Source organism: Odontesthes bonariensis, chromosome 1 (assembly GCF_027942865.1).
Source record: "Odontesthes bonariensis isolate fOdoBon6 chromosome 1, fOdoBon6.hap1, whole genome shotgun sequence".
NCBI lineage: Eukaryota > Metazoa > Chordata > Actinopteri > Atheriniformes > Atherinopsidae > Odontesthes > Odontesthes bonariensis.
In genome coordinates this window covers 47,192,824-47,262,829 of record NC_134506.1, presented here as the reverse complement: position 1 = coordinate 47,262,829, position 70,006 = coordinate 47,192,824, and the positions used below count along the sequence as shown (strand labels likewise).

The 70,006-nt window shown below is 47.3% G+C and overlaps 2 protein-coding genes across 3 annotated transcripts; one reads left to right on the top strand and one right to left on the bottom strand.

Moving 5' to 3' along the window:
• Positions 1 to 20,663: 20,663 nt before the first annotated feature.
• cebpa (CCAAT enhancer binding protein alpha) lies at positions 20,664 to 21,886 on the bottom strand. The gene has a single exon (XM_075468837.1). The coding sequence runs from the start codon at positions 21,649 to 21,651 to the stop codon at positions 20,764 to 20,766; it is 888 nt and encodes a 295-aa protein (XP_075324952.1). The 5' UTR covers positions 21,652 to 21,886; the 3' UTR covers positions 20,664 to 20,763.
• A 16,786-nt stretch (positions 21,887 to 38,672) lies between these two features.
• Positions 38,673 to 42,638, top strand: cebpg (CCAAT enhancer binding protein gamma). Of its 2 annotated transcripts, XR_012769948.1 has the most exons (3): positions 38,673 to 38,814; positions 40,030 to 41,751; positions 41,920 to 42,638. XR_012769948.1 is itself a non-coding variant. In XM_075468825.1 (2 exons), the coding sequence occupies exon 2, from the start codon at positions 40,130 to 40,132 to the stop codon at positions 40,619 to 40,621; it is 492 nt and encodes a 163-aa protein (XP_075324940.1). In that variant the 5' UTR covers positions 38,673 to 38,814; positions 40,030 to 40,129; the 3' UTR covers positions 40,622 to 42,638. The 2 variants fall into 2 exon arrangements, 1 of the variants encoding a protein (XP_075324940.1); XM_075468825.1 differs by having other exon boundaries at positions 40,030 to 42,638.
• The last annotated feature ends 27,368 nt before the right edge of the window (positions 42,639 to 70,006 follow it).

Below are 70,006 nucleotides of genomic sequence, written 5' to 3'. Positions count from 1 at the left end.
GCGATTCGATGCGATGCGATGCGATGCGATGCGATACGATACGATACGATACGATACGATTCGATTCGCTGCGATTCGATGCGATTTGATGCGATATGATTCGATTTGATGCGATGCGATGCGATTTGATGCGATTCGATGCGATGCGATGCGATGCGATTCGATGTGATGTGATGCGATTCGATGCGATGCGATTCGATGCGATACGATTCGATGTGATGCGATTCGATGCGATGCGATACGATGCGATTCGATGTGATGCGATTCGATGCGATGCGATACGATGCGATTCGATGCGATTCGATGCGATGCGATACGATGCGATTCGATGCGATGCGATGCGATTCGATGCGATTCGATTCGATGCGATGCGATGCGATGCGATGCGATGCGATGCGATGCGATTCGATTCGATTCGATGTGATTCGATATGATTCGATGCGATACGATTCGATGTGATGCGATTCGATGCGATGCGATACGATGCGATGTGATGCGATTCGATGCGATGCGATACGATGCGATTCGATGTGATGCGATTCGATGCGATGCGATACGATGCGATTCGATGCGATTCGATGCGATTCGATGCGATGCGATACGATGCGATGCGATACGATGCGATACGATGCGATTCGATGCGATGCGATGCGATGCGATGCGATGCGATGCGATTCGATGCGATTCGATTCGATGCGATGCGATTCGATTCGATTCGATTCGATGTGATTCGATATGATTCGATGCGATACGATACGATACGATTCGATTAGATTAGATTAGATTTGATGCGATGCGATGCGATTCGATTCGATGCGATGCGATGCGATGCGATTCGATTCGATTCGATGTGATTCGATATGATTCGATGCGATACGATACGATACGATTCGATTAGATTAGATTTGATGCGATGCGATTCGATTCGATTCGATGTGATTCGATGCGATGCGATTCGATGCGATGCGATTCGATGCGATGCGATTCGATGCGATTCGATTCGATGCGATGCGATGCGATACGATACGATACGATACGATACGATACGATACGATACGATGCGATGCGATGCGATTCGATGCGATTTGATACGATTCGATGCGATGCGATGCGATGCGATACACTTAAATAATTTTCTGGGGGAAAAAAGAGACAGTGTGATTTGACATGAATCGTCTCTGATAGGACCGGTGGTCCGACCTTTGACCCGGAAGGACAACATCGCCAGACAAACAGAAAAAAACGTGAGAGCTGTGCACTTTATACAACATTTTTATCAACTAATTTATCACTGTTCTGTATAATGTGACTCCCTGTTATTGTGTTGTATTATATTAATGTTCTGTGTTTTCACTAATTGTAACGTCTGACTTTTCAATAAAGTTTGCTTTAAAAAAAAATAAAAATAATCGATACTTTCTCATGTGTCTATGCATGAATTCTGCACGATATCTTTTAATTTATCTGGACTGTTGCTTGTTTTTAAATTCATTTAAATGATTTTATTTGTTTCTATTTATATTCTTTTATGTATTTTTAATGCTTCTTCCACTCCCTGCTGCACAATGAAATGTGCTATACAAATAAATTTGATTTGATTTGAAACGAAACATTGATATATATCGCAGTATGGATAGAGTTGCTCAGCCCTAATCCCACCATCAGAAAGCTTCAGAGCTCCATTCAGAGCCGGCGGTAAGAGAACCGTCAGCGGCGCTCTGAGCTGTCAAAGCGAGCGGATCAAAGTCTGAGCCGACTAGGGATGAGCAGCAACACGCAGCAGAAATCTGCTGAGTCTGAGAACCAGGCTCTGAAAGCCAGGCTGGAGCGTGTTGAGGCGGCCGCGGAGCCGCACATTAACTCGGGCCTCCAGCAAACCGACTGTGGCCGGCGGCGTCGCAAAACTCCAGAACAAAGCGTCCTCCTCTGAGCCTCTCGCTCTGTTCCTCATGCAGAGCAATAAATGCCAGTCGACTCGAAGACGGAGTCTGAGCAAACAGGCCCGCCACTCCTCCCTTTGTTCCTCTCTGCGGGCGGACGGCGAGGCCTCCGCCTGCACAGGACTGCGGTATCTGAGGGGATCGGGTTCTGCAGAGCAAATGTTTTCAGAGGTTCGCTCCGAATCCCAGAGCTCTGTTTGTTTTCATTCGAACTCACGTCGTCTTCTCTGTTAAAGGCTGCTCTGAGGTTTGGAGACAAACATCTCCGAGTTCCTGACTGTCTGTGAGACGTAAAAGTGATTAAATGAGGAAATCTGACAGATTTTAGCTGAGGATGAGCTGACAGACTCATCCTGATCACAGAGGGTCAGAGGAAAACATATTGCTAACATAATGCTAACATGCAGCTCACATGATGCTAACAGTCAAACCTGAGGTAACCATAGTTACGGTAAGTGATCTGCTCTGACGCTATTACTCTTATCTCGCAGAAATCTCCACCATTTTACACTATTTTACATAATAAAAGACCCTGTGCGATATTTTATTTATTCGGTCATCTGTGCAATAATTCACGTCACCACTGTGCAATATCTTTTCTATTTATGGTCAGACTATGTGCATACAATGTGTAATTAACACAAGTGTAGTGCAATATGGGCAATAACTCAACCATAGTGCTATAACTTATTTTATTTAACTCTCTTTACTTTGTATATCTTGTATAGCCTATATTCTTTTTTACACTTTGTTTTAGATTATTCTATATTATGCTGTATTTTAGATTTATAGAGATCCTATGTGTGTGTTTGGAGCTACTGGGGACTTGAATTTCCCTGAGGGAGTCATCCCAAGAGGTAAATAAAGTTCAGTCATGGGGCAAATAAACCTGAAATATTTACGTTTTTATTTAAAAAAATAAATAAATATGGACTTCGTCTGTAGTGTGATAATTAGCTTACTACTTTGATGTTTATAATAACCTAAACGTTTGAGAATTAAGCAAGTTATGTCTTGAATGTTTCACCATCAACACAATGTTGTCGGCGAGAGAGCTGTCTGTGGTAAGATGGCCGCCATCTGCGGACATTATACTCCGTTGCCCAGCAATGTGGACGAGACATCTAGCCCTTCTATACATATCTATGGTTCTATACATATCTATGGTTCTATACATATCTATGGTTCTATACATATCTATGATTCTATACATATCTATGGTTCTATACATATCTATGGTTCTATACATATCTATGGTTCTATACATATCTATGGTTCTATATTTATCTATGGTTCTATACATATCTATGGTTCTATATTTATCTATGGTTCTATACATATCTATGGTTCTATACATATCTATGGTTCTATACATATCTATGGTCCTCTCGCTTCTTCCAAAGATGGCGGCTGTTCTGCCCGTGGGAGGAACTCGGAGGTGGACTCTCCATCCTCACATCATCGGTTATGCTGTTCCTGGTATGCAGGAAGAGTTTACGTCCTGCTCGTTGTTTCCATCCCTGCTGTAACCAGGCAACCGTGTGACATCACCCAGAATCTGAACCCGAGTTCAGCTCGTCTTTTAGGTGTAAAGTATTGGTTTCTGAAGCTTCCCTGCAGGACGTCAGAGGTTACTGTGTGAGTGGGAACACAGTGGGAGGAAATATCCTCCACTTTATCCTGTTCTCCCATCAGACATTGTGTTTTTCTTCCAAATCTTAAGCAGCAGTCACTGTTAAAAACACTCTTTGGGTTCTTGGTTTTCAGGACGGCAGAATCTGAGTCCATTTGGACCTTCCAGCGTGAGTCTCCCGTGAGCCACAGAACAAACAGAGAAAGCACCGCCTGTCCTTTCAGCCCCTGCAAAGTGGGAGTCCATGAAAAGGGGCCGGTTAATGTTCAACTCAGGCCAAACAGAAAGAGTGGATAGCCAAATACAGCAGATAGATAGATGGGGCCGGTGACACACTCCCCACACAACATGTCAATGAAACGAAAGCACTTTGATTCTGCAAACACAGGGAATCTGAAAGTAACCACATGTTCTGCTGCAGACACAGCCAAAAGCAAATCAGGACATTTACTCAGGGAACAGAGTTCTCTCCCAAGAACTGGCCTCTTTCAGCCTGAACACAGCCCGTCATCTGCCCCAAGAACTGGCCTCTTTCAGCCTGAACACAGCCCGTCATCTGCCCCAAGAACTGGCCTCTTTCATCCTGAACACAGCCCGTCATCTGCCCCAAGAACTGGCCTCTTTCAGCCTGAACACAGCCCGTCATCTGCCCCAAGAACTGGCCTCTTTCAGCCTGAACACAGCCCGTCATCTGCCCCAAGAACTGGCCTGTTTCAGCCAGAACACAGCCCGTCATCTGCCCCAAGAACTGGCCTCTTTCAGCTAAAAGCAGCCCGTCATCTGCCCCAAGAACTGGCCTCTTTCAGCCAGAACACAGCCCGTCATCTGCCCCAAGAACTGGCCTCTTTCAGCCTGAACACAGCCCGTCATCTGCCCCAAGAACTGGCCTCTTTCAGCCTGAACACAGCCCGTCATCTGCCCCAAGAACTGGCCTCTTTCAGCCTGAACACAGCCCGTCATCTGCCCCAAGAACTGGCCTGTTTCAGCCAGAACACAGCCCGTCATCTGCCCCAAGAACTGGCCTCTTTCAGCTAAAAGCAGCCCGTCATCTGCCCCAAGAACTGGCCTCTTTCAGCCTGAACACAGCCCGTCATCTGCCCCAAGAACTGGCCTCTTTCAGCCTGAACACAGCCCGTCATCTGCCCCAAGAACTGGCCTCTTTCAGCTAAAAGCAGCCCGTCATCTGCCCCAAGAACTGGCCTCTTTCAGCCTGAACACAGCCCGTCATCTGCCCCAAGAACTGGCCTCTTTCAGCCTGAACACAGCCCGTCATCTGCCCCAAGAACTGGCCTGTTTCAGCCAGAACACAGCCCGTCATCTGCCCCAAGAACTGGCCTCTTTCAGCCTGAACACAGCCCGTCATCTGCCCCAAGAACTGGCCTCTTTCAGCTAAAAGCAGCCCGTCATCTGCCCCAAGAACTGGCCTCTTTCAGCCAGAACACAGCCCGTCATCTGCCCCAAGAACTGGCCTCTTTCAGCCTGAACACAGCCCGTCATCTGCCCCAAGAACTGGCCTCTTTCAGCCACAACACAGCCCGTCATCTGCCCCAAGAACTGGCCTCTTTCAGCCAGAACACAGCCCGTCATCTGCCCCAAGAACTGGCCTCTTTCATCCTGAACACAGCCCGTCATCTGCCCCAAGAACTGGCCTGTTTCAGCCAGAACACAGCCCGTCATCTGCCCCAAGAACTGGCCTCTTTCATCCTGAACACAGCCCGTCATCTGCAACAAGAACTGGCCTCTTTCAGCTAAAAGCAGCCCGTCATCTGCCCCAAGAACTGGCCTCTTTCAGCCTGAACACAGCCCGTCATCTGCCCCAAGAACTGGCCTCTTTCAGCTAAAAGCAGCCCGTCATCTGCCCCAAGAACTGGCCTCTTTCAGCCTGAACACAGCCCGTCATCTGCCCCAAGAACTGGCCTCTTTCAGCCTGAACACAGCCCGTCATCTGCCCCAAGAACTGGCCTCTTTCAGCCTGAACACAGCCCGTCATCTGCCCCAAGAACTGGCCTCTTTCAGCCTGAACACAGCCCGTCATCTGCCCCAAGAACTGGCCTCTTTCATCCTGAACACAGCCCGTCATCTGCCCCAAGAACTGGCCTCTTTCAGCCTGAACACAGCCCGTCATCTGCCCCAAGAACTGGCCTCTTTCAGCCTGAACACAGCCCGTCATCTGCCCCAAGAACTGGCCTCTTTCAGCCTGAACACAGCCCGTCATCTGCCCCAAGAACTGGCCTCTTTCAGCCTGAACACAGCCCGTCATCTGCCCCAAGAACTGGCCTCTTTCAGCTAAAAGCAGCCCGTCATCTGCCCCAAGAACTGGCCTCTTTCAGCCTGAACACAGCCCGTCATCTGCCCCAAGAACTGGCCTCTTTCAGCCTGAACACAGCCCGTCATCTGCCCCAAGAACTGGCCTCTTTCAGCCTGAACACAGCCCGTCATCTGCCCCAAGAACTGGCCTCTTTCAGCTAAAAGCAGCCCGTCATCTGCCCCAAGAACTGGCCTCTTTCAGCCTGAACACAGCCCGTCATCTGCCCCAAGAACTGGCCTCTTTCAGCCTGAACACAGCCCGTCATCTGCCCCAAGAACTGGCCTCTTTCAGCCTGAACACAGCCCGTCATCTGCCCCAAGAACTGGCCTCTTTCAGCTAAAAGCAGCCCGTCATCTGCCCCAAGAACTGGCCTCTTTCAGCCAGAACACAGCCCGTCATCTGCCCCAAGAACTGGCCTCTTTCAGCCAGAACACAGCCCGTCATCTGCCCCAAGAACTGGCCTCTTTCAGCCACAACACAGCCCGTCATCTGCCCCAAGAACTGGCCTGTTTCAGCCAGAACACAGCCCGTCATCTGCCCCAAGAACTGGCCTCTTTCATCCTCAACACAGCCCGTCATCTGCCCCAAGAACTGGCCTCTTTCAGCCTGAACACAGCCCGTCATCTGCCCCAAGAACTGGCCTCTTTCAGCCTGAACACAGCCCGTCATCTGCCCCAAGAACTGGCCTCTTTCAGCCAGAACACAGCCCGTCATCTGCCCCAAGAACTGGCCTCTTTCAGCCTGAACACAGCCCGTCATCTGCCCCAAGAACTGGCCTCTTTCAGCCACAACACAGCCCGTCATCTGCCCCAAGAACTGGCCTCTTTCAGCCACAACACAGCCCGTCATCTGCCCCAAGAACTGGCCTCTTTCAGCCTGAACACAGCCCGTCATCTGCCCCAAGAACTGAACTCTTTCAGCCTGAACACAGCCCGTCATCTGCCCCAAGAACTGGCCTCTTTCAGCCTGAACACAGCCCGTCATCTGCCCCAAGAACTGGCCTCTTTCAGCCTGAACACAGCCCGTCATCTGCCCCAAGAACTGGCCTCTTTCAGCCAGAACACAGCCCGTCATCTGCCCCAAGAACTGGCCTCTTTCAGCCTGAACACAGCCCGTCATCTGCCCCAAGAACTGGCCTCTTTCAGCTAAAAGCAGCCCGTCATCTGCCCCAAGAACTGGCCTCTTTCAGCCAGAACACAGCCCGTCATCTGCCCCAAGAACTGGCCTCTTTCAGCCTGAACACAGCCCGTCATCTGCCCCAAGAACTGGCCTCTTTCAGCCACAACACAGCCCGTCATCTGCCCCAAGAACTGGCCTCTTTCAGCCAGAACACAGCCCGTCATCTGCCCCAAGAACTGGCCTCTTTCATCCTGAACACAGCCCGTCATCTGCCCCAAGAACTGGCCTGTTTCAGCCAGAACACAGCCCGTCATCTGCCCCAAGAACTGGCCTCTTTCAGCTAAAAGCAGCCCGTCATCTGCCCCAAGAACTGGCCTCTTTCAGCCTGAACACAGCCCGTCATCTGCCCCAAGAACTGGCCTCTTTCAGCCTGAACACAGCCCGTCATCTGCCCCAAGAACTGGCCTCTTTCAGCTAAAAGCAGCCCGTCATCTGCCCCAAGAACTGGCCTCTTTCAGCCTGAACACAGCCCGTCATCTGCCCCAAGAACTGGCCTCTTTCAGCCTGAACACAGCCCGTCATCTGCCCCAAGAACTGGCCTCTTTCAGCCTGAACACAGCCCGTCATCTGCCCCAAGAACTGGCCTCTTTCAGCCTGAACACAGCCCGTCATCTGCCCCAAGAACTGGCCTCTTTCATCCTGAACACAGCCCGTCATCTGCCCCAAGAACTGGCCTCTTTCAGCCTGAACACAGCCCGTCATCTGCCCCAAGAACTGGCCTCTTTCAGCCTGAACACAGCCCGTCATCTGCCCCAAGAACTGGCCTCTTTCAGCCTGAACACAGCCCGTCATCTGCCCCAAGAACTGGCCTCTTTCAGCCTGAACACAGCCCGTCATCTGCCCCAAGAACTGGCCTCTTTCAGCTAAAAGCAGCCCGTCATCTGCCCCAAGAACTGGCCTCTTTCAGCCTGAACACAGCCCGTCATCTGCCCCAAGAACTGGCCTCTTTCAGCCTGAACACAGCCCGTCATCTGCCCCAAGAACTGGCCTCTTTCAGCCTGAACACAGCCCGTCATCTGCCCCAAGAACTGGCCTCTTTCAGCTAAAAGCAGCCCGTCATCTGCCCCAAGAACTGGCCTCTTTCAGCCTGAACACAGCCCGTCATCTGCCCCAAGAACTGGCCTCTTTCAGCCTGAACACAGCCCGTCATCTGCCCCAAGAACTGGCCTCTTTCAGCCTGAACACAGCCCGTCATCTGCCCCAAGAACTGGCCTCTTTCAGCTAAAAGCAGCCCGTCATCTGCCCCAAGAACTGGCCTCTTTCAGCCAGAACACAGCCCGTCATCTGCCCCAAGAACTGGCCTCTTTCAGCCAGAACACAGCCCGTCATCTGCCCCAAGAACTGGCCTCTTTCAGCCACAACACAGCCCGTCATCTGCCCCAAGAACTGGCCTGTTTCAGCCAGAACACAGCCCGTCATCTGCCCCAAGAACTGGCCTCTTTCATCCTCAACACAGCCCGTCATCTGCCCCAAGAACTGGCCTCTTTCAGCCTGAACACAGCCCGTCATCTGCCCCAAGAACTGGCCTCTTTCAGCCTGAACACAGCCCGTCATCTGCCCCAAGAACTGGCCTCTTTCAGCCTGAACACAGCCCGTCATCTGCCCCAAGAACTGGCCTCTTTCAGCCAGAACACAGCCCGTCATCTGCCCCAAGAACTGGCCTCTTTCAGCCTGAACACAGCCCGTCATCTGCCCCAAGAACTGGCCTCTTTCAGCCACAACACAGCCCGTCATCTGCCCCAAGAACTGGCCTCTTTCAGCCACAACACAGCCCGTCATCTGCCCCAAGAACTGGCCTCTTTCAGCCTGAACACAGCCCGTCATCTGCCCCAAGAACTGAACTCTTTCAGCCTGAACACAGCCCGTCATCTGCCCCAAGAACTGGCCTCTTTCAGCCTGAACACAGCCCGTCATCTGCCCCAAGAACTGGCCTCTTTCAGCCTGAACACAGCCCGTCATCTGCCCCAAGAACTGGCCTCTTTCAGCTAAAAGCAGCCCGTCATCTGCCCCAAGAACTGGCCTCTTTCAGCCTGAACACAGCCCGTCATCTGCCCCAAGAACTGGCCTGTTTCAGCCAGAACACAGCCCGTCATCTGCCCCAAGAACTGGCCTCTTTCAGCTAAAAGCAGCCCGTCATCTGCCCCAAGAACTGGCCTCTTTCAGCCAGAACACAGCCCGTCATCTGCCCCAAGAACTGGCCTCTTTCAGCCACAACACAGCCCGTCATCTGCCCCAAGAACTGGCCTGTTTCAGCCAGAACACAGCCCGTCATCTGCCCCAAGAACTGGCCTCTTTCATCCTGAACACAGCCCGTCATCTGCCCCAAGAACTGGCCTCTTTCAGCCTGAACACAGCCCGTCATCTGCCCCAAGAACTGGCCTCTTTCAGCCTGAACACAGCCCGTCATCTGCCCCAAGAACTGGCCTCTTTCAGCCTGAACACAGCCCGTCATCTGCCCCAAGAACTGGCCTCTTTCAGCCTGAACACAGCCCGTCATCTGCCCCAAGAACTGGCCTCTTTCAGCTAAAAGCAGCCCGTCATCTGCCCCAAGAACTGGCCTCTTTCAGCCTGAACACAGCCCGTCATCTGCCCCAAGAACTGGCCTCTTTCAGCCTGAACACAGCCCGTCATCTGCCCCAAGAACTGGCCTCTTTCAGCCTGAACACAGCCCGTCATCCGCCCCAAGAACTGGCCTCTTTCAGCTAAAAGCAGCCCGTCATCTGCCCCAAGAACTGGCCTCTTTCAGCCACAACACAGCCCGTCATCTGCCCCAAGAACTGGCCTCTTTCAGCCAGAACACAGCCCGTCATCTGCCCCAAGAACTGGCCTCTTTCAGCCTGAACACAGCCCGTCATCTGCCCCAAGAACTGGCCTCTTTCATCCTGAACACAGCCCGTCATCTGCCCCAAGAACTGGCCTCTTTCAGCCTGAACACAGCCCGTCATCTGCCCCAAGAACTGGCCTCTTTCATCCTGAACACAGCCCGTCATCTGCAACAAGAACTGGCCTCTTTCAGCCTGAACACAGCCCGTCATCTGCCCCAAGAACTGGCCTCTTTCAGCTAAAAGCAGCCCGTCATCTGCCCCAAGAACTGGCCTCTTTCAGCCTGAACACAGCCCGTCATCTGCCCCAAGAACTGGCCTGTTTCAGCCAGAACACAGCCCGTCATCTGCCCCAAGAACTGGCCTGTTTCAGCCAGAACACAGCCCGTCATCTGCCCCAAGAACTGGCCTGTTTCAGCCAGAACACAGCCCGTCATCTGCCCCAAGAACTGGCCTGTTTCAGCCAGAACACAGCCCGTCATCTGCCCCAAGAACTGGCCTGTTTCAGCCAGAACACAGCCCGTCATCTGCCCCAAGAACTGGCCTGTTTCAGCCAGAACACAGCCCGTCATCTGCCCCAAGAACTGGCCTGTTTCAGCCAGAACACAGCCCGTCATCTGCCCCAAGAACTGGCCTGTTTCAGCCAGAACACAGCCCGTCATCTGCCCCAAGAACTGGCCTCTTTCAGCCAGAACACAGCCCGTCATCTGCCCCAAGAACTGGCCTCTTTCAGCCTGAACACAGCCCGTCATCTGCCCCAAGAACTGGCCTCTTTCAGCCAGAACACAGCCCGTCATCTGCCCCAAGAACTGGCCTCTTTCATCCTGAACACAGCCCGTCATCTGCCCCAAGAACTGGCCTCTTTCAGCCTGAACACAGCCCGTCATCTGCCCCAAGAACTGGCCTCTTTCAGCCAGAACACAGCCCGTCATCTGCCCCAAGAACTGGCCTCTTTCAGCCTGAACACAGCCCGTCATCTGCCCCAAGAACTGGCCTCTTTCAGCCTGAACACAGCCCGTCATCGGGCCTTTAAATGCAGCTCAGAGCAGCAGGGAAACTGCTCTGAGGTCAGCAGGTTCTCACCTTCTGTCTGATCCGTGTGAAGCAGCAGCAACGTGAACATGGCTGCAGGTTTCAGCTCTCTGTAACACCTCCACAGATGCTGAGTTCTGTGCCAGAGCCTCGACACAGCGAGGCTTTCTTTGTGCTTTCAGGCCAAACCTGAGAGAATAGTTCATCTGCTCCTCATGGTGGGCTCAGGTTTGGATCTGCTGTCCTCTCACCTGGTGCCGCTCGCTCATTACGCCTCCAGTTATTGAGCAAACTGTGAACCAAGCGTCTGAACCAGCAGCCGTTCATAAAGCCGGTGGAGAAAACCTCAAGCCTGTTTGTCTTCAACGCCATTTATGCTTTTTTTACTTTGAATTAGAGGAAATTATTTTAGTTTCTTCTGAAACTGCAACACAAGTTTCCTGTTTGATGATCTTTCCCAAACAGAATGAGAACAGGTTCTGTGGAAAAGAAGAACATCTGCCGGACAGATACTGACAGTAATGATAATAAAACCGAATGAAAAGAGATTTACTGTAAAGTTTCTCTTTAAACGAAGGATCAAACTGGTCGTTCCAAACCTCAACTCAACGTTCTGCAACAGCCAATTACGTCCTAACCATGAGAACGACAGCGATTTGTCAGCAGCAACTCTGGAATGAACATCAGCTCACCGGACCGTGTGAGAGGATTATTAACGCTGAAGTCCGGCCAACTGGGCCGGGACTCCACCGAGGGGCCGCGGAGGCAGCCAGCAAAAGATTTCTGGACATGAAATGGAAATAAAGCAGGAAAGAGAGAATAAAAGCGGAGGAGAGGTTCCAGCCGCTAACAGGCTAATGTCTTCCATCCGCAGCAGGATTCTGCAGCCAACATCTCCCACTGATGGTCCAAAAACCAGAAAAAAAACAAAGAAAAGGCCGGTGTGAGTCCACAGAGCTGACAGAGGACGGTCCTGCAGCTACCACAGAGGCAGCAAATGCTGCCACAAGCACCCAGACTGATGGAGGCGTTAGCATCAGAGAATGCTGCCACAGCACCCAGACTGATGGAGGCGTTAGCATCAGAGAATGCTGCCACAAGCACCCAGACTGATGGAGGCGTTAGCATCAGAGAATGCTGCCACAAGCACCCAGACTGATGGAGGCGTTAGCATCAGAGAATGCTGCCACAAGCACCCAGACTGATGGAGGCGTTAGCATCACAGAATGCTGCCACAAGCACCCAGACTGACGGAGACATTAGCATCAGAGAATGCTGCCACAAGCACCCAGACTGATGGAGGCGTTAGCATCAGAGAATATTTGAAATTTTGAAAATATGCAGGAAATGAATGAAACAATAAGCATGAATCCTCGTTCTTTTTTCCCAGTTTGTCCACATTTATTCCTTCCATGAGGTTTTTCCAAAGATGTTTGGGAGTTCACAGGTTTAGCTTCCCGTTCCAGATGATCAGAACCTTACAGGCAGCTCTGGGAGGTGGAGGTTTGGTCTGTGTGGGTGGAGCTGGGTGGAGCTGGGTCAGTAACGGGGACCACAGCTGGACCCTCTGGAGCTGCAGCTTTGGACCTTCTTCTTCTGGACCAAACTCTGGATCCACCCTGGCAGCTTTTATAAAACGTCAGGATGATGCATTCGCAGCGCGCATGTTTTCAGGCTCATCTCTCACGTTGAATCAGTCGTATTTCAGTCAGTCACAGAGGCAGTCAGGAACATGTGGAAGCCATCAGCCTCCCTGCCAGCTGCTGGCTGCTCTCCATCAACCTGCTCCTTCCCTGGATCGACGTCCCCCATCCTCCTCTTCCTCCTCTTCCTCTTCTTCTTATTTCTGTTTTCTGCGTTCCCAGGCACAGCACCAAACTCTCCAGCTGCTGCTCGGCCCGCCTCACCTGTTTCTAATACAACTGCTGTCAGGGCTCGGCTGCCATTTATTCTGTTTGTTCGTGTCGTTGGCAGCAGCTTAAACTCACATAAATGCATAACGGAGCCGCAGGATTCCGGCCCCGGCGGTTCTCTGCAGCTGCTTTTCTGCAGAGAGCAGCGTGTCTGATCGGGGAAACGTGGATCATATCAGCGCTAACATGCCGATGTGGAACTGCGTGGTGGCTTAGAGACGTTAGTGCTCTTTGTCATTTCAGTGTTCAGGTTTCGGTGTTCAGGTTTCGGTGCTCAGGTTTCGGTGCTCAGGTTTTGGTGTTCAGGTTTCGGTGCTCAGGTTTCGGTGTTCAGGTTTTGGTGTTCAGGTTTCGGTGCTCAGGTTTCGGTGTTCAGGTTTCGGTGTTCAGGTTTCGGTGCTCAGGTTTCGGTGTTCAGGTTTTGGTGCTCAGGTTTCGGTGCTCAGGTTTCGGTGCTCAGGTTTTGGTGTTCAGGTTTCGGTGCTCAGGTTTCGGTGTTCAGGTTTTGGTGTTCAGGTTTCGGTGCTCAGGTTTCGGTGTTCAGGTTTCGGTGTTCAGGTTTCGGTGCTCAGGTTTCGGTGCTCAGGTTTTGGTGTTCAGGTTTCGGTGCTCAGGTTTCGGTCTTCAGGTGTCGGTGCTCAGGTTTTGGTGTTCATGTTTCGGTGCTCAGGTTTCGGTGCTCAGGTTTCGGTGCGCAGGTTTCGGTGCTCAGGTTTCGGTGTTCAGGTTTCGGTGTTCAGGTTTCGGTGCGCAGGTTTCGGTGCTCAGGTTTTGGTGTTCAGGTTTCGGTGCTCAGGTTTTGGTGCTCAGGTTTCGGTGCTCAGGTTTCGGTGCTCAGGTTTCGGTGTTCAGGTTTCGGTGCTCAGGTTTCGGTGCTCAGGTTTCGGTGCTCAGGTTTCGGTGTTCAGGTTTCGGTGCTCAGGTTTCGGTGCTCAGGTTTCGGTGCTCAGGTTTCGGTGTTCAGGTGTCGGTGCTCAGGTTTCGGTGCTCAGGTTTCGGTGCTCAGGTTTCGGTGTTCAGGTGTCGGTGCTCAGGTTTCGGTGCTCAGGTTTCGGTGCTCAGGTTTCGGTGCTCAGGTTTCGGTGCTCATGTTTCGGTGCTCAGGTTTCGGTGCTCAGGTTTCGGTGCTCAGGTTTCGGTGTTCAGGTTTCGGTGTTCAGGTTTTGGTGCTCAGGTTTCGGTGCTCAGGTTTCGGTGCTCAGGTTTCGGTGTTCAGGTTTCGGTGCTCATGTTTCGGTGCTCAGGTTTCGGTGCTCAGGTTTTGGTGTTCAGGTTTCAGTGCTCAGGTTTTGGTGCTCAGGTTTCGGTGCTCAGGTTTTGGTGTTCAGGTTTCAGTGCTCAGGTTTCGGTGCTCAGGTTTTGGTGTTCAGGTTTCGGTGCTCAGGTTTCGGTGTTCAGGTTTCGGTGTTCAGGTTTCGGTGCTCAGGTTTCGGTGCTCAGGTTTCGGTGTTCAGGTTTTGGTGTTCAGGTTTTGGTGTTCAGGTTTCAGTGCTCAGGTTTTGGTGCTCAGGTTTCGGTGCTCAGGTTTCGGTGTTCAGGTTTTGGTGTTCAGGTTTTGGTGTTCAGGTTTCAGTGCTCAGGTTTTGGTGTTCAGGTTTCAGTGCTCAGGTTTCAGTGCTCAGGTTTTGGTGCTCAGGTTTCGGTGCGCAGGTTTCGGTGCGCAGGTTTCGGTGTTCAGGTTTTGGTGCTCAGGTTTCGGTGCTCATGTTTCGGTGCTCAGGTTTCGGTGTTCAGGTTTCAGTGCTCAGGTTTCGGTGCTCAGGTGTCGGTGTTCAGGTTTCGGTGCTCAGGTTTCGGTGTTCAGGTTTCAGTGCTCAGGTTTCGGTGCTCAGGTGTCGGTGTTCAGGTTTCAGTGCTCAGGTTTTGGTGCTCAGGTTTCGGTGTTCAGGTTTCAGTGCTCAGGTTTCGGTGCTCAGGTGTCGGTGTTCAGGTTTCGGTGCGCAGGTTTCGGTGCTCAGGTTTCGGTGTTCAGGTTTCGGTGCTCAGGTTTCGGTGCTCAGGTTTCGGTGTTCAGGTTTCGGTGCTCAGGTTTCGGTGTTCAGGTTTCAGTGCTCAGGTTTCGGTGCTCAGGTTTTGGTGTTCAGGTTTCGGTGTTCAGGTTTCAGTGCTCAGGTTTCGGTGCTCAGGTGTCGGTGCTCAGGTTTTGGTGTTCAGGTTTCGGTGTTCAGGTTTCAGTGCTCAGGTTTTGGTGCTCAGGTTTCGGTGTTCAGGTTTCAGTGCTCAGGTTTCGGTGCTCAGGTGTCGGTGTTCAGGTTTCGGTGCGCAGGTTTCGGTGCTCAGGTTTCGGTGTTCAGGTTTCGGTGCTCAGGTTTCGGTGCTCAGGTTTCGGTGTTCAGGTTTCGGTGCTCAGGTTTTGGTGCTCAGGTTTCGGTGTTCAGGTTTCGGTGCTCAGGTTTCAGTGCTCAGGTTTTGGTGCTCAGGTTTCGGTGTTCAGGTTTCGGTGCTCAGGTTTCGGTGTTCAGGTTTCGGTGTTCAGGTTTCGGTGCTCAGGTTTCGGTGCTCAGGTTTCGGTGTTCAGGTTTCGGTGCTCAGGTTTCGGTGTTCAGGTTTCAGTGCTCAGGTTTCGGTGCGCAGGTTTCGGTGTTCAGGTTTCGGTGCTCAGGTTTCGGTGTTCAGGTTTCAGTGCTCAGGTTTCGGTGCTCAGGTGTCGGTGTTCAGGTTTCAGTGCTCAGGTTTCGGTGCTCAGGTGTCGGTGTTCAGGTGTTCAGGTTTCGGTGCGCAGGTTTCGGTGCTCAGGTTTCGGTGTTCAGGTTTCGGTGCTCAGGTTTCGGTGCTCAGGTTTCGGTGTTCAGGTTTCGGTGCTCAGGTTTCGGTGTTCAGGTTTCAGTGCTCAGGTTTTGGTGCTCAGGTTTCGGTGTTCAGGTTTCGGTGCTCAGGTTTCGGTGTTCAGGTTTCGGTGTTCAGGTTTCGGTGCTCAGGTTTCGGTGCTCAGGTTTCGGTGTTCAGGTTTCGGTGCTCAGGTTTCGGTGTTCAGGTTTCAGTGCTCAGGTTTTGGTGCTCAGGTTTCGGTGTTCAGGTTTCGGTGCTCAGGTTTCGGTGCTCAGGTTTCGGTGTTCAGGTTTCGGTGCTCAGGTTTCGGTGTTCAGGTTTCAGTGTTCAGGTTTCGGTGCTCAGGTTTTGGTGCTCAGGTTTCAGTGTTCAGGTTTCGGTGCTCAGGTGTCGGTGTTCAGGTTTCGGTGCGCAGGTTTCGGTGCTCAGGTTTCGGTGTTCAGGTTTCGGTGCTCAGGTTTCGGTGCTCAGGTTTCAGTGCTCAGGTTTCGGTGTTCAGGTTTCGGTGTTCAGGTTTCGGTGCTCAGGTTTCGGTGCTCAGGTTTTGGTGCTCAGGTTTCGGTGCTCAGGTTTTGGTGTTCAGGTTTCAGTGCTCAGGTTTTGGTGCGCCGGTTTCGGTGCTCAGGTTTCGGTGCTCAGGTTTTGGTGCGCCGGTTTCGGTGCTCAGGTTTCGGTGCTCAGGTTTTGGTGCGCCGGTTTCGGTGCGCAGCAGATGGACGGCGCTGCACCTCGGCTCCGTTCAGCATCGTGTTTTCATAGAAATGAAGGATAAATCCTGCACGTAAACGCAGCTTTCAGCTCTCTGCGTGTCATCTAATGCACTTTGAGCTTCTGGCGTCTCGGTTTAATGTCCTCAGATAACATGTCAGTGTTACGGTGGGGCAGAAACAGGGCGGGGCACAAACAGGGTGGGGCAGAAACAGGGCGGGGCAGAAACAGGGCGGGGCACAAACAGGGCGGGGCACAAACAGGGCGGGGCAGAAACAGGGCGGGGCAGAAACAGGGCGGGGCACAAACAGGGCGGGGCACAAACAGGGCGGGGCACAAACAGGGCAGGGCACAAACAGGGCGGGGCACAAACAGGGCGGGGTGGGAGTTCCTCAGAATACGCAGAGTGCAATGCCACGTAAAAGTGTAAAAAAGCATCGAAACAACACGCCACATGATCCTCAGACCCAGGCCGCAGGTTCATTCAGTACTCAGACCGCTCCGGTTCCACCTCAGGTCTGGTTCTGCTGGTCCGGTTCTGCTGGACCGGTTCTGCAGGTCCGGTTCTGCAGGTCCGGTTCTGCAGGTCCGGTTCTGCTGGACCGGTTCTGCTGGACCGGTTCTGCAGGTCCGGTTCTGCTGGTCCGGTTCTGCAGGTCCGGTTCTGCTGGTCCGGTTCTGCTGGTCCGGTTCTGCAGGTCCGGTTCTGCTGGACCGGTTCTGCAGGTCCGGTTCTGCAGGTCCGGTTCTGCTGGACCGGTTCTGCTGGACCGGTTCTGCTGGTCCGGTTCTGCAGGTCCGGTTCTGCAGGTCCGGTTCTGCAGGACCGGTTCTGCAGGTCCGGTTCTCAGCCCTCATGTTAGGACTGCAGTTTTCTTAAAGCAGCTTTTATCTGAAACACATGTTTCTTTGTTTTCAGCTCAGAATGATCACAAGTCGTTTTCCTGACGGATGCTGTTATTATTTTCCTTCGTACGATCCGACCGGGGCTTTTGGGAAACCTGCCATCTGGAGTTCGTGGTTTATATTCTCTACAGGATCAACAATGGTGATGGTTCCGGTCCAGCTTCACCTTTCCTTATTCCAGAACCTCCCACTAACCCACTAACCCATGTGACTTCTTCATCTTTCTGAACTCTGGAGTTCTTCTGAATGAAGAACAGAACCTGAAGGTGTTCCTGATCAGGAAATAAAGTTTCTCCTCAGAATCAAACAGTTCTGCATCTCAGAGGCTCACGGCTGCTTCTTTAATCCAGTTTTATTCCTCCATCTGAACACGATGTTTTCTGTTTAACCTGGGATCAGACGTCCGCCTCATCCTGCTGCATCAACACCCGCACGTCATGGGAAAGTATCACAAACTCATATCTGTCGGATAAAAGCTGCAGATAAAGAGTTTGAGTGGATATTCTCATCTTGAAGGTTAAACTCTGATCTTGTGTGTGAATGAAACTTTGTGTTTTAACCCTAATCCCTGATGGGGGACATTTTTCTGGGGGCTGTACTTTCTCCTCTAATTTCACACTGTAGTGATACTCATCATATTTGGTCCAGTTGTGCATTTTTGACTATTTTTTTAAATTTCAAACGCATCATATACAATGAAAAAAACTCCTTAATTTCTGAAAAGGGACATTTTTGTCCCCTTTTAAAACGACCTAAAAACATCATATATTCATATTTTTTTCCACTTTTTTTCATAAATCTTTTATTCCACTTCAGTTCTGATCATAAATACAGTTTTCAATTAATTTCCAAAAATGAACCCTTTAGGTGCCAGCAAAGTGGAATTATTGAGATTTTCTGCCTTAATAAATGCGGCAGGGAGAGAGAAAAAAGTCCAGAACCACCGACAGAATCTGATAAAACAAGGTTCTTTTATTACAATACTTCAGATTTTTTGGTATTTCATATATATATTTATATATAGGCTTATTTTACAATTGAGTCATGAAGTTTGGAACAAACAACAACAAAGTGCTTCTTTCTTCCACAGAAAGCCTGAAAACGTTTCTCTGCAGGGCGGCGCGCCGGAGGTCAAAGGTCACCCGGGAGGATCAGAAGGCAACGTGTGGCGGCGGTTCAACAGGAGGGGCCACGTTGCACAGAAACCTGCTCACATTTACCTTTTTCTGACAGAAACCTGCTCACATTTACCTTTTTCTGACAGAAACCTGCTCACATTTACCTTTTTCTGATAGAAACCTGCTCACATTTACCTTTTTCTGACAGAAACCTGCTCACATTTAGCTTTTTCTGACAGAAACCTGCTCACATTTACCTTTTTCTGACAGAAACCTGCTCATATTTAGCTTTTTCTGATAGAAACCTGCTCACATTTAGCTTTTTCTGATACAGAAACCTGCTCATATTTAGCTTTTTCTGATAGAAACCTGCTCACATTTACCTTTTTCTGACAGAAACCTGCTCACATTTACCTTTTTCTGACAGAAACCTGCTCACATTTACCTTTTTCTGACAGAAACCTGCTCATATTTACCTTTTTCTGACAGAAACCTGCTCACATTTACCTTTTTCTGATAGAAACCTGCTCACATTTACCTTTTTCTGATAGAAACCTGCTCACATTTACCTTTTTCTGATAGAAACCTGCTCACATTTACCTTTTTCTGATAGAAACCTGCTCACATTTACCTTTTTCTGACAGAAACCTGCTCACATTTACCTTTTTCTGACAGAAATCTGCTCACATTTAGCTTTTTCTGACAGAAACCTGCTCATATTTAGCTTTTTCTGATAGAAACCTGCTCACATTTACCTTTTTCTGACAGAAACCTGCTCACATTTACCTTTTTCTGACAGAAACCTGCTCACATTTAGCTTTTTCTGACAGAAACCTGCTCATATTTAGCTTTTTCTGATAGAAACCTGCTCACATTTACCTTTTTCTGATAGAAACCTGCTCACATTTACCTTTTTCTGACAGAAACCTGCTCACATTTACCTTTTTCTGACAGAAACCTGCTCACATTTAGCTTTTTCTGACAGAAACCTGCTCATATTTAGCTTTTTCTGATAGAAACCTGCTCACATTTACCTTTTTCTGACAGAAACCTGCTCACATTTACCTTTTTCTGATAGAAACCTGCTCACATTTACCTTTTTCTGACAGAAACCTGCTCACATTTACCTTTTTCTGATAGAAACCTGCTCACATTTACCTTTTTCTGATAGAAACCTGCTCACATTTACCTTTTTCTGATAGAAACCTGCTCACATTTAGCTTTTTCTGACAGAAACCTGCTCACATTTACCTTTTTCTGACAGAAACCTGCTCACATTTACCTTTTTCTGACAGAAACCTGCTCACATTTACCTTTTTCTGATAGAAACCTGCTCACATTTACCTTTTTCTGATAGAAACCTGCTCACATTTACCTTTTTCTGATAGAAACCTGCTCACATTTACCTTTTTCTGACAGAAACCTGCTCACATTTACCTTTTTCTGACAGAAACCTGCTCACATTTACCTTTTTCTGACAGAAACCTGCTCACATTTACCTTTTTCTGATACAGAAAAAGGCTGCACAGACCCTCACACCTCTGGTATCTGTGCAGCTTTCAGGGAACAAAGAGAGAAACCCAGTTTTCAGCTGATGATTCCGAACATTTCAGAGGATCTTTGACCTCTGACCTCTGAGGCTCAGAACATTTCAAACATTTCTCAACAGTTGCGTCATTCTCTCTGTTAAAAAAAGTTCTGTCCCACGTGCACGAGTCCGTGCGTCCGCGTACATGAGAGCTGCAGGTTGCAGTTTCGTGGAGAAGTTTCAAATAATGACGGAGCAACAGGCTGGTGTGCGCGCGCGCCCTACCTTAGCTGCACTGTGTGCGCGTGCCCCACCGTATAGCTGCATGTGTGCGCGTGTCGCTGCACACGGGGAGAAGGCACAGAAACGACCCCAGAAACACGCAGTGCTGTCGGGGCTCCGCGGAACCAGCTTATCGGCTTTTACACAAAAGTTTTTAAAAAAGGCACGTGAACGAGTTCTCTGACAGGGAGCGCGCGCGTCTCCTGCGCGCGAGTCAAGTCTGAGTTCGGTCACTGAGATGATGACGCGGCGAGTTCACCTGCGTCCAGTGAGTAACAAGTGTTCTGTCCCATTCTGCAGCCGGAGGAGAGGAAAGATCCGGAAACACCCGGAAGCGGCTGCAGATGTTTCCAGAGTTCTGCAGATGTTTCCAGAGTTCTGCAGATGTTTCCAGAGTTCTGCAGATGTGAGTTCTGCAGCTGGAGGAGAGGAAAAGATCCGGAAAAAAATCCGGAAACACCCGAAAGCGGAGCGGCTTCGGTTCTGGAGATGTTTTCGGTCCGTTCAGCCTCCTCTCCCCCCCCCCCCCCCCCCCCTCAGCTCAGAGTAAATCCAGTACCAGTCCGGTTCGGGGCCGGCTCTCCCCAGTCCGGTTCGGGGCCGGCTCGGGGCCGGCTCGGGGCCCTCAGCTGCCCAGCGGCTTGAAGGATCCGTCGGGCAGCTGCCTGAAGATGCCCCGCAGCGTGTCCAGCTCGCGGCTCAGGTGCTCCACGCGCCGCCGCAGCCGCTCGTTGTCGGTGCTCAGCTCCACCACCTTCTGCTGCGTCTCCATGTTGCGCATCTTCGCCTTGTCGCGGCTCTTGCGCACGGCCACATTGTTACGCTCGCGCCGCAGCCGGTACTCGGGGCTGTTCTTGTCCACGTGCTTCTTGGATTTGCCCCGCTGCTCCAGCAGCTTCAGGCCGCCCTGCTGCGCGTGCGCGTGCTGGTGGTGGTGCTGGTGCGGGCTGGGCACCGGGGTGGGCGGCGGGGTGGGGTGGCCCGGCTGGAGGTGCATGGTGGTCTGCGCGCAGTGCGCGATCTGGTACTGCAGGTGCGGCATCTGCTGCTGCTGGGAGTACTGCTGCGGGTGCGCGTGCGCGTGCGGGTGCGGGTGGTGGTAGGTGGGGGGCACGCCCGGGGCCAGGTCCTCGTCGTCCCGCGGCTCCTGCTTGATGGCCACCGGCCGGATGCGCGGCGGGTTGTGCTCATAGAGCGGCTCCAGCTTGGACTCCATGTAGCCGGGCATGTAGTGCTGCTGCGGGGGCCCCGGGCCGCACGGCACCGAGTCGTACTCCCCGCTCATCATCTTCAGCTTGTCCTGCCGGGAGCTGTGGTGGAACAGGTCCGCCAGGAAGTCGTCGTTGAACGCCGCCGGATCGATGTAGGCGCTCAGGTCGATGGAGGTCTCGTTGTCCCCGATCTCTCCGCCGAGCTCCGCGGGATCTCTGTAGCCGGAGGGCAGCTGCTGGCCGTGGGGAAGGCTGCTCATCAGGGGCCGGGGGGCGACCTCGTACAAGTTGGAGAGCTCCATGGAGAATCTAAACCCGGGCAGGCATGGCGAGGAGCTCCGGGAATCCAGTGTGCAGAGGGCGAGGCGGGCTCAGGGCGCTGCGGGCATGCGCGGGTCGGAACCTGGAGCCTGGAACCTGGAGCCTGGAACCTGGAGCCTGGAACCTGGAGCCTGGAGCTCAGCGCGGACACTTTTATCCGAGTTCCTGCGGAGCGGAGCGGCTTCAAGCTGCAGGCTGCCGGGCTGATTCCTGCTGCTCAGTAACCTCTGAGCTGTCAAACTGCGGCTATATAGCAGGAGGCGGTGGGCGGGCACCGCGCGCACACACGCGCACACATACACACAGACACACACACACACACACACACACACACACACACACACACACACGCACACACACACACACACACACACACACGCACACACACACACACACACACACACAAACACACGCACACACACACACACACACACACACACACACACACACACACACACACAAACACACGCACACACGCACACTCACGCACACACACACACACACACAAACACACGCACACACGCACACTCACGCACACACACTGATCTCAGCCCGCTGTCACTGCGCTTCCAGCAGTCTGACTCTGCGCTGCTGCTCTCCGCCTCTCTTTGAGCTTTCTGACATTTAACTCGTTCCTTCAGCAGAAATCCTCCCTGAGACAGACAACAGCTAAATAACAGAGTAAATCACTCCGCGGGGCTCAGAACACTGAAGTTATTTCCCCGGGATTCAGTCCCAGGACCCCTCTGTCTCCATAGAACTCCTTTAATCTGCAGGTGACTCAGAGTCTGCGGTCCTCAGAGTCAGAGCTGACACCAGCGGGTTATAAAGGTCCTGCTGCTCCTCTGGACTCAGACTGCAGGCTGCATCAGTGAGGCACCAAACCAGCTCTGATCCAGACTGCCTGTTCCCAACAAAGCAGAACTCCTGCTGAAGTTTCAAACGGAGCTCTGATAAATGCGTAAAGTATGAAAATAATCGTGAGTTCTGGTGCTACAGAGAGAGTTTAACTGAGCCAGATATTTCAGGGACCAACTGTGTGATTTGGTGAGATTCAGCAGACAGACTGGCTTCAGCCCCCTCTGACAGGGCGGCTGCTGCAGAGCTCCGGGGCGCGGAGGGAAGAGGTGGACTGCAGCGCCCTCTGTCGGCCGCCAGTCAGAGAGGACGCGCGGCTGGACGCGCGGCCGCAGAGGGCTTCTCTTTTACCGGCCTTTAGGTTCCACTATTCTGATATTTATGTATGGAACGATGATCCCTGTATGCTGAAGCCTCTCTCCTGCCTGTTTCTGTCCTCTTTCAACCCGAAAACGATCTAAAGAGCAGCAGGAGGAGGACTGGAGCCGCGGGTTTGTGGAGAGGTTATCTGAGGACGTTCCAGCGCAATCCTTCAGGACCTTCAGAGGACCTTACAGAGCTATTCAGCCTCATCTGGGGACTCTTAAACTCTGACTCCTGTCCAACTGGAGCAGAGCTGCTGTCGCTGTGGGTTTGAAAAGGCTCCGGGGGCTACAAGAGGCTCCAGGAGTCCAAAGTTTGTCCACTTTATGGACACCAGATAAACATCAAAGTCCTTAAAACGCTGCGAGGCTCCAAGAGGAGACGTAAACGTTCGACTGGTACAACGAGGGGGTCCTGGAGCGGCCCCAGGTTCAGGGGTCATGAGACAGGATCCGGTAGTCCTACAGGAGGGTCCAAAAGGTTTTAAATGTGCGTTTATTCACATTCTGGGGACGTTTAGGGGTCATAAAAAGGTCCCACCGCTTCCAGGGATGTTTCAGGAGTCATGAGGACTCCGTGATCTCTGAGCAGGTTCAACTGGTCCTTCAGGAGATCTGTTTGGCTCATTGCAGAGAGAGTGGAGACCATGGAAGAGGTTTCAGGGATCTGTCAGAGAGTCAGAGAGTCAAAGAGGGTGGAGGAGTTAACTTAAGTGGGTCCTTAAGACAAGTCTGCATCAACAGGAAGCAAACAGGAGTCCTTAGAGGTTTTAGAGGTTTTCAAGGGTACAGAAAGAGGTTTAATTCAATTCAATTTTATTTATATAGCGCCAGATACAACAAATGTCATCTCAAGGCACTTAGATAATAAAGTTCAATTCAAGCCAATTTGAATTCAATTCATTGTAATCATAATTATTTCTAAAATAATCCAATTCTGGTTCCACAGAGAGGGGCCTGATAACCGAAGGCTCTGCCTCCCAAACTGGCAGCTGGTTCCACAGAGAGGGGCCTGATAACCGAAGGCTCTGCCTCCCAAACTGGCAGCTGGTTCCACAGAGAGGGGCCTGATAACTGAAGGCTCTGCCTCCCAAACTGGCAGCTGGTTCCACAGAGAGGGGCCTGATAACCGAAGGCTCTGCCTCCCAAACTGGCAGCTGGTTCCACAGAGAGGGGCCTGATAACTGAAGGCTCTGCCACCCAAACCGGCAGCTGGTTCCTCAGAGAGGGGCCTGATAACTGAAGGCTCTGCCTCCCAAACTGGTAGCTGGTTCCACAGAGAGGGGCCTGATAACTGAAGGCTCTGCCTCCCAATCTGGCAGCCGGTTCCACAGAGAGGGGCCTGATAACTGAAGGCTCTGCCTCCCAAACTGGCAGCTGGTTCCACAGAGAGGGGCCTGATATCTGAAGGCTCTGCCTCCCAAACTGGCAGCTTGTTCCACAGAGAGGGGCCTGATAACTGAAGGCTCTGCCTCCCAAACTGGCAGCTGGTTCCACAGAGAGGGGCCTGATAACTGAAGGCTCTGCCTCCCATACCGGCAGCTGGTTCCACAGAGAGGGGCCTGATAACTGAAGGCTCTGCCTCCCAAACTGGCAGCTGGTTCCACAGAGAGGGGCCTGATAACCGAAGGCTCTGCCTCCCAAACTGGCAGCTGGTTCCAGAGAGAGGGTCCTGATAACTGAAGGCTCTGCCTCCCAAACTGGCAGCTGGTTCCACAGAGAGGGGCCTGATACCTGAAGGCTGTGCCTCCAAAACTGGCAGCTGGTTCCACAGAGAGGGAACTGATAACCGAAGGCTCTGCTTCCCAAACTGGCAGTTGGTTCCACAGAGAGGGGCCTGATAACCGAAGGCTCTGCTTCCCAAACTGGCAGTTGGTTCCACAGAGAGGGGCCTGATAACCGAAGGCTCTGCCTCCCAAACTGGCAGCTGGTTCCACAGAGATGGGCCTGATAACTGAAGGCTCTGCCTCCCAAACTGGCAGCTGGTTCCACAGAGAGGGGCCTGATAACCGAAGGCTCTGCCTCCCAAACTGGCAGCTGGTTCCAGAGAGAGGGTCCTGATAACTGAAGGCTCTGCCTCCCAAACTGGCAGCTGGTTCCAGAGAGAGGGTCCTGATACCTGAAGGCTGTGCCTCCAAAACTGGCAGCTGGTTCCACAGAGAGGGGCCTGATAACTGAAGGCTCTGCCTCCCAAACTGGCAGCTGGTTCCACAGAGAGGGGCCTGATAACTGAAGGATCTGCCTCCCAAACTGGCAGCTGGTTCCACAGAGAGGGGCCTGATAACTGAAGGCTCTGCCTCCCAAACTGGCAGCTGGTTCCTCAGAGAGGGGCCTGATAACTGAAGGCTCTGCCTCCCAAACTGGCAGCTGGTTCCACAGAGAGGGGCCTGATAACTGAAGGCTCTGCCTCCCAAACTGGCAGCTGGTTCCACAGAGAGGGGCCTGATAACTGAAGGCTCTGTCTCCCAAACTGGCAGCTGGTTCCACAGAGAGGGGCCTGATAACTGAAGGCTCTGCCTCCCAAACTGGCAGCTGGTTCCACAGAGAGGGGCCTGATAACTGAAGGCTCTGCCTCCCAAACTGGCAGCTGGTTCCTCAGAGAGGGGCCTGATAACTGAAGGCTCTGCCTCCCAAACTGGCAGCTGGTTCCACAGAGAGGGGCCTGATAACTGAAGGCTGTGCCTCCCAAACTGGCAGCTGGTTCCACAGAGAGGGGCCTGATCACCGAAGGCTCTGCCTCCCAAACTGGCAGCTGGTTCCACAGAGAGGGGCCTGATAACTGAAGGCTCTGCCTCCCAAACTGGCAGCTGGTTCCACAGAGAGGGGCCTGATAACTGAAGGCTCTGTCTCCCAAATTGGCAGCTGGTTCCAAAGAGAGGGGCCTGATAACCGAAGGCTCTGCCTCCCAAACTGGCAGCTGGTTCCACAGAGAGGGGCCTGATAACTGAAGGCTCTGCCACCCAAACCGGCAGCTGGTTCCTCAGAGAGGGGCCTGATAACTGAAGGCTCTGCCTCCCAAACTGGCAGCTGGTTCCACAGAGAGGGGCCTGATAACTGAAGGCTCTGCCTCCCAAACTGGCAGCTGGTTCCACAGAGAGGGGCCTGATATCTGAAGGCTCTGCCTTCCAAACTGGCAGCTGGTTCCACAAAGAGGGGCCTGATAACTGAAGGCTCTGCCTCCCATACCGGCAGCTGGTTCCACAGAGAGGGGCCTGATAACTGAAGGCTCTGCCTCCCAAACTGGCAGCTGGTTCCACAGAGAGGGGCCTGATAACCGAAGGCTCTGCCTCCCAAACTGGCAGCTGGTTCCAGAGAGAGGGTCCTGATAACCGAAGGCTCTGCCTCCCAAATTGGCAGCTGGTTCCACAGAGAGGGGCCTGATAACTGAAGGCTCTGCTTCCCAAACTGGCAGTTGGTTCCACAGAGAGGGGCCTGATAACCGAAGGCTCTGCCTCCCAAACTGGCAGCTGGTTCCACAGAGAGGGGCCTGATAACCGAAGGCTCTGCCTCCCAAACTGGCAGCTGGTTCCACAGAGATGGGCCTGATAACTGAAGGCTCTGCCTCCCAAACTGGCAGCTGGTTCCACAGAGAGGGGCCTGATAACCGAAGGCTCTGCCTCCCAAACTGGCAGCTGGTTCCAGAGAGAGGGTCCTGATAACTGAAGGCTCTGCCTCCCAAACTGGCAGCTGGTTCCACAGAGAGGGGCCTGATACCTGAAGGCTGTGCCTCCAAAACTGGCAGCTGGTTCCACAGAGAGGGGCCTGATAACTGAAGGCTCTGCCTCCCAAACTGGCAGCTGGTTCCACAGAGAGGGGCCTGATAACTGAAGGATCTGCCTCCCAAACTGGCAGCTGGTTCCACAGAGAGGGGCCTGATAACCGAAGGCTCTGCCTCCCAAACTGGCAGCTGGTTCCACAGAGAGGGGCCTGATAACTGAAGGCTCTGTCTCCCAAATTGGCAGCTGGTTCCAAAGAGAGGGGCCTGATAACCGAAGGCTCTGCCTCCCAAACTGGCAGCTGGTTCCACAGAGAGGGGCCTGATAACTGAAGGCTCTGCCACCCAAACCGGCAGCTGGTTCCTCAGAGAGGGGCCTGATAACTGAAGGCTCTGCCTCCCAAACTGGCAGCTGGTTCCACAGAGAGGGGCCTGATAACTGAAGGCTCTGCCTCCCAAACTGGCAGCTGGTTCCACAGAGAGGGGCCTGATATCTGAAGGCTCTGCCTTCCAAACTGGCAGCTGGTTCCACAGAGAGGGGCCTGATAACTGAAGGCTCTGCCTCCCATACCGGCAGCTGGTTCCACAGAGAGGGGCCTGATAACTGAAGGCTCTGCCTCCCAAACTGGCAGCTGGTTCCACAGAGAGGGGCCTGATAACCGAAGGCTCTGCCTCCCAAACTGGCAGCTGGTTCCAGAGAGAGGGTCCTGATAACTGAAGGCTCTGCCTCCCAAACTGGCAGCTGGTTCCACAGAGAGGGGCCTGATAACTGAAGGCTCTGCCTCCCAAACTGGCAGCTGGTTCCACAGAGAGGGGCCTGATAACTGAAGGCTCTGCCTCCCAAACTGGCAGCTGGTCCCACAGAGAGGGGCCTGATAACTGAAGGCTCTGCCTCCCAAACTGGCAGCTGGTTCCACAGAGAGGGGCCTGATAACTGAAGGCTCTGCCTCCCAAACTGGCAGCTGGTTCCACAGAGAGGGGCCTGATAACTGAAGGCTCTGCCTCCCAAACTGGCAGCTGGTTCCACAGAGAGGGGCCTGATAACTGAAGGCTCTGCCTCCCAAACTGGCAGCTGGTTCCACAGAGAGGGGCCTGATATCTGAAGGCTCTGCCTTCCAAACTGGCAGCTGGTTCCACAGAGAGGGGCCTGATAACTGAAGGCTCTGCCTCCCATACCGGCAGCTGGTTCCACAGAGAGGGGCCTGATAACTGAAGGCTCTGCCTCCCAAACTGGCAGCTGGTTCCACAGAGAGGGGCCTGATAACCGAAGGCTCTGCCTCCCAAACTGGCAGCTGGTTCCAGAGAGAGGGTCCTGATAACTGAAGGCTCTGCCTCCCAAACTGGCAGCTGGTTCCACAGAGAGGGGCCTGATAACTGAAGGCTCTGCCTCCCAAACTGGCAGCTGGTTCCACAGAGAGGGGCCTGATAACTGAAGGCTCTGCCTCCCAAACTGGCAGCTGGTCCCACAGAGAGGGGCCTGATAACTGAAGGCTCTGCCTCCCAAACTGGCAGCTGGTTCCACAGAGAGGGGCCTGATAACTGAAGGCTCTGCCTCCCAAACTGGCAGCTGGTTCCACAGAGAGGGGCCTGATAACTGAAGGCTCTGCCTCCCAAACTGGCAGCTGGTTCCACAGAGAGGGGCCTGATAACTGAAGGCTCTGCCTCCCAAACTGGCAGCTGGTCCCACAGAGAGGGGCCTGATAACTGAAGGCTCTGCCTCCCAAACTGGCAGCTGGTTCCACAGAGAGGGGCCTGATATCTGAAGGCTCTGCCTTCCAAACTGGCAGCTGGTTCCACAGAGAGGGGCCTGATAACTGAAGGCTCTGCCTCCCATACCGGCAGCTGGTTCCACAGAGAGGGGCCTGATAACTGAAGGCTCTGCCTCCCAAACTGGCAGCTGGTTCCACAGAGAGGGGCCTGATAACCGAAGGCTCTGCCTCCCAAACTGGCAGCTGGTTCCAGAGAGAGGGTCCTGATAACTGAAGGCTCTGCCTCCCAAACTGGCAGCTGGTTCCACAGAGAGGGGCCTGATAACTGAAGGCTCTGCCTCCCAAACTGGCAGCTGGTTCCACAGAGAGGGGCCTGATAACTGAAGGCTCTGCCTCCCAAACTGGCAGCTGGTCCCACAGAGAGGGGCCTGATAACTGAAGGCTCTGCCTCCCAAACTGGCAGCTGGTTCCACAGAGAGGGGCCTGATAACTGAAGGCTCTGCCTCCCAAACTGGCAGCTGGTTCCACAGAGAGGGGCCTGATAACTGAAGGCTCTGCCTCCCAAACTGGCAGCTGGTTCCACAGAGAGGGGCCTGATAACTGAAGGCTCTGCCTCCCAAACCGGCAGCTGGTTCCACAGAGAGGGGCCTGATTACTGAAGGCCAAAGATAGTCTGGCCGTTTCTCAATACCAAAAATGCAAAGAACAGACTTGTGTTCTTGAGGAGAATGTTCTTGCTAGTCAACCTCGGAAGAATGAATTCGGGATATCACAAGTACACATGCTCCGTTTTCAGTTTTGAGACGATGCGTTCTTCATGCCCGAGGCAGCCTGCTCTCATTAAACAGCTGTGCTTTTTCATCCAAGTGCTCTCTCTCGCTCTAATGTGTGTGTGTGTTAGTGTGTGTGTGTGTGTGTGTGTGTGTGTGTGTGTGTGTGTGTGTGTGTGTGTGTGTGTGTGTGTGTAAACATACATAAATAAAATACATACATAAATGAACATACATAAAATAAATTTATTTACGCTGACAAGTTTTAGGCGCAGAATTCTTCCGAACAAAATTGTAAATAGCTGGTATTAAGACAAATTAACGATAAAATCGGGATCTAAAGGGCTACTTTCTCGCCTCAAAATGTTTTAAACGCAGATAAAGTGATATATTTAAAGAGTTTAAAGCTAAAATGAAATCAGCTTCAGCCTGTTGATTTCGACTCGGATAGGAGCGCAGTGCATTGTGGGATATTTGCGCTGACAAGTTAGCACAAGTTAGCTACCGCTGCATCCTCGGTAAAATGGGCGTGTCGAGAACTTTCTACGTTCTCAGCGAAATGCGAACTTGTGTATTGGGACAGTACTTGGGCTGCGACTGATGACGTTTCACAAGAACACAAGAACACAAGTACGGACAAGAACGTACATTGAGAAACGGCCAGAGTCTAACTCATCCTCGTTATCATGTCGGTGTTCACCTGAAGACGTCCTGAGTGAAACGGCTGATCGTTTCCTCCTGTCAGAGGTTTCTACAACAAGATTTTTATCTTATCATCCGTCTTTTTTCACAACTTTAAAAGAAGCAGCAAAGCTGCTCCATAAACCCATAAAAGAACGTTATTTTAAATAAAAGGGTCGTTCATTTGAATTTAAACTATATATATATATATATATATATATATATAATTACATATAATTATATATATATATATATAATTATATATATTATTATTGTATATATATCCCAGATATTCCCAGATTTGAAAGTAATTCCTGAAGAAGAACTCTCTCCATTTTCCTCTTGTGGATGTCCGCCACAGTTGTTTTTTTTTCCTCCTCCAGGTTTGTTTCCTGTTAGAACAACTACTTCTTCTACTGAATTACAGCCACTAACAGCGCAGCCTACAGCGCCCCCTCTGGTGACACAACACAGCTGAGTTTATTCACCTCAGACCATGATGGAATCTATATGGAATCTAATCTATAATCTATAATCTAATCTAAACTTGTGTTTATGAGAGCACAAAACCAGACTCACCCGGAGTAAGCGGGCAGATGAGAAAAATCATCAATTTCATTAATGCAAAACACCAAAAATCAGATATCTAAAGTAAGGAAAACAGCTCAATTTAGCAGAAGAAGAAGAAAAAGCAGATGAAAGCAACAACAAATAAAGACAAAGATCTGGCACTGAACAAAGCTAGGAGTATCAAAACAATAACACAATAATAATAAAAGGACAAACACAAAGAATCTGAAGTAAAACGCAACAGAATACACAAGAATGAACAATTCTGAAATAAAACGTGAAACAGAAATCCACAAGGTCACAGCAAAAAGAGAAAAACCCAGAGAGCATGACGCCATCTGAGGCTGTCGCTACGGCTAAATGTTTGATAAACAGTCAACTCTTTCAGGTCACTGGTTCTGAATGTGGGTCCAATGTCAGAAAAGAAAAAAGAAAAACAAGGTCCAGCTGGTAAAATCCCAGAAGTTTTCCTTCAAGGCCTCCAGTTGATCTTTGAGACAGTTCAGTGGATCTTGGGAGTCATTAAAGATAAGACAAACAGTAAAGCAGAGTGCTGATTCAGAGTCTTCCACTTTGTTCTTGGACAGCAGAATTAGGACAACAAACCTGCCAACTTAAGGAAAACTGTGGATTTCAATCACAGTCTTAAGTTAAGTGGACTGAATATGGCTTACAGGAATTTCTGCCTGAGGGGGAGGAGTTTCTGTCTCAGGGGGAGGAGTCTCTGCCTCAGGGGAGGAGTCGCTGCCTCAGGGGGAGGGGTCTCTGCATCAGGGGGAGGAGTCTGGCTCAGGGGAGGAGTCTCTGCATCAGGGGGAGGGGTCTCTGAATCAGGGGGAGGAGCTTATGCCTCGGGGGGAGGAGTCTCTGTCTCAGGGGAGGAGTCTCTGCCTCAGGGGAAGGAGTCTCTGCCTCAGGGGAGGAGTCTCTGTCTCAGGGGGAGGAGTCTCTGTCTCAGGGGAGGAGTCTCTGTCTCAGGGGGAGGAGTCTCTGCCTCAGGGGGAGGAGTCTCTGCCTCAGGGGAGGAGTCTCTGCCTCAAGGGAGGAGTCTCTGTCTCAGGAGAGGAGTCTCTGTCTCAGGGGAGGAGTCTCTGCCTCAGGGAGAGGAGTTTCTGTCTCAGGGAGAGGAGTCTCTGTCTCAGGGGGAGGAGTCTCTGCCTCAGGGGAGGAGTCTCTGTCTCAGGGGAGGAGTCTCTGTCTCAGGGGGAGGAGTCTCTGCCTCAGGGAGAGGAGTTTCTGTCTCAGGGAGAGGAGTCTCTGCCTCAGGGGAGGAGTCTCTGCCTCAGGGGAGGAGTTTCTGCCTCGGGAAGGAGTCTCTGCCTCAGGGGGAGGAGTTTCTGCCTCAGGGGAGGAGTCTATGTCTCAGGGGAAGGAGTCTCTGCCTCAGGGGGAGGAGTCTCTGCCTCATGGGAGGAGTCTCTTCCTCAGGGGAGGAGTCTCTGTCTCAGGGGGAGGAGTCTCTGCCTCAGGGGAGGAGTCTCTGTCTCAGGGGAGGAGTCTCTGCCTCAGGGGAGGAGTTTCTGTCTCAGGGAGAGGAGTCTCTGTCTCAGGGGGAGGAGTCTCTGCCTCAGGGGAGGAGTCTCTGTCTCAGGGGAGGAGTCTCTGTCTCAGGGGGAGGAGTCTCTGCCTCAGGGAGAGGAGTTTCTGTCTCAGGGAGAGGAGTCTCTGCCTCAGGGGAGGAGTCTCTGCCTCAGGGGAGGAGTTTCTGCCTCGGGAAGGAGTCTCTGCCTCAGGGGGAGGAGTTTCTGCCTCAGGGGAGGAGTCTATGTCTCAGGGGAAGGAGTCTCTGCCTCAGGGGGAGGAGTCTCTGCCTCATGGGAGGAGTCTCTTCCTCAGGGGAGGAGTCTCTGCCTCAGGGGGAGGAGTCTCTGCCTCAGGGGAAGGAGTCTCTGTCTCAGGGGGAGGTGTCTCTGTCTCAGGAGAGGAGTCTCTGTCTCAGGGGAGGAGTCTATGTCTCAGGAGAGGAGTCTCTGTCTCAGGGGAAGGAGTCTCTGCCTCAGGGGGAGGAGTCTCTGCCTCATGGGAGGAGTCTCTGCCTCAGGGGAGGAGTCTATGTCTCATGGGAGGAGTCTCTGCCTCAGGGGAGGAGTCTATGTCTCAGGAGAGGAGTCTCTGTCTCAGGGGAAGGAGTCTCGGCCTCAGGGGGAGGAGTTTCTGCCTCAGGGGAAGGAGTCTCTGCCTCAGGGGAGGAGTCTCTGTCTCAGGGGGAGGTGTCTCTGTCTCAGGAGAGGAGTCTCTGTCTCAGGGGAGGAGTCTATGTCTCAGGAGAGGAGTCTCTTTCTCAGGGGGAGGAGTCTCTGCCTCAGGGGAGGAGTCTATGTCTCAGGAGAGGAGTCTCTGTCTCAGGGGAGGAGTCTCTGCCTCAGGGGGAGGAGTTTCTGCCTCAGGGGAAGGAGTCTCTGCCTCAGGGGGAGGAGTCTCTGTCTCAGGGGAAGAGTCTCTGTCTCAGGGGGAGGAGTTTCTGCCTCAGGGGAGGAGTCTCTGTCTCAGGGGAGGAGTCTCTGTCTCAGGGGGAGGAGTCTCTGCCTCAGGGGAGGAGTCTCTGCCTCAGGGAGAGGAGTTTCTGTCTCAGGGAGAGGAGTCTCTGCCTCAGGGGAAGGAGTCTCTGCCTCAGGGGAGGAGTCTCTGCCTCAGGGGAAGGAGTTTCTGCCTCAGGGGAAGGAGTCTCTGCCTCAGGGGAAGGAGTTTCTGCCTCAGGGGGAGGAGTTTCTGTCTCAGGGGGAAGAGTTTCTGCCTCAGGGGGAGGAGTCTCTGCCTCAGTTGAAGAAGTTTCTGCCTCAGGGGGAAGACTTTCTGCCTCAGGGGAAGGAGTCTCTGCCTCAGGGGGAGGAGTTTCTGCCTCAGGGGAGGAGTCTCTGCCTCAGGGGAGGAGTCTCTAACTCAGGAGAGGAGTCTCTGTCTCAGGGGAGGAGTCTCTGTCTCAGGGGGAGGAGTTTCTGCCTCAGGGAGAGGAGTTTCTGTCTCAGGGGAGGAGTCTCTGTCTCAGGAGAGGAGTCTCTGTCTCAGGGGAGGAGTCTCTGTCTCAGGGGGAGGAGTCTCTGCCTCAGGGGAGGAGTCTCTGTCTCAGGGGAGGAGTCTCTGTCTCAGGGGGAGGAGTCTCTGCCTCGGGGAGAGGAGTTTCTGTCTCAGGGAGAGGAGTCTCTGCCTCAGGGGAGGAGTCTCTGCCTCAGGGGAGGAGTTTATGCCTCGGGAAGGAGTCTCTGCCTCAGGGGGAGGAGTTTCTGCCTCAGGGGAGGAGTCTATGTCTCAGGAGAGGAGTCTCTGTCTCAGGGGAAGGAGTCTCTGCCTCAGGGGGAGGAGTTTCTGCCTCAGGGGAAGGAGTCTCTGCCTCAGGGGGAGGAGTCTCTGCCTCATGGGAGGAGTCTCTGCCTCAGGGGAGGAGTCTCTGCCTCAGGGGGAGGAGTCTCTGCCTCAGGGGAAGGAGTCTCTGTCTCAGGGGGAGGTGTCTCTGTCTCAGGAGAGGAGTCTCTGTCTCAGGGGAGGAGTCTATGTCTCAGGAGAGGAGTCTCTGCCTCATGGGAGGAGTCTCTGCCTCAGGGGAGGAGTCTATGTCTCATGGGAGGAGTCTCTGCCTCAGGGGAAGGAGTCTCTGCCTCAGGGGGAGGAGTCTCTGCCTCATGGGAGGAGTCTCTGCCTCAGGGGAGGAGTCTATGTCTCATGGGAGGAGTCTCTGCCTCAGGGGAGGAGTCTATGTCTCAGGAGAGGAGTCTCTGTCTCAGGGGAAGGAGTCTCTGCCTCAGGGGGAGGAGTTTCTGCCTCAGGGGAAGGAGTCTCTGCCTCAGGGGAGGAGTCTCTGTCTCAGGGGGAGGTGTCTCTGTCTCAGGAGAGGAGTCTCTGTCTCAGGGGAGGAGTCTCTGTCTCAGGGGGAGGAGTCTCTTTCTCAGGGGGAGGAGTCTCTGCCTCAGGGGAGGAGTCTATGTCTCAGGAGAGGAGTCTCTGTCTCAGGGGAGGAGTCTCTGCCTCAGGGGGAGGAGTTTCTGCCTCAGGGGAAGGAGTCTCTGCCTCAGGGGGAGGAGTCTCTGCCTCAGGGGAGGAGTCTCTGCCTCAGGGGAGGAGTCTATGTCTCAGGAGAGGAGTCTCTGTCTCAGGGGAAGAGTCTCTGTCTCAGGGGGAGGAGTTTCTGCCTCAGGGGAGGAGTCTCTGTCTCAGGGGAGGAGTCTCTGTCTCAGGGGGAGGAGTCTCTGCCTCAGGGGGAGGAGTCTCTGCCTCAGGGGAGGAGTCTCTGCCTCAGGGAGAGGAGTTTCTGTCTCAGGGAGAGGAGTCTCTGCCTCAGGGGAAGGAGTCTCTGCCTCAGGGGAGGAGTCTCTGCCTCAGGGGAAGGAGTTTCTGCCTCAGGGGAGGAGTCTATGTCTCAGGGGAAGGAGTCTCTGCCTCAGGGGAAGGAGTTTCTGCCTCAGGGGGAGGAGTTTCTGTCTCAGGGGGAAGAGTTTCTGCCTCAGGGGGAGGAGTCTCTGCCTCAGTTGAAGAAGTTTCTGCCTCAGGGGGAAGACTTTCTGCCTCAGGGGGAAGACTTTCTGCCTCAGGGGGAGGAGTTTCTGTCTCAGGGGAAGGAGTTTCTGCCTCAGGGGAGGAGTTTCTGTCTCAGGGGGAGGAGTTTCTGTCTCAGGGGGAAGAGTTTCTGCCTCAGGGGGAGGAGTCTCTGCCTCAGTTGAAGAAGTTTCTGCCTCAGGGGGAAGACTTTCTGCCTCAGGGGGAGGAGTTTCTGTCTCAGGGGAAGGAGTCTCTGCCTCAGGGGGAGGAGTTTCTGTCTCAGGGGAAGGAGTTTCTGCCTCAGGGGAGGAGTCTCTGCCTCAGGGGAGGAGTCTCTAACTCAGGAGAGGAGTCTCTGTCTCAGGGGAGGAGTCTCTGTCTCAGGGGGAGGAGTTTCTGCCTCAGGGAGAGGAGTCTCTGTCTCAGGGGAGGAGTCTCTGTCTCAGGGGAAGGAGTTTCTGCCTCAGGGGAAGGAGTTTCTGCCTCGGGGAAGGAGTTTCTGCCTCAGGGGGAGGAGTTTCTGCCTCAGGGGAGGAGTCTCTGCCTCAGGGGAGGAGTCTCTAACTCAGGAGAGGAGTCTCTGTCTCAGGGGAGGAGTCTCTGTCTCAGGGGAAGGAGTTTCTGCCTCAGGGGAAGGAGTTTCTGCCTCGGGGAAGGAGTTTCTGCCTCAGGGGGAGGAGTCTCTGCCTCAGGGGAGGAGTCTCTGCCTCAGGGGAAGGAGTTTCTGCCTCAGGGGAGGAGTCTCTGCCTCAGGAGAGGAGTTTCTGCCTCAGGGGAGGAGTCTCTGCCTCAGGAGAGGAGTTTCTGTCTCAGGGGGAGGAGTCTCTGCCTCAGTTGAAGAAGTTTCTGCCTCAGGGGGAGGAGTTTCTGCCTCAGGGGAAGGAGTCTCTGCATCAGGGGAAGGAGTCTCTGCATCAGGGGGAGGAGTGTCTGCCTCAGGAGAGAAGTCTCTGCATCAGGGGGAGGAGTTTCTGCCTCAGGGGAAGGAGTCTCTGCCTCAGGGGGAGGAGTTTCTGTCTCAGGGGAAGGAGTTTCTGCTTCAGGGGAAGGAGTCTCTAACTCAGGGAGAGGTTTTGTCTCAGGAGAGGAGTCTCTGCATCAGGGGAAGGAGTTTCTGCATCAGGGGGAGGAGTCTCTGCCTCAGGGGGAGGAGTTTCTGTCTCAGGGGAAGGAGTTTCTGTCTCAGGAGAGGAGTCTCTGCATCAGGGGGAGGGGTTCCTGTCTCAGGGGGAGGAGTTTCTGCCTCAGGGGAAGGAGTCTCTGCCTCAGGGGGAGGAGTCTCTTTCTCAGGGGGAGGAGTTTCTGTCTCAGGGGAAGGAGTTTCTGCCTCAGGGGGAGGAGTCTCTGCCTCAGTAGAGAAGTCTCTGCATCAGGGGGAGGAGTTTCTGTCTCAGGAGAGGAGTCTCTGCATCAGGGGGAGGAGTTTCTGTCTCAGGGGAAGGAGTCTCTGCCTCAGGGGGAGGAGTCTCTGCCTCAGGGGGAGGGGTTTCTGTCTCAGGGGGAGGAGTTTCTGCCTCAGGGGAAGGAGTCTCTGCCTCAGGGGGAGGAGTCTCTGCCTCAGGGGGAGGAGTTTCTGTCTCAGGGGAAGGAGTTTCTGCCTCAGGGGAAGGAGTCTCTGCCTCAGGAGAGGAGTCTCTGCCTAAGTTGAAGAAGTTTCTGCCTCAGGGGGAAGAGTTTCTGTCTCAGGGGGAGGAGTCTCTGTCTCAGGAGAGGAGTCTCTGCATCAGGGGAAGGAGTTTCTGCATCAGGGGAAGGAGTTTCTGCCTCAAGGGGAGGAGTTTCTGCCTCAGTGGGAGGAGTTTCTGCCTCAGGGGGAGGAGTTTCTGCCTCAGGAAGAGGAGTCTCTGTCTCAGGGGGAGGAGTTTCTGTCTCAGGGGGAGGAGTTTCTGCCTCAGGAAGAGGAGTTTCTGCCTCAGTGGGAGGAGTTTCTGTCTCAGGAGAGAAGTCTCTGCATCAGGGGGAGGAGTTTCTGCCTCAGGAAGAGGAGTCTCTGCCTCAGGAGAGAAGTCTCTGCATCAGGGGGAGGAGTTTCTGTCTCAGGAGAGGACTCTCTGTATCAGGGGGAGGGGTTTCTGTCTCAGGGAGAGGAGTCTCTTCCTCAGGGGGAGGACTCTCTGCCTCAGGGGAGGAGTCTCTAACTCAGGAGAGGAGTCTCTGTCTCAGGGGAGGAGTCTCTGTCTCAGGGGGAGGAGTCTCTAACTCAGGAGAGGAGTCTCTGTCTCAGGGGAGGAGTCTCTGTCTCAGGGGGAGGAGTCTCTGCCTCAGGAGAGGAGTCTCTGCATCAGGGGGAGGAGTTTCTGTCTCAGGGGCAGGAGTCTCTAATTCAGGGGAGGAGTCTCTGTCTCAGGGGGAGGAGTCTGCCTCAGGGGGAGGAGTTTCTGTCTCAGGGGGAGGAGTCTCTAACTCAGGGGAGGAGTCTCTTCCTCAGGGGGAGGGGTTTCTGTGTCAGGGGGAGGAGTCTCTGCATCAGGGGGAGGAGTATCTGCCTCAGGAGAAGAGTCTGCATCAGGGGAAGGAGTTTCTGCCTTAGGGGGAGGAGTTTCTGTCTCAGGGGGTGGAGTCTCTTACTCAGGGGAGGAGTCTCTGTCTCAGGAGAAGGAGTTTCTGCCTCAGGGGAGGAGTCTCTGCATCAGGGGGAGGAGCTTCTGCCTCAGGGGGAGGAGTCTCTGCCTCAGGGGAGGAGTCTCTAACTCAGGAGAGGAGTCTCTGTCTCAGGGGATGAGTCTCTATCTCAGGGGAAGGAGTTTCTGCCTCAGGGGGAGGAGTTTCTGTCTCAGGGGGAGGAGTCTCTGCATCAGGGGGAGGAGTTTCTGTCTCAGGGGGAGGAGTCTCTCACTCAGGGGAGGAGTTTCTGTCTCAGGGGGAGGAGTCTCTCACTCAGGGGGAGGAGTCTCTGCCTCAGGAGAGGAGTCTCTGCATCAGGGGAAGGAGTTTCTGCCTCAGGGGGAGGAGTTTCTGCCTCAGGGGGGGGAGTTTCTGCCTCAGGGGGAGGAGTCTCTGCCTCAGGGGGAGGAGTTTCTGCCTTAGGGGGAGGAGCGTCTGCCTCAGGGGGTGGAGTCTCTGCATCAGGGGGAGGAGTCTCTGTCTCAGGGGAAGGAGTTTCTGCCTCGGGGGAGGAGTTTCTGTCTCAGGGGGTGGGGTCTCTTTCTCAGGGGAGGAGTCTCTGTCTCAGGGGAAGAAGTTTCTGCCTCAGGGGGAGGAGTTTCTGTCTCAGGGGGTGGAGTCTCTTACTCAGGGGAGGAGTCTCTGTCTCAGGGGAAGGAGTTTCTGCCTCAGGGGAGGAGTCTCTGCATCAGGGGAGGAGCTTCTGTCTTTGGGGGAGGAGTCTCTAACTCAGGGGAGGAGTCTCTGTCTCAAAAAAGGTGTTCTTAAAAACTTGTATTTTTACTCTAAATAAATTCAGTTCATGAGGGGATGGTACCCTGAGATGAGGAGGCCCGGGTATGGGAGCAGCCTGGTGTCTGTGGTGGTCCTCACCTTTGGAGGTTGTTTTGTGTTTCTGTGTTGTTTTCTATCCCTTTGTGGTCATTTGGGTTCCACATGTGGGCCTCACCTGTTCAGAAATGCTTCCACAGTAAAAAAAAATATTATATATATTATATTAGTGACGGAGCGCAGCTCACATTTAAGACCTCAGAGTGACTGAATTCTGTCATTCACAGATGAAGGAATACATGTTTGTACCCATCTGACCAACCTCACTTTACATGAACAAAACCAACAGAAAGGCCGCGTCCCATTGGTCCAACGACACGTCAATCACTCCGAGCATTGCATCACTTTCTCAAACGCTCTACTGTGATTGGTGGACGACCCCAAACGCTGCCTTCTGCCTCCCCATGATTGGCTAATCCTCGACATTGCCGAACATGGTAAAGGAGATTTCGCAATCGGCTCCTCTCCATGTTTCAAACAAAACACTCTCAGATAAGACGGAATTAAACTCCAACTTTCCGCCTCAACTCTCTCTTCTTTGACGGATGGTTAAGCCCACCGCCGCCCGCTGAAGGTAAACTTTGTTTCGGCTCTACACGGATCGGAAATAGAGTGCATAATGGCTAAAAAGAGGTTAAAAGGCTCGTTAGCAGCAGAGCTTATTAGCTCGCTGGCTAAACGGCTTGGCTTGTTTTTAGGAAAAAAAAGAAAAAGTCGCTTCCCTAGAGTTTAAAGCCAGACTAATATCACAGTGTATATTCAGAGCGGGACGATTAATGTTCAGTTATGAGGAGGATAATCGTCCGTCGGCTTCTTTCAGAGAACTAAAAGTTACCAAAGTGCCGGAAATCGTCATTAATTAGCCTCTGAAACTACGCGTTGGAATCAGAGGGACGTTTGGGATGTTATTGTGTCCATCAAACCTCTCTTAAAGTCCTCTTAAAACTGAGGTTTGTGCTGAGCCCCGCATGACTCCGGAGTTCCCCTCTTATTGGCACAAAGAGAGACGCTCATGATGATGCAACAGCAGGCAACAGCACCCGCTGTTTTCACCCGGAGCGGTTTCCGCTGCGCACAGCTGACTGGCTGCATAGCAACGCGTCGACCAATCAGGGCGCAGCTGCTCATTTACATTACGCGATTAGCAGTTGGTACTAGCTTTCTGGCTAGCATCTGTTAGTTTCTGTCCTGCTGTATCTGCTCTCATAAACTGTATTTTAATGCAGCTGAAATCCTGATAAAGCCTCTTATTTCCTGTTTTATTGTCTGTTATCAGACAGCACAGCGGCTCAGAATAACAGCAGTAACAATAACTAGCTTTCTAGCTAACATGCAGCTGTGTTAGCATCTGTTAGCTTCTGTCCTAGTGTATCTGCTCTCATAAACTGTATTTTAATGCATCTGAAATCCTGATTAAAGCCTCTTATTTCCTGTTTTATTGTCTGTTATCAGACAGCACAGCGGCTCAGAATAACAGCAGTAACAATAACTAGCTTTCTAGCTAACATGCAGCTGTGTTAGCATCTGTTAGCTTCTGTCCTAGTGTATCTGCTCTCATAAACTGTATTTTAATGCAGCTGAAATCCTGATAAAGCTTCTTATTTCCTGTTTTATTGTCTGTTATCAGACAGCACAGCGGCTCAGAATAACAGCAGTTAACTCGACACCTTAACCAGCAGTTCTCTGATGTTACAGATACAACATGTCTGTAACATGTAGTTTGGAGGATGTTGGGAGGAAGTTTCTCTGTGTAAAATGTGAAAGTGAAACGTTCTGTGTCGTCCCACAGGTTCTCTCCGGCCGGACTTCCTCCTCCTTTGCTTCCCGTCTCTCCATCTCAGCACCTGAGGAGACTCTGGTCACACATCAGCACCTGCAGGCAGCACCAGATGAGCCGGCCGCCGCAGCCGAAACTCACCACAGCTGAACACAACGGCGTGAGCGTCATCCAGAGCCAGGCCCACACCGCCGCCCCGCCCTCCCCGCCGCCGCCGGCCCTCACCGGACTGCAGCAGGTCCCGCAGCTCCTTCCCACCGACCCCTCCTCCGCTGGTGGCAAGTCGCCCAGCAAGATGAAGAAGCCCTCGGCCGACAAGGACAGCGACGAGTACCGCCAGCGGCGCGAGCGCAACAACCTGGCGGTGAAGAAGAGCCGCATGCGCAGCAAGCAGAAGGCGATGGACACGCAGCAGCGCGTCAACGAGCTGAAGGAGGAGAACGAGCGGCTGGAGGCCAAGATCAAGCTGCTGAGCAAGGAGCTGAGCGTGCTCAAAGACCTGTTCCTGGAGCACGCCCACAACCTGGCCGACAACGTGCAGCCGCCCGCCGGCGCCGAGGGCGCCAGCCCCGCCCCCAACAGCACCTCCACCAACGGGCAGTGAGGGGCGGGGCCACGGGGACTCTAATATCTGCAGGTTCTCCGGCGCCTTCTTCTGGAAACAAGCCTCACATCACCTTCGCTGCTTCTCTTTGTGTCAGTCGGGTTACGTCCTCACCCCCCCACTGGGAAACATTTTCATCTGTCAGTCCTGGAAAGGCCTGGAAAGGCCTGGAAAGGCCTGGAAAATCCAAACAGTTCGGAAATGTTCCGCAAAAGTGAATTTTTTGGACTTGAATCCAGTTTTGACTGAACAGACTTTAAAGGTGAAGCCGGCTGATTGGTGCTGATTGGATGGGGGGGGTCAGGTGACCGGCGGCCGCCCCGCTGTGATTGGCTGGAGGCGCGTACAGACTGAGGCTGTTTCCCCTGAACTCTGCAGACCTTTTTCACTCTGCTGCCCTGATAAATGAGTTTCTCCTTCACTACATGTCGATGTTCTGTCTCTTTAAAGCTGATCTCAGCCGTTTCAGACTGAAACATCTGACTCTGCTGAGCGTTAACTTTAGGAAACAAACTTCTGTTTTATTAACCAAACGTTTGCACATTCTCCCTGTTGGTGTCGTCTTTGTGCCGCGGTGTGAAAGTTTTCTGTCGTGTTTGTGGCTGCAGCCTGCGGCTGGAATCAGTCCATCATCAGTGGGGGGGGGCGGGGTCTCAATCATGACGTTTACCTGCATCAGAGTCTGTCAGTCCCGTCCAGACAGGTGTGTTTGTGTGGTGAGAGCTGGGTGGAGCCGCAGCTTTAACTAAACCCACTTCAGGCCGGGTCCTTAATTGTTAATGAGGTTTGAGCGGATTGGGACAGGCCCCCCCACAGAAAGGGGCGGGGCCACACTTTAACCACCTGTGCAGGTGTGGAGTGTTCCTCTGGGCCCCCCACTGGGCCCCCACAGGTGTGTGGAGTGTTCCTCTGGGCCCCCCACTGGGCCCCCACAGGTGTGGAGTGTTCCTCTGGGCCCCCACAGGTGTGGTGCCGCCCCTGGGCCACCAGCCAAACGTTCCCACAACGTTCACCAGCGTTATTATCATTAGCGTCACAGCATTATTTATTTCTGTGGATCCAAACAAACCTGCTCAGTTTATTCCACAAACTGTCCCCGGAGTACGAGCCAAACTGACAAAAAGTTTAATGTTTAAGTCCTGGTTTAAGTCCTGGTTTAGGTCCTGGTTTAAGTTCAGGTTTAGGTCCTGGTTTAGGTCCTGGTTTAGGTCCTGGTTTAGGTCCTGGTTTAGGTCCTGGTTTAAGTCCTGGTTTAAGTCCTGGTTTAAGTCCTGGTTTAAGTTCAGGTTTAAGTTCAGGTTTAAGTCCTGGTTTAAGTCCTGGTTTAAGTCCTGGTTTAGGTCCTGGTTTAAGTCCTGGTTTAAGTCCTGGTTTAAGTCCTGGTTTAGGTCCTGGTTTAGGTCCTGGTTTAGGTCCTGGTTTAAGTTCAGGTTTAGGTCCTGGTTTAGGTCCTGGTTTAGGTCCTGGTTTAAGTCCTGGTTTAAGTCCTGGTTTAAGTCCTGGTTTAGGTCCTGGTTTAGGTCCTGGTTTAGGTCCTGGTCCTGTGGTTCTGTTGTCACGGCATATTCTAGCGTCTGAAATGACAACATTAAGAATCCACAGTTCCTCTTAAATAAAAATCCAGCCTCCAGAACCAAAAGGTCCAAATCATGTTCTCTGGTGGCGTAAAGCGGGCCGGCGCCCGTGGTTCTGGTTCTGATTCTGGTTCAGGCTGCTGCTGGCGTTGTGGGAACATCTGTGGGAACATCTGTGGGAACATCTGTGGGAACATCTGTGAGCCCAGCCTGCATCTTTTTCACTTTTCTACCTTTTTAATCTTTTATCCAACTGCAGCATGTTTTAAAGTGTTTGCATGAAAGTGGGTCGGGTGGCACCGTTCTGGATCAGGAAGCAGCCGGCATCGTTGTGCTGTTGTTGGTCTGAATGTTGCTGGGCAGCATTTCTCTGTCACTCAGCTTTTTTATATCAGCACGGGGGGGTCAGGTATGTTGTAAATTAAAGTGAATATAAAAGCTCAGCTGTGTCCTTTCTGATGTGTTTCCATCCATCCTCAGCTCTCTGGGTCCAACTGGACCTGCAGATAAAACCGGGTCAGACCTCTGAACACCAGAACCTTTTCTTTCTTTTACACTTCAGAATCCAGGTTTAATATATATATATATATTAATATTAATTTATATAATATTAATAAGTGAGCAAATGACTTTTACAGATATATATATTATATATATAATAATATATTTAGGGTTGGGCAACAATTAACATGTTTAATCTAATTAATCACATGATTTCCCTGATTAATCATGATTAATTGCACTTTTACAAAAATAAAAGCCTGTGAGCAACAGACGTTTACAAATAAAAGCCTGTGAGCAACAGACGTTTACAAATAAAAGCCTGTGATCGAAATACTTTTACAAAATAAGAGCCTGTGAGCGAAATAATTTTACAAAATAAAAGCCTGTGAGCAGCAGACTTTTACAAAATAAGAGCCTGTGATCGAAATAATTTTACAAAATAAAAGCCTGTGAGCGACAAACTTTTTCAAAATAAAAGCCTGTGAGTAACAGAATTTTACAAAATAAAATCCTGTGAGCAACAGACTTTCACAAAATAAAAGCCTGTGAGTGATACTTTTACAAAATAAAAGCCTGTGAGCAGCAGACTTTCACAAAATAAGAGCCTGTGAGTAACAGACTTTCACAAAATAAAAGCCTGTGAGTGATACTTTTACAAAATAAAAGCCTGTGAGCAACAGACTTTTACAAAATAAGAGCCTGTGATCGAAATACTTTTACAAAATAAGAGCCTGTGAGCAACAGACTTTTACAAAATAAAAGCCTCTGAGCGACAAACTTTTTCAAAATAAAAGCCTGTGAGTAACAGAATTTTACAAAGTAAAATTTTAAATAATTAAAAAAAAATTAAACCTGCGTTAATGTGCGATAAAATATTTATCGGCGTTAAATAATTAGCGCGTTAACAAGCCCTAATTATATTATATTTCTATGTGTTTTGAGCTAAATCAGCCGTGGATTCTGTGTTCAGGATTCAGAATTTAAAACTGAATTAAAGCAGAAAGTTCCACGTGGAACTCTGGAGGAAGATTTTTTATTTATTTATTTATTTTATTGATTATTTTTTAGTTATTTATTTAGTTATTTATTATTATTATTATTAGTTAGTAGTACTATTTTTATTAGAATTGGTATTATTATTGTTGTTGTTAATATACAATCATTGTAAATATTAATAATTATTTTGAGCTACTGGACTAATTTGAATTTGCCCCATTGAATAAAGTATTTTTCTATTCTATTAGCTGCACATATTTTACGTTTGTATTGAGGAGCCACTGAAATGAGGAGTTATCCGGGGGCTCAGAGGAAGCAGCTTGAACTACATTCTTGTTTCATGGCAGAAAGACGTTGGATTGGACTCGATTGGCATGTAAATAATTCACTAAATTAATGAATAATCAGCCATTTTAAGGAACTTAAAAACTTTGAAATGTAGAATTCAGAGGAACACGGATGAGTTGTAGGGTTAGAAGAAGATGTGGGACTAAAAGAAGTGTTGGTGAATTCATCGTCTGACTCAGAGATGTTTCTGGTTTTTATTCTGAGTGATGACTCAGATCAAAGATCATGTTTGTGTTCAGAGAGCCAAGAGAGTCCTCCAAGTTTCTCTGCCCCACAGGGGGGAGGAGGAGGGGGCAGCTCGTACCATCCCGCCGTGTCCCGGGACTCCACCCTGCTGCCTCCATCAGGAGCAGAGCCACACATTTACCCCCCTGCTGCCTCCATCAGGAGGGTAATGATAGGAGCAGCTGAACCTTCCTCTCTGAAACAGTCACATCTTCCTAGGATCTGCTTCATAATGTTGGAAACTACGTTACCCATGAGCCTCAGCCACAGCCTCTTCACCCCTCTCTGTTAGCAGGGTGGAGGCTGAGGAAGTTAAGATATCCTCTGAGGCTGCTGGATCCTCCTCAGTACAGCTGACACCTGCAATTATTATTTCAATTATAAATATATGTCAATTCTACAAAAAAATACGAATTCAGTGCCTTTACTTTAAATTGAATCATTCGATCCAAGTAATGTTCACTGAACCAGTTAATTAGCTGATATTTCCAGGTAAAGTGTAATTATTACTCTGGAGCTCTGAGTGAACCTTCCGCATTCGGAGCATGACGTCAGAGCCCCGCCCCCACGTCAGAGCCCCGCCCCCACATCTGAGGGGTCTTTCGTCAGTCACGTGCTGTGCGTCCACGGTCCACATTTCAACCGGGTTGAACTGATTATGGACCCATGAAGGTAAGTTTTAAGAGAAACAGAGTCGGTATGTTCCTTCCTGTTGGCTCACCTGCTGAAGTCAGTTTCTCCCCTGCTAGCATAACAAAGACGCGCTATCAGTGATATTAAAGGACAAGACCGGTTTTTTGACATTGGGCCCTTGATTTCACATTATAACATGATGTTCTACTCACCCCTGCTTGTTGTTGAACATTTGGAGCTGTTCCGAAGATATTCGCGAGGCGTCTGGCTGCTCTCTTGAGATATTCGGCCATGAAACGGTTTCCTATGGGCAAGCTTATACAGGCACAAACTATGCTGTTTATAATTTATTAATTACTGTACACTAGCACTGATAATGTGGAGGTGCGTCGCTTACTTAAAAAAATCCGGGTTACTGTAATTTTGATTTTTTTTGTCGTAAAGTGGGTGTTACTTACGTCATCATCGTGCTACTACCACAGACAGCCCACAGACCCACTTTACGACAAAAATTCAAGTTCAAGGAAACAAACACAGACCGCTGCTTAAATCATAAATCTACATGTGATGCCAACATTAACAATGTTAATCCTCAGACAGGTAACTGACGTTACTATAGTAACAAGTTTCATGCTAACCGGCTCACAGCTAAACAGGTGATGTTAGCGGTGATGTTAGTGGTGATGTTAGTGGTGATGTTAGCAGTGATGTTAGCGGTGATGTTAGCGGTGATGTTACTGGTGATGTTAGCAGTGATGTTAGCGGTGATGTTAGTGGTGATGTTAGCGGTGATGTTAGCGGTGATGTTAGCAGTGATGTTAGCGGTGATGTTAGCGGTGATGTTAGTGGTGATGTTAGCAGTGATGTTACTGGTGATGTTAGTGGTGATGTTAGTGGTGATGTTAGCAGTGATGTTAGCGGTGATGTTAGTGGTGATGTTAGCGGTGATGTTAGCGGTGATGTTACTGGTGATGTTAGCGGTGATGTTAGTGGTGATGTTAGTGGTGATGTTAGCGGTGATGTTAGCGGTGATGTTAGTGGTGATGTTAGTGGTGATGTTAGCGGTGATGTTAGTGGTGATGTTAGCAGTGATGTTAGCGGTGATGTTAGTGGTGATGTTAGCGGTGATGTTAGCGGTGATGTTAGTGGTGATGTTAGCGGTGATGTTAGCGGTGATGTTACTGGTGATGTTAGCGGTGATGTTAGTGGTGATGTTAGTGGTGATGTTAGCGGTGATGTTAGCGGTGATGTTAGAGGTGATGTTAGTGGTGATGTTAGCGGTGATGTTAGCGGTGATGTTAGCGGTGATGTTAGTGGTGATGTTAGCGGTGATGTTAGCGGTGATGTTACTGGTGATGTTAGCGGTGATGTTAGCGGTGATGTTAGCGGTGATGTTAGCGGTGATGTTAGCGGTGATGTTAGTGGTGATGTTAGCAGTGATGTTAGCGGTGATGTTAGTGGTGATGTTAGCGGTGATGTTAGCGGTGATGTTAGCGGTGATGTTAGCGGTGATGTTACTGGTGATGTTAGCGGTGATGTTAGTGGTGATGTTAGTGGTGATGTTAGCGGTGATGTTAGCGGTGATGTTAGCGGTGATGTTAGTGGTGATGTTAGTGGTGATGTTAGCGGTGATGTTAGTGGTGATGTTAGTGGTGATGTTAGCGGTGATGTTAGCGGTGATGTTAGCGGTGATGTTAGCGGTGATGTTAGCGGTGATGTTACTGGTGATGTTAGCGGTGATGTTAGCGGTGATGTTAGCGGTGATGTTAGTGGTGATGTTAGCGGTGATGTTAGCGGTGATGTTACTGGTGATGTTAGCGGTGATGTTAGCGGTGATGTTAGCGGTGATGTTACTGGTGATGTTAGCAGTGATGTTAGCGGTGATGTTAGCGGTGATGTTAGTGGTGATGTTAGTGGTGATGTTAGTGGTGATGTTACTGGTGATGTTAGTGGTGATGTTAGCGGTGATGTTAGCAGTGATGTTAGCGGTGATGTTAGTGGTGATGTTAGCGGTGATGTTAGCGGTGATGTTAGTGGTGATGTTAGCGGTGATGTTAGCGGTGATGTTACTGGTGATGTTAGCGGTGATGTTAGTGGTGATGTTAGTTGTGATGTTAGCGGTGATGTTAGCGGTGATGTTAGTGGTGATGTTAGTGGTGATGTTAGCGGTGATGTTAGTGGTGATGTTAGTGGTGATGTTAGTGGTGATGTTAGCGGTGATGTTAGTGGTGATGTTAGTGGTGATGTTAGCGGTGATGTTAGTGGTGATGTTAGTGGTGATGTTAGCGGTGATGTTAGCGGTGATGTTACTGGTGATGTTAGCGGTGATGTTAGCGGTGATGTTAGCGGTGATGTTACTGGTGATGTTAGCGGTGATGTTAGCGGTGATGTTACTGGTGGTGTTAGCGGTGATGTTAGCGGTGATGTTAGCGGTGATGTTAGCGGTGATGTTAGTGGTGATGTTAGCGGTGATGTTAGCGGTGATGTTAGCGGTGATGTTAGTGGTGATGTTAGCGGTGATGTTAGCGGTGATGTTACTGGTGATGTTAGCGGTGATGTTAGCGGTGATGTTAGCGGTGATGTTACTGGTGATGTTAGCGGTGATGTTAGCGGTGATGTTAGCGGTGATGTTAGCGGCGCGGCGCATGTTATCAGCTGATGTTACGAAGCGTAAAGTTTGAGTCCCTCAGATGTTTCAGCAGTCCTGAAGAGAAAGAGTTCTTTGACCTGGTCCTGATACAATAGACTGGAGTTAAAGGGACAGTTCGCCTCTTCTGACATGAAGCTGTGTAACATCCCATATCAGCAACATCATTTCTGAACATCTTCTTACCCCCTGCTGCGTCCTGTGAGCAGAGTTCCAGCCTCGTTTTGGTGTTGATGAAGGTAGCCCGGCTAGTTGGCTGGGGTTTAAAAAATAAAGCGTTTTGCTTCTCAGAACAATATGCGTTCAACAGAGTAATACATTTGCATCACAAAATGGTTCTCCAGGAAAAAGTCAGACCTCACAATCTCTTGGCCCTATTTTCTCTCCCTTCGTATCACTGCCTGCTGCCGCCTGCCGACAGCTGCGCCTGTTACGGTGTTTGCTGCTCGCTCTGCACAGCAGGCAGTGATACGAAGGGAGAGAAAATAGTTTTACGTGAGCTGATGGTAGCTTGGTTGGTAGCTGAGCAGGGTTTAGGCTCAGGGCTCCAAACTGCCACTAAATGGCATTTTGCCCCTAAAATATGAGACAGTGTAAGTAAACTTTTCATCTGCTCGTGCATTTGCTACCAGACCTTCCAAAAGCAAAACATGACCTTTAACATGAAGACAAACTAACATAAACATTATGATTTATTACTTTAGGTTAATGTGAAGTTTGACTCACATTGCCTGTTGCCCAACTTTCATTGTTGTCAGAACAAAATGAGGTTGAGCAAGATCAGGCATAATATCAACTTTATCTTCAGATTAATCGTAATTAAAAACAGACTAGATTTTGAAGTAACCACAGTAATGCTTTACTGAGTCAACTAAATTTGTTCTTTTGTGTATTTCTTAGAGGGTCAGAAGACAGATTTGGATTTTTGTAGGTCAACAACTCTGTTCCTTTGGCCAGGATTTTGTTTTGTTTTGCCATTTTATTTTTTTAAGTTATAAAAATGAAAAAATCACACCAGCTTTTTCTCGTGTTTGGTCATTTCTTCAGTTCTTCAGTAGGTTTCCTCATCTTAGACCCCAACATGCAACGTTTACTTGGGTTTTGTAATTAAATGCAATGTTAGTCTGAGTGAAAGTTATAATTACAGGTGAGTTTACTTTGTATTTTTCATAAAAAAAATAAGTGGTTCTCGTAATTAAATATCAGAAGTAGCCTGAGTACAGATCACGAGCACTTTCTGTATGGAAAAACTTGCCTTTCTTTAGGTAAATGTCACTGATTTCCACCAGAGACTGGCTTCATCCGTCCAGCAGGGAGGACGTGAGTGGGCGGGGTTTATCAGAGGGGGCGGAGTCAACTTAAACTGGCTTCAGAATTAGATATTTTCAAACTATGGGGCTGAACCGAAGTGCCAGGGTTGTATTTTTTTAGGCTTTCAGATGCTGATGACTTTGACAACCAAAAATGAGCAACTCAAAAGTCATTTTTTTCCATAATATGTTCCCTTTAAAGTCCTCCATGATCTCTCTTGTGTCTTTCTGAACTTCACCCGTACCCTCAGATCTTGTCTCCACCTGTAAAAGCTACATTCACCCCAAGTCTTGCTCTTTTGTACCCACAGCAGCTTCTAAACTCCTTCATCCTCCCTTTAACATGAAGTTCTGAGGATAAAGTACGGGGGGGTGGCCTCATACCTGGCCTCTGATTGGCTGCAGCGCCTCATACCTGGCCTCTGATTGGCTGCAGGGCCTCATACCTGCTGAATAAAGCTCTGCTGAATAAAGCTCTGCTGAATAAAACTCTGCTGAATAAAGCTCTGCTGAATAAAGCTCTGCTGAATAAAACTCTGCTGAATAAAGCTCTGCTGAATAAAGCTCTGCTGAATAAAGCTCTGCTGAATAAAACTGCTGAATAAAGCTCTGCTGAATAAAGCTCTGCTGAATAAAACTCTGCTGAATAAAACTCTGCTGAATAAAGCTCTGCTGAATAAAACTGCTGAATAAAGCTCTGCTGAATAAAGCTCTGCTGAATAAAGCTCTGCTGAATAAAGCTCTGCTGAATAAAGCTCTGCTGAATAAAGCTCTGCTGAATAAAACTCTGCTGAATAAAACTCTGCTGAATAAAGCTCTGCTGAATAAAGCTCTGCTGAATAAAACTCTGCTGAATAAAACTCTGCTGAATAAAGCTCTGCTGAATAAAGCTCTGCTGAATAAAGCTCTGCTGAATAAAACTCTGCTGAATAAAACTCTGCTGAATAAAGCTCTGCTGAATAAAGCTCTGCTGAATAAAGCTCTGCTGAATAAAACTGCTGAATAAAGCTCTGCTGAATAAAGCTCTGCTGAATAAAACTCTGCTGAATAAAACTGCTGAATAAAGCTCTGCTGAATAAAGCTCTGCTGAATAAAACTCTGCTGAATAAAGCTCTGCTGAATAAAGCTCTGCTGAATAAAACTCTGCTGAATAAAACTGCTGAATAAAGCTCTGCTGAATAAAGCTCTGCTGAATAAAGCTCTGCTGAATAAAACTCTGCTGAATAAAGCTCTGCTGAATAAAACTGCTGAATAAAGCTCTGCTGAATAAAGCTCTGCTGAATAAAACTCTGCTGAATAAAACTCTGCTGAATAAAACTCTGCTGAATAAAGCTCTGCTGAATAAAACTGCTGAATAAAGCTCTGCTGAATAAAGCTGTGCTGAATAAAGCTCTGCTGAATAAAGCTCTGCTGAATAAAGCTCTGCTGAATAAAACTCTGCTGAATAAAGCTCTGCTGAATAAAACTCTGCTGAATAAAGCTCTGCTGAATAAAGCTCTGCTGAATAAAACTCTGCTGAATAAAACTCTGCTGAATAAAACTCTGCTGAATAAAGCTCTGCTGAATAAAGCTCTGCTGAATGAAACTGCTGAATAAAGCTGTGCTGAATAAAGCTCTGCTGAATAAAGCTCTGCTGAATAAAGCTCTGCTGAATAAAGCTCTGCTGAATAAAGCTCTGCTGAATAAAACTCTGCTGAATAAAGCTCTGCTGAATAAAACTCTGCTGAATAAAACTGCTGAATAAAACTCTGCTGAATAAAACTCTGCTGAATAAAACTCTGCTGAATAAAGCTCTGCTGAATAAAGCTCTGCTGAATAAAGCTCTGCTGAATAAAACTCTGCTGAATAAAGCTCTGCTGAATAAAACTCTGCTGAATAAAGCTCTGCTGAATAAAACTCTGCTGAATAAAACTCTGCTGAATAAAACTGCTGAATAAAGCTCTGCTGAATAAAACTCTGCTGAATAAAACTCTGCTGAATAAAGCTCTGCTGAATAAAGCTCTGCTGAATAAAGCTCTGCTGAATAAAACTGCTGAATAAAGCTCTGCTGAATAAAACTCTGCTGAATAAAGCTCTGCTGAATAAAGCTCTGCTGAATAAAACTCTGCTGAATAAAACTCTGCTGAATTAAACTCTGCTGAATAAAACTCTGCTGAATAAAACTCTGCTGAATAACGCTCTGCTGAATAAAGCTCTGCTGAATAAAACTGCTGAATAAAACTCTGCTGAATTAAACTCTGCTGAATAAAACTCTGCTGATTAAACTCTGCTGAATAAAGCTCTGCTGAATAAAACTCTGCTGAATAAAACTCTGCTGAATTAAACTCTGCTGAATAAAACTCTGCTGAATAAAGCTCTGCTGAATAAAACTCTGCTGAATAAAACTCTGCTGAATTAAACTCTGCTGAATAAAGCTCTGCTGAATAAAGCTCTGCTGAATAAGACTCTGCTGAATAAAACTCTGCTGAATAAAGCTCTGCTGAATAAAGCTCTGCTGAATAAAACTGCTGAATAAAACTCTGCTGAATTAAACTCTGCTGAATAAAGCTCTGCTGAATAAAACTCTGCTGAATTAAACTCTGCTGAATAAAGCTCTGCTGAATAAAGCTCTGCTGAATAAAACTCTGCTGAATAAAACTGCTGAATAAAGCTCTGCTGAATAAAACTGCTGAATAAAACTCTGCTGAATTAAACTCTGCTGAATAAAGCTCTGCTGAATAAAGCTCTGCTGAATAAAGCTCTGCTGAATTAAACTCTGCTGAATAAAGCTCTGCTGAATAAAGCTCTGCTGAATAAAGCTCTGCTGAATAAAACTGCTGAATAAAGCTCTGCTGAATAAAGCTCTGCTGAATAAAGCTCTGCTGAATAAAACTCTGCTGAATAAAGCTCTGCTGAATAAAACTCTGCTGAATAAAACTGCTGAATAAAGCTCTGCTGAATAAAGCTCTGCTGAATAAAACTCTGCTGAATAAAACTGCTGAATAAAGCTCTGCTGAATAAAGCTCTGCTGAATAAAACTCTGCTGAATAAAGCTCTGCTGAATAAAACTGCTGAATAAAGCTCTGCTGAATAAAGCTCTGCTGAATAAAGCTCTGCTGAATAAAGCTCTGCTGAATAAAGCTCTGCTGAATAAAGCTCTGCTGAATGAAACTCTGCTGAATAAAACTCTGCTGAATAAAGCTCTGCTGAATAAAGCTCTGCTGAATAAAGCTCTGCTGAATAAAACTCTGCTGAATAAAGCTCTGCTGAATAAAACTCTGCTGAATAAAGCTCTGCTGAATAAAGCTCTGCTGAATAAAGCTCTGCTGAATAAAACTCTGCTGAATAAAACTCTGCTGAATAAAGCTCTGCTGAATAAAGCTCTGCTGAATAAAGCTCTGCTGAATAAAACTGCTGAATAAAGCTCTGCTGAATAAAGCTCTGCTGAATAAAACTCTGCTGAATAAAACTGCTGAATAAAGCTCTGCTGAATAAAGCTCTGCTGAATAAAACTCTGCTGAATAAAGCTCTGCTGAATAAAGCTCTGCTGAATAAAACTCTGCTGAATAAAACTGCTGAATAAAGCTCTGCTGAATAAAGCTCTGCTGAATAAAACTCTGCTGAATAAAGCTCTGCTGAATAAAACTCTGCTGAATAAAACTCTGCTGAATAAAGCTCTGCTGAATAAAACTGCTGAATAAAGCTCTGCTGAATAAAGCTGTGCTGAATAAAGCTCTGCTGAATAAAGCTCTGCTGAATAAAGCTCTGCTGAATAAAACTCTGCTGAATAAAGCTCTGCTGAATAAAACTCTGCTGAATAAAGCTGTGCTGAATAAAACTCTGCTGAATAAAGCTCTGCTGAATAAAGCTCTGCTGAATAAAGCTCTGCTGAATAAAGCTCTGCTGAATAAAACTGCTGAATAAAGCTGTGCTGAATAAAGCTCTGCTGAATAAAGCTCTGCTGAATAAAGCTCTGCTGAATAAAGCTCTGCTGAATAAAGCTCTGCTGAATAAAGCTCTGCTGAATAAAGCTCTGCTGAATAAAACTCTGCTGAATAAAACTCTGCTGAATAAAACTCTGCTGAATAAAGCTCTGCTGAATAAAGCTCTGCTGAATAAAACTGCTGAATAAAGCTCTGCTGAATAAAGCTCTGCTGAATAAAACTCTGCTGAATAAAACTCTGCTGAATAAAACTCTGCTGAATTAAACTCTGCTGAATAAAACTCTGCTGAATAAAACTCTGCTGAATAACGCTCTGCTGAATAAAGCTCTGCTGAATAAAGCTCTGCTGAATAAAGCTCTGCTGAATAAAACTGCTGAATAAAGCTCTGCTGAATAAAGCTCTGCTGAATAAAACTCTGCTGAATAAAGCTCTGCTGAATAAAACTGCTGAATAAAGCTCTGCTGAATAAAGCTCTGCTGAATAAAACTCTGCTGAATAAAACTCTGCTGAATAAAACTCTGCTGAATTAAACTCTGCTGAATAAAACTCTGCTGAATAAAACTCTGCTGAATAAAGCTCTGCTGAATAAAACTCTGCTGAATAAAACTCTGCTGAATTAAACTCTGCTGAATAAAACTCTGCTGAATAAAGCTCTGCTGAATAAAACTCTGCTGAATAAAACTCTGCTGAATTAAACTCTGCTGAATAAAGCTCTGCTGAATAAAGCTCTGCTGAATAAGACTCTGCTGAATAAAACTCTGCTGAATAAAGCTCTGCTGAATAAAGCTCTGCTGAATAAAACTGCTGAATAAAACTCTGCTGAATTAAACTCTGCTGAATAAAGCTCTGCTGAATAAAACTCTGCTGAATTAAACTCTGCTGAATAAAGCTCTGCTGAATAAAGCTCTGCTGAATAAAACTCTGCTGAATAAAACTGCTGAATAAAGCTCTGCTGAATAAAACTGCTGAATAAAACTCTGCTGAATTAAACTCTGCTGAATAAAGCTCTGCTGAATAAAACTCTGCTGAATTAAACTCTGCTGAATAAAGCTCTGCTGAATAAAGCTCTGCTGAATAAAGCTCTGCTGAATAAAACTGCTGAATAAAGCTCTGCTGAATAAAGCTCTGCTGAATAAAGCTCTGCTGAATAAAACTCTGCTGAATAAAGCTCTGCTGAATAAAACTCTGCTGAATAAAACTGCTGAATAAAGCTCTGCTGAATAAAGCTCTGCTGAATAAAACTCTGCTGAATAAAACTGCTGAATAAAGCTCTGCTGAATAAAGCTCTGCTGAATAAAACTCTGCTGAATAAAGCTCTGCTGAATAAAACTGCTGAATAAAGCTCTGCTGAATAAAGCTCTGCTGAATAAAGCTCTGCTGAATAAAGCTCTGCTGAATAAAACTCTGCTGAATAAAACTCTGCTGAATAAAGCTCTGCTGAATAAAGCTCTGCTGAATAAAGCTCTGCTGAATAAAACTCTGCTGAATAAAGCTCTGCTGAATAAAACTCTGCTGAATAAAGCTCTGCTGAATAAAGCTCTGCTGAATAAAGCTCTGCTGAATAAAACTCTGCTGAATAAAACTCTGCTGAATAAAGCTCTGCTGAATAAAGCTCTGCTGAATAAAGCTCTGCTGAATAAAACTGCTGAATAAAGCTCTGCTGAATAAAGCTCTGCTGAATAAAACTCTGCTGAATAAAACTGCTGAATAAAGCTCTGCTGAATAAAGCTCTGCTGAATAAAACTCTGCTGAATAAAGCTCTGCTGAATAAAGCTCTGCTGAATAAAACTCTGCTGAATAAAACTGCTGAATAAAGCTCTGCTGAATAAAGCTCTGCTGAATAAAACTCTGCTGAATAAAGCTCTGCTGAATAAAACTCTGCTGAATAAAACTCTGCTGAATAAAGCTCTGCTGAATAAAACTGCTGAATAAAGCTCTGCTGAATAAAGCTGTGCTGAATAAAGCTCTGCTGAATAAAGCTCTGCTGAATAAAGCTCTGCTGAATAAAACTCTGCTGAATAAAGCTCTGCTGAATAAAACTCTGCTGAATAAAGCTCTGCTGAATAAAGCTCTGCTGAATAAAGCTCTGCTGAATAAAACTCTGCTGAATAAAACTCTGCTGAATAAAACTCTGCTGAATAAAGCTCTGCTGAATAAAGCTCTGCTGAATAAAACTGCTGAATAAAGCTGTGCTGAATAAAGCTCTGCTGAATAAAGCTCTGCTGAATAAAGCTCTGCTGAATAAAGCTCTGCTGAATAAAGCTCTGCTGAATAAAACTCTGCTGAATAAAGCTCTGCTGAATAAAACTCTGCTGAATAAAACTGCTGAATAAAGCTCTGCTGAATAAAGCTCTGCTGAATAAAACTCTGCTGAATAAAGCTCTGCTGAATAAAACTCTGCTGAATAAAGCTCTGCTGAATAAAGCTCTGCTGAATAAAGCTCTGCTGAATAAAACTCTGCTGAATAAAGCTCTGCTGAATAAAGCTCTGCTGAATAAAGCTCTGCTGAATAAAACTGCTGAATAAAACTCTGCTGAATAAAACTCAGCTGAATAAAACTCTGCTGAATAAAGCTCTGCTGAATAAAGCTCTGCTGAATAAAACTGCTGAATAAAACTCTGCTGAATTAAACTCTGCTGAATAAAACTCTGCTGAATAAAACTCTGCTGAATAAAACTCTGCTGAATTAAACTCTGCTGAATAAAACTCTGCTGAATAAAGCTCTGCTGAATAAAACTCTGCTGAATAAAACTCTGCTGAATTAAACTCTGCTGAATAAAGCTCTGCTGAATAAAGCTCTGCTGAATAAGACTCTGCTGAATAAAACTCTGCTGAATAAAGCTCTGCTGAATAAAGCTCTGCTGAATAAAACTGCTGAATAAAACTCTGCTGAATTAAACTCTGCTGAATAAAGCTCTGCTGAATAAAACTCTGCTGAATTAAACTCTGCTGAATAAAGCTCTGCTGAATAAAGCTCTGCTGAATAAAACTCTGCTGAATAAAACTGCTGAATAAAGCTCTGCTGAATAAAGCTCTGCTGAATAAAACTCTGCTGAATTAAACTCTGCTGAATAAAACTCTGCTGAATAAAGCTCTGCTGAATAAAGCTCTGCTGAATTAAACTCTGCTGAATAAAGCTCTGCTGAATAAAGCTCTGCTGAATAAAGCTCTGCTGAATAAAGCTCTGCTGAATAAAGCTCTGCTGAATAAAACTGCTGAATAAAGCTCTGCTGAATAAAGCTCTGCTGAATAAAACTCTGCTGAATAAAGCTCTGCTGAATAAAACTGCTGAATAAAGCTCTGCTGAATAAAGCTCTGCTGAATAAAACTCTGCTGAATAAAACTGCTGAATAAAGCTCTGCTGAATAAAGCTCTGCTGAATAAAGCTCTGCTGAATAAAGCTCTGCTGAATAGAGCTCTGCTGAATAAAGCTCTGCTGAATAAAACTCTGCTGAATAAAGTTCTGCTGAATAAAGCTCTGCTGAATAAAGCTCTGCTGAATAAAGCTCTGCTGAATAAAGCTCTGCTGAATAAAGCTCTGCTGAATAAAGCTCTGCTGAATAAAACTCTGCTGAATAAAACTCTGCTGAATAAAGCTCTGCTGAATAAAACTGCTGAATAAAGCTCTGCTGAATAAAGCTGTGCTGAATAAAGCTCTGCTGAATAAAGCTCTGCTGAATAAAGCTCTGCTGAATAAAACTCTGCTGAATAAAGCTCTGCTGAATAAAACTCTGCTGAATAAAGCTGTGCTGAATAAAACTCTGCTGAATAAAGCTCTGCTGAATAAAGCTCTGCTGAATAAAGCTCTGCTGAATAAAGCTCTGCTGAATAAAACTGCTGAATAAAGCTGTGCTGAATAAAGCTCTGCTGAATAAAGCTCTGCTGAATAAAGCTCTGCTGAATAAAGCTCTGCTGAATAAAGCTCTGCTGAATAAAGCTCTGCTGAATAAAGCTCTGCTGAATAAAACTGCTGAATAAAGCTCTGCTGAATAAAGCTCTGCTGAATAAAACTCTGCTGAATAAAACTCTGCTGAATAAAACTCTGCTGAATTAAACTCTGCTGAATAAAACTCTGCTGAATAAAACTCTGCTGAATAACGCTCTGCTGAATAAAGCTCTGCTGAATAAAGCTCTGCTGAATAAAGCTCTGCTGAATAAAACTGCTGAATAAAGCTCTGCTGAATAAAGCTCTGCTGAATAAAACTCTGCTGAATAAAGCTCTGCTGAATAAAACTGCTGAATAAAGCTCTGCTGAATAAAGCTCTGCTGAATAAAACTCTGCTGAATAAAACTCTGCTGAATAAAACTCTGCTGAATTAAACTCTGCTGAATAAAACTCTGCTGAATAAAACTCTGCTGAATAAAGCTCTGCTGAATAAAACTCTGCTGAATAAAACTCTGCTGAATTAAACTCTGCTGAATAAAACTCTGCTGAATAAAGCTCTGCTGAATAAAACTCTGCTGAATAAAACTCTGCTGAATTAAACTCTGCTGAATAAAGCTCTGCTGAATAAAGCTCTGCTGAATAAGACTCTGCTGAATAAAACTCTGCTGAATAAAGCTCTGCTGAATAAAGCTCTGCTGAATAAAACTGCTGAATAAAACTCTGCTGAATTAAACTCTGCTGAATAAAGCTCTGCTGAATAAAACTCTGCTGAATTAAACTCTGCTGAATAAAGCTCTGCTGAATAAAGCTCTGCTGAATAAAACTCTGCTGAATAAAACTGCTGAATAAAGCTCTGCTGAATAAAACTGCTGAATAAAACTCTGCTGAATTAAACTCTGCTGAATAAAGCTCTGCTGAATAAAACTCTGCTGAATTAAACTCTGCTGAATAAAGCTCTGCTGAATAAAGCTCTGCTGAATAAAGCTCTGCTGAATAAAACTGCTGAATAAAGCTCTGCTGAATAAAGCTCTGCTGAATAAAGCTCTGCTGAATAAAACTCTGCTGAATAAAGCTCTGCTGAATAAAACTCTGCTGAATAAAACTGCTGAATAAAGCTCTGCTGAATAAAGCTCTGCTGAATAAAACTCTGCTGAATAAAACTGCTGAATAAAGCTCTGCTGAATAAAGCTCTGCTGAATAAAACTCTGCTGAATAAAGCTCTGCTGAATAAAACTGCTGAATAAAGCTCTGCTGAATAAAGCTCTGCTGAATAAAGCTCTGCTGAATAAAGCTCTGCTGAATAAAGCTCTGCTGAATAAAGCTCTGCTGAATAAAACTCTGCTGAATAAAACTCTGCTGAATAAAGCTCTGCTGAATAAAGCTCTGCTGAATAAAGCTCTGCTGAATAAAACTCTGCTGAATAAAGCTCTGCTGAATAAAACTCTGCTGAATAAAGCTCTGCTGAATAAAGCTCTGCTGAATAAAGCTCTGCTGAATAAAACTCTGCTGAATAAAACTCTGCTGAATAAAGCTCTGCTGAATAAAGCTCTGCTGAATAAAGCTCTGCTGAATAAAACTGCTGAATAAAGCTCTGCTGAATAAAGCTCTGCTGAATAAAACTCTGCTGAATAAAACTGCTGAATAAAGCTCTGCTGAATAAAGCTCTGCTGAATAAAACTCTGCTGAATAAAGCTCTGCTGAATAAAGCTCTGCTGAATAAAACTCTGCTGAATAAAACTGCTGAATAAAGCTCTGCTGAATAAAGCTCTGCTGAATAAAACTCTGCTGAATAAAGCTCTGCTGAATAAAACTCTGCTGAATAAAACTCTGCTGAATAAAGCTCTGCTGAATAAAACTGCTGAATAAAGCTCTGCTGAATAAAGCTGTGCTGAATAAAGCTCTGCTGAATAAAGCTCTGCTGAATAAAGCTCTGCTGAATAAAACTCTGCTGAATAAAGCTCTGCTGAATAAAACTCTGCTGAATAAAGCTCTGCTGAATAAAGCTCTGCTGAATAAAGCTCTGCTGAATAAAACTCTGCTGAATAAAACTCTGCTGAATAAAACTCTGCTGAATAAAGCTCTGCTGAATAAAGCTCTGCTGAATAAAACTGCTGAATAAAGCTGTGCTGAATAAAGCTCTGCTGAATAAAGCTCTGCTGAATAAAGCTCTGCTGAATAAAGCTCTGCTGAATAAAGCTCTGCTGAATAAAACTCTGCTGAATAAAGCTCTGCTGAATAAAACTCTGCTGAATAAAACTGCTGAATAAAGCTCTGCTGAATAAAGCTCTGCTGAATAAAACTCTGCTGAATAAAGCTCTGCTGAATAAAACTCTGCTGAATAAAGCTCTGCTGAATAAAGCTCTGCTGAATAAAGCTCTGCTGAATAAAACTCTGCTGAATAAAGCTCTGCTGAATAAAGCTCTGCTGAATAAAGCTCTGCTGAATAAAACTGCTGAATAAAACTCTGCTGAATAAAACTCAGCTGAATAAAACTCTGCTGAATAAAGCTCTGCTGAATAAAGCTCTGCTGAATAAAACTGCTGAATAAAACTCTGCTGAATTAAACTCTGCTGAATAAAACTCTGCTGAATAAAACTCTGCTGAATAAAACTCTGCTGAATTAAACTCTGCTGAATAAAACTCTGCTGAATAAAGCTCTGCTGAATAAAACTCTGCTGAATAAAACTCTGCTGAATTAAACTCTGCTGAATAAAGCTCTGCTGAATAAAGCTCTGCTGAATAAGACTCTGCTGAATAAAACTCTGCTGAATAAAGCTCTGCTGAATAAAGCTCTGCTGAATAAAACTGCTGAATAAAACTCTGCTGAATTAAACTCTGCTGAATAAAGCTCTGCTGAATAAAACTCTGCTGAATTAAACTCTGCTGAATAAAGCTCTGCTGAATAAAGCTCTGCTGAATAAAACTCTGCTGAATAAAACTGCTGAATAAAGCTCTGCTGAATAAAGCTCTGCTGAATAAAACTCTGCTGAATTAAACTCTGCTGAATAAAACTCTGCTGAATAAAGCTCTGCTGAATAAAGCTCTGCTGAATTAAACTCTGCTGAATAAAGCTCTGCTGAATAAAGCTCTGCTGAATAAAGCTCTGCTGAATAAAGCTCTGCTGAATAAAGCTCTGCTGAATAAAACTGCTGAATAAAGCTCTGCTGAATAAAGCTCTGCTGAATAAAACTCTGCTGAATAAAGCTCTGCTGAATAAAACTGCTGAATAAAGCTCTGCTGAATAAAGCTCTGCTGAATAAAACTCTGCTGAATAAAACTGCTGAATAAAGCTCTGCTGAATAAAGCTCTGCTGAATAAAGCTCTGCTGAATAAAGCTCTGCTGAATAGAGCTCTGCTGAATAAAGCTCTGCTGAATAAAACTCTGCTGAATAAAGTTCTGCTGAATAAAGCTCTGCTGAATAAAGCTCTGCTGAATAAAGCTCTGCTGAATAAAGCTCTGCTGAATAAAGCTCTGCTGAATAAAACTCTGCTGAATAAAACTCTGCTGAATAAAGCTCTGCTGAATAAAGCTCTGCTGAATAAAACTCTGCTGAATAAAGCTCTGCTGAATAAAACTCTGCTGAATAAAGCTCTGCTGAATAAAACTCTGCTGAATAAAACTCTGCTGAATAAAGCTCTGCTGAATAAAGCTCTGCTGAATAAAGCTCTGCTGAATAAAACTCTGCTGAATAAAGCTCTGCTGAATAAAGCTCTGCTGAATAAAGCTCTGCTGAATAAAACTGCTGAATAAAGCTCTGCTGAATAAAGCTCTGCTGAATAAAACTCTGCTGAATAAAGCTCTGCTGAATAAAACTCTGCTGAATAAAGCTCTGCTGAATAAAACTCTGCTGAATAAAGCTCTGCTGAATAAAGCTCTGCTGAATAAAGCTCTGCTGAATAAAACTCTGCTGAATAAAGCTCTGCTGAATAAAACTCTGCTGAATAAAGCTCTGCTGAATAAAACTGCTGAATAAAGCTCTGCTGAATAAAGCTCTGCTGAATAAAACTCTGCTGAATAAAGCTCTGCTGAATAAAACTCTGCTGAATAAAGCTCTGCTGAATAAAGCTCTGCTGAATAAAGCTCTGCTGAATAAAACTCTGCTGAATAAAGCTCTGCTGAATAAAACTGCTGAATAAAGCTCTGCTGAATAAAGCTCTGCTGAATAAAACTCTGCTGAATAAAACTGCTGAATAAAGCTCTGCTGAATAAAGCTCTGCTGAATAAAACTCTGCTGAATAAAACTGCTGAATAAAGCTCTGCTGAATAAAGCTCTGCTGAATAAAACTCTGCTGAATAAAGCTCTGCTGAATAAAACTGCTGAATAAAACTCTGCTGAATAAAGCTCTGCTGAATAAAACTGCTGAATAAAGCTCTGCTGAATAAAGCTCTGCTGAATAAAACTCTGCTGAATAAAGCTCTGCTGAATAAAACTGCTGAATAAAGCTCTGCTGAATAAAGCTCTGCTGAATAAAACTCTGCTGAATAAAACTGCTGAATAAAGCTCTGCTGAATAAAGCTCTGCTGAATAAAACTCTGCTGAATAAAGCTCTGCTGAATAAAACTGCTGAATAAAGCTCTGCTGAATAAAGCTCTGCTGAATAAAACTCTGCTGAATAAAACTGCTGAATAAAGCTCTGCTGAATAAAGCTCTGCTGAATAAAACTGCTGAATAAAACTCTGCTGAATAAAGCTCTGCTGAATAAAACTGCTGAATAAAGCTCTGCTGAATAAAGCTCTGCTGAATAAAACTCTGCTGAATAAAGCTCTGCTGAATAAAGCTCTGCTGAATAAAGCTCTGCTGAATAAAGCTCTGCTGAATAAAGCTCTGCTGAATAAAACTCTGCTGAATAAAGCTCTGCTGAATAAAGCTCTGCTGAATAAAGCTCTGCTGAATAAAACTCTGCTGAATAAAGCTCTGCTGAATAAAGCTCTGCTGAATAAAGCTCTGCTGAATAAAACTCTGCTGAATAAAACTCTGCTGAATAAAGCTCTGCTGAATAAAGCTCTGCTGAATAAAGCTCTGCTGAATAAAACTCTGCTGAATAAAGCTCTGCTGAATAAAACTCTGCTGAATAAAGCTCTGCTGAATAAAGCTCTGCTGAATAAAACTCTGCTGAATAAAGCTCTGCTGAATAAAACTGCTGAATAAAGCTCTGCTGAATAAAGCTCTGCTGAATAAAACTCTGCTGAATAAAACTGCTGAATAAAGCTCTGCTGAATAAAGCTCTGCTGAATAAAGCTCTGCTGAATAAAACTCTGCTGAATAAAGCTCTGCTGAATAAAACTCTGCTGAATAAAGCTCTGCTGAATAAAGCTCTGCTGAATAAAGCTCTGCTGAATAGAGCTCTGCTGAATAAAGCTCTGCTGAATAGAGCTCTGCTGAATAAAGCTCTGCTGAATAAAACTCTGCTGAATAAAGCTCTGCTGAATAAAGCTCTGCTGAATAAAGCTCTGCTGAATAGAGCTCTGCTGAATAAAGCTCTGCTGAATAAAGCTCTGCTGAATAAAACTCTGCTGAATAAAGCTCTGCTGAATAAAGCTCTGCTGAATAAAACTCTGCTGAATAAAGCTCTGCTGAATAAAGCTCTGCTGAATAAAGCTCTGTTGAATAAAGCTCTGCTGAATAAAACTCTGCTGAATAAAGCTCTGCTGAATAAAACTCTGCTGAATAAAGCTCTGCTGAATAAAGCTCTGCTGAATAAAGCTCTGCTGAATAAAGCTCTGCTGAATAAAGCTCTGCTGAATAAAACTCTGCTGAATAAAGCTCTGCTGAATAAAACTCTGCTGAATAAAACTCTGCTGAATAAAACTGCTGAATAAAGCTCTGCTGAATAAAACTCTGCTGAATAAAACTCTGCTGAATAAAACTCTGCTGAATAAAGCTCTGCTGAATAAAGCTCTGCTGAATAAAGCTCTGCTGAATAAAACTGCTGAATAAAGCTCTGCTGAATAAAGCTCTGCTGAATAAAACTCTGCTGAATAAAGCTCTGCTGAATAAAACTGCTGAATAAAGCTCTGCTGAATAAAGCTCTGCTGAATAAAACTCTGCTGAATAAAGCTCTGCTGAATAAAACTCTGCTGAATAAAGCTCTGCTGAATAAAACTCTGCTGAATAAAGCTCTGCTGAATAAAGCTCTGCTGAATAAAGCTCTGCTGAATAAAACTCTGCTGAATAAAGCTCTGCTGAATAAAACTCTGCTGAATAAAGCTCTGCTGAATAAAACTGCTGAATAAAGCTCTGCTGAATAAAGCTCTGCTGAATAAAACTCTGCTGAATAAAGCTCTGCTGAATAAAACTCTGCTGAATAAAGCTCTGCTGAATAAAGCTCTGCTGAATAAAGCTCTGCTGAATAAAACTCTGCTGAATAAAGCTCTGCTGAATAAAACTCTGCTGAATAAAGCTCTGCTGAATAAAACTGCTGAATAAAGCTCTGCTGAATAAAGCTCTGCTGAATAAAACTCTGCTGAATAAAGCTCTGCTGAATAAAACTCTGCTGAATAAAGCTCTGCTGAATAAAACTCTGCTGAATAAAGCTCTGCTGAATAAAACTGCTGAATAAAGCTCTGCTGAATAAAGCTCTGCTGAATAAAACTCTGCTGAATAAAACTCTGCTGAATAAAACTCTGCTGAATAAAACTCTGCTGAATAAAGCTCTGCTGAATAAAACTCTGCTGAATAAAACTCTGCTGAATAAAACTGCTGAATAAAGCTCTGCTGAATAAAGCTCTGCTGAATAAAGCTCTGCTGAATAAAACTCTGCTGAATAAATTAAACTCTGCTGAATAAAACTCTGCTGAATAAAACTCTGCTGAATAAAACTCTGCTGAATAAAACTCTGCTGAATAAAGCTCTGCTGAATAAAACTCTGCTGAATAAAACTGCTGAATAAAACTCTGCTGAATAAAGCTCTGCTGAATAAAACTCTGCTGAATAAAGCTCTGCTGAATAAAACTGCTGAATAAAGCTCTGCTGAATAAAGCTCTGCTGAATAAAACTCTGCTGAATAAAGCTCTGCTGAATAAAACTCTGCTGAATAAAGCTCTGCTGAATAAAACTCTGCTGAATAAAGCTCTGCTGAATAAAACTGCTGAATAAAGCTCTGCTGAATAAAGCTCTGCTGAATAAAACTCTGCTGAATAAAACTCTGCTGAATAAAACTCTGCTGAATAAAACTCTGCTGAATAAAGCTCTGCTGAATAAAACTCTGCTGAATAAAACTCTGCTGAATAAAACTGCTGAATAAAGCTCTGCTGAATAAAGCTCTGCTGAATAAAGCTCTGCTGAATAAAACTCTGCTGAATAAATTAAACTCTGCTGAATAAAACTCTGCTGAATAAAACTCTGCTGAATAAAACTCTGCTGAATAAAACTCTGCTGAATAAAGCTCTGCTGAATAAAACTCTGCTGAATAAAACTCTGCTGAATAAAACTCTGCTGAATAAAACTCTGCTGAATAAAGCTCTGCTGAATAAAGCTCTGCTGAATAAAGCTCTGCTGAATAAAACTGCTGAATAAAGCTCTGCTGAATAAAGCTCTGCTGAATAAAGCTGTGCTGAATAAAGCTCTGCTGAATAAAACTCTGCTGAATAAAGCTCTGCTGAATAAAGCTCTGCTGAATAAAACTCTGCTGAATAAAGCTCTGCTGAATAAAACTGCTGAATAAAGCTCTGCTGAATAAAACTCTGCTGAATAAAACTCTGCTGAATAAAACTCTGCTGAATTAAACTCTGCTGAATAAAACTCTGCTGAATAAAACTCTGCTGAATAAAGCTCTGCTGAATAAAGCTCTGCTGAATAAAACTCTGCTGAATAAAGCTCTGCTGAATTAAACTCTGCTGAATAAAGCTCTGCTGAATTAAACTCTGCTGAATAAAGCTCTGCTGAATAAAACTCTGCTGAATAAAGCTCTGCTGAATAAAACTGCTGAATAAAGCTCTGCTGAATAAAGCTCTGCTGAATAAAACTCTGCTGAATAAAGCTCTGCTGAATAAAACTCTGCTGAATAAAGCTCTGCTGAATTAAACTCTGCTGAATAAAGCTCTGCTGAATAAAGCTCTGCTGAATAAAGCTCTGCTGAATAAAACTCTGCTGAATAAAGCTCTGCTGAATAAAACTCTGCTGAATAATGGCTGCAGAGTCTTACAGCTGGAAACCAAAGAGAACTTGACTTATCCCAAAAGGAAATGGTATTGTTGCAGTCATGTTTCCCTAAACAACCTTTAAGCTTTCATTGTAGTCAGGAAGGAGCTCCTGTAGCTGTGTTTATGGCAGCTGAGCTGAAGAAGTCTCTGTTGTTGTAGAGGATGGTTAGTGTTGTTCTTTAGCTGCACCAACATGTGCAGCGTTCTTCTTCTAACCATCAGCCCCAGCACAGAGCCAGCCTTCTTCATGGGTTTGTTCTGTTTCTTTGAGTCTCTGATGCTGCCGCAGCTCCAACAGACGCTGCACAGCAGGCTGATTATCAAACATGAAACATCTTAATTAAGACAAAGAAGGTACGTCCAGTCTGCTGTCCAGGTGAACTCAGGGATCTGTAGTCCTCCTCCACCTCTTCTCCCAGGGTGGAGACGGTGTTTGGCCTTATTCCTGGACATCCTGAAGATGTTTCAGATGAGCTGATGAGCTTCATCTCTCACACAGATGTTCACCTGCTGCTCCTGGACAGATTCTGCATTCAGCACTAGTTCCTGCAGTGGATGCTGACTCTGAGTAAAGATGGGATCTCACACCTTCCTCAGGTTTTAAACTGCTGATGAGTGTGTTTTGAAGCCGCAGCAGATTAAACACAGTAAAGTTGTCAGGCTGCTCGGTCAGAGACTCAGAGCTGCTGCAACTCTTTTCTTCTCTTGCTCTTGGAACAGAAAACCATGGTTTGACTCATCCAGAGAGGACAGATGTTTTTTTCATGCGGGGTCAAACCGGCGGCCTTGTGATGAGGAAACTGACGTCCGCTCACACATCTGCTCACGCTGAAGTTTGGTTCTGTTGCAACCTTTTTACAAACTCAGAAATAAAGTGTGTTCTGTTTCTCTCTCATCTCGACTTCGGCCTGTTTTCCAGTTCCTCCCCCTCTCTCTCCTCCCGTCTGTGCGGTGTCCCGTCATCTCGTCTGTACATTATTTAACAGGCTAAAGAAAACGTGTTGAAAATGATGAAATCTTTAACCCTTGTGTGGTCTTAACATTGTGTTTACTCTCTTTGTCCTTCGGGTCAGAAATGAGCCGCCCTACCAAAGCCCCAAAATAAAGCAACTTAATTGAATCTTAAATCCAAAATCTATTTAGTATGATGAACCCACCTGTTATTTATCTATTCAACTCAATTCAATACATTTTTTATCATGTATTTTTTGTTACACAATACAAAAAGACAATCACCAGTTTTCAGGATTACACTTTTTTTTTTTTTTACCACAAACCAACTGTCAGTTGGACCAACAGTTTTCTTGTTTTCTTTTACATAATAAATAAATAAAATAAATAAATAATAATAATAATAATAATATATAATAGGAATATATAATGTTAAATAATAATAAATAAATAAAAATAAATAAATAAATAAATAAAGGTTTATTATTGCTATTATATAAATGTGAAGTAATCACTTCTGAATTAATTATATTGAAAGGGAAAAAACAGTGAACTTTTTTCTGGTGTTTAAGGCTAGACGCTACAGGTGAATAGGGTAATATTTTCAAATAATAGATACCACCATGAAACAGTTGATTACTTATACAAGTATGTAAAAAAAATGTATTACAAGTTTTAGAAAGTTGTATATTTAATTAGGCATTATCTCATTAAATATGCGCACATTTGCATATATTTCCAGAAGATAGATCTGAACATATGATAAAGCCAGGTGCAAAATTCTTTTTTCATTTTGTTTACACACAAAATTAAAAGAAAATTACAGAGGGATTTCAGGATATCTGCTTTCAGTTCCTAGGAAATCAAAATATACTGTCTATAGCCTAAAAAACATACATTTTCGCCATATTTTTATTATAATGTCACATAAATCAGGTCAGGAATGATTTATCAACAAATCCTTCTGTAAATATCTTCAGAATACTGCTAAGTGTATAACTGGAAAGTTTGGTGTTAGTAGGTGCTCCACAGGCTGAGATATTAATACTGGAAAAATATAAAAAACTGGTTTTGAGAAAACGGCATTTAAATTTTTAAATAGGGGAATTCATTTTGGTAAATTTGGGGCGAAACGTACTGCCACGATTAAACAAAATGTGATGAAATAAACATTTTAATTTATGTTTTGAAATGACACATATTGAAGGAGTAGACTTTTTTATAATTCACGGCTCAAAAATGAGCCATAAGACAGTCTCTGTACCCTGGTGGTGTGCGGCCCACATGGACACATGAACAAAAATAAAGTTTTTCTAATGATGGGGTCCCTTTAGGAAAAGTCATAAAAGAGAGTTTAAGGTGTTTTTTCTACAGCTAAACATGGAGGTGGGTAACCGAGGACATCAGGAGGGTTAAATGCTAAAATGGTTAAAGTGTGAGAGGAGCGCACGGTGTGACCTGCGCTCATGTGCTGGATCAGAGTGCATGTGCGCAGATAAGAGCACCGCTGGGAGGTTATCAGGCCGAGCTGAACGTGCATCTGCAGCCTCGGCCTTGAAACCAAAACGCGGTGAATGATTGACACGCTGACATCATCACCATGGCCTGAGCGGGCCGAGAACACGGCGGGGCGGGCCGAGCTCACGGCGGGCCGAGCTCACGGCGGGGCTGTTTCTGTTCTCTCTGGGGCATCCAAAGGTCAGAGCGAGCGCGTCAGCAGGTCGTAAAGGTTCGTTGGCCAAAGATCTCCGCCTGACACAGAAACCCTCCTCACATTGTTCCCATAATCACTCAGTCAGTCATCGTGTCTAAAAATAACCTCGTCAGGGCGGGTGTTTATATTTACACAGCCCAGAAATGTGGAGCCATCCATACTGGGAGGATTCCACAGGTTTCATGAGGCCCACGTTAAGGCCCCCCACACATTTAAAGGGGTTCAAACTTTTATTTCTTTATCATCAGGGCTGAATTTAGATCGTAGTCAGGATGAGGGCCTGGGAACGCACGATGGTGAAGACAGAAAAACGTGAAAAACATGTTGGTGTGGGTGTGACGTCATCCTCACACGCCTGAAAACTGGAACATCTTCTTCTGCAATCTGAGCTTCGAGCTTTAACTGTTAGAGGAGTTAAAAAGTTTCTCCGTTTGAGTCACATTCAGTCAAAGATTTATTTCTCATTATTAAACTGTAACGTTTGTAATATTAATATATTGTATATAATATAATATCAATATAATTTATAATATTATATATTATATTAATATCATATTATATATTTATATTATATTATATACAATATAATATAAATATATAACATGATATTAATATAACCCTGATAGAGTAACACCTGGTTTTGTGAGAAAAACCTAAAAATTATTATTTAATTTAAAAAAAAATGTATTAAATTTTATTAAAAATATATTTAAAATGAATGTTAATTTTTCAAAATGTGGAATGTGAGTTCCGGTCATGGTTAGGCGTGCAGTCCTGTGACAGCCTAGACCTGTTTCCTTAGGGTTAGAGCTTAGTGGAAGGGAAAGGTTATATACATGATAAATGATGGGATTATTAACTTATTAAAAATATTAATTCAAAATTCATTTTTCAAAATGTCGCTTGTGAGCTTTCAGGAGGCACGAACGATGTAGGACGTGTTTTTCGGTCGCTCTTCGGGAATGTGATTATAATATAGTTTTAATGTCATTTTGAGCGTGTCGACTGTCTGCAACTTTCAGGTGATTGAACGTTTTTAAGGGGACCTGCATCTTGAGAGTCAGAATCGCGTTAATGGCGAACTGTCGGGCGAAAAATGAGTCTGCCAAGTCCGGGCGGAACAGGCCGCAATCTCAGCCCCCGGACCCCGAGGCACCTGAGAGGCCAGGTGCTAATGAAGAGATGCTACGTAGCATTAAGGCAATGATGGACGACCAGCGTACCGAAATTGTGCCAAAATTCGAGTCTATCACATCAGAAGTGGTTAAGAAGGAGGTGGCGACTGCTCTCAAACCGCTGCAAGAAGAAATGGAACTTTAAATGACTTGGAGCGCTCGGCTAACCAGCATTCGGACCAGTTAACTAGCATGCAGGAGAATGTATCTAAGCTATCTGCTACGGTGGAGTCTCTGGGACAGAAATGTGAGGAACTACAGGCACGCTCTCGATGGCACAATATTCGACTAGTGGGTCTGCCTGAAGGATCCGAGGGTCCCCGACCTACAGAGTTTATTGGCACACTTTTAATGGACTTGCTGGGACTTGACGAGGTGCCCGGGCTCGGCAGGGCCACATTGCGTGCTAAACCAAAGGAGGGAGAACCACCGCGCCCGATGGTCATCAGGGTGACACTATTTCAGGTGAGGAATGATGTCCTACGCCGCGCTGGGCAGCGCTCCCCTCTGCTACACAACGGGAGGAGGGTGTACATTATCCCGGACTTTACACCAACTGTGGCCAAGCGGAGGGCGGTGAAGATGCCAGGTGTCCAGGTGAAGAGGGTGCTCCATACCTGTGCTAACGTTAAATTCGGCCTCCGGTACCCAGCTATTCTACACATCAGCATGTCCAGCGGCCAGACCTACAGATTTGAAGACCCGGACCGGGCCCTCGAGTTCGTCAATAAGAGACTCAAGAAGGATCCGGCCCCGGAGAGTGACTGACTCTGGAGCTCACCTGTACCCGCTGGTTCGGTTTGTATTGTTGCGGCAATAGGCTGCACATCTGGCAGCTAACATCTATGTTATGCTGCTGTTATTTTGTTCATAGACTAAACACAATACTGACTCCATCTATTGGTGCTATTTTTATTTATTTATTATTTTTTTAAAATCTCATTTAAATTTAATTTTGCGTTTTGTCAGTCTCTGCTTATGGGAACGTCTCTGTCTCTGGAGAATGCAGTGTTTCTTTTTTTTTCTTTTTTATCTCTTAATTCATGGCATCTTTTTCCGTTTATTACTTCTATTTATTTTTACTTGGGACTACCAATATTCACACTCCCTGAGGTCATTTAGTAGTGGCGTTAAGCTACTGGTAATGACAGGTTTTATTTCATCGTGGGGTGAGGTAGCACGCATCACTTTTTGGATGCTTCTGCTAGGCGAGGAGGAAGGTGGTGTTTTCTGTTCAAATCTGGGGGGGTTGTTAGCAGTGTTGGGAGTAATGGCGTTTAAGTGTAACGGCGTTACTAACGGCGTTATTTTTCCAGTAACGGAGTAATCTAATTAATTACTTTTCCCATCGTTACA

Coding starts and splice junctions, on each gene's coding strand:
- cebpa (XM_075468837.1), bottom strand. CDS start 21,651: ATGGAGCTCTCCAACTTGTACGAGGTCGCCCCCCGGCCCCTGATGAGC.
- cebpg (XM_075468825.1), top strand. CDS start 40,130: ATGAGCCGGCCGCCGCAGCCGAAACTCACCACAGCTGAACACAACGGC.